Genomic DNA, 61,961 nt, shown 5'->3' on the forward strand with positions numbered 1-61,961 from the left:
GCGACAAGAATATGTGCCAAAAAACAAAATAATGACTTATTTAGTGATGGCCGATTTCAAAACACTGCTTCAGGAAGCACTAATGAATCAGTGTGTCGGATCATGATTTGGATCGCGTGTCAAACCACCAAACAACTGAAATCACGTGACTCCGAACAGCTGATTCGACACACTGATTCATAATGCTCCGATGCTTCCTGAAGCAGTGTTTTGAAATCAGCCATCACTATATAAGTCATTATTTTGTTTTTTTTTTTGGCGCACCAAAAATATTCTCGTCACTTTATAATATTAATATTGAACCACTGTACTCACATGAACTGATTTAAATATGTTTTTATTACCTTTATGGATCTTGAGAGAGGAATTGTCATTGCTCCCTATGCAGGCCTCACTGAGCCATCGGATTTCAACAAAAATATCTTAATTTGTGTTCCGAAGATTAACGAAGGTCTTACGGGTGTGAAACGGCATGAGGGTAAGTAATAAATGACAGAATTTTCATTTTTGGGTGAACTAACCATTTAAACGTTTTGCGTTCCCCTGATAAACTTTCCGTTCACTTGCAAAATGTTTGTGTTCTTTGCTGGCGAACGCAATTTATCTTGGGGGAAATGCAAAAAAGTGGCAAAAACATTCACATTATTTTTCTTCACTTCATATTATTTTCATCACCATTTACTTTTAGGCTCTCCGTATCATATACCTAAATCCCACAGTATCACTCAGACCATTGGTTATAATCCTTTTCATCCTACTGTCTCCTTAGTGCTGGTTTAACAATGGGGTTGATAGGAAATGGACGGCCCTTATCCAATCTGTTAGAAATATGAGAAAAAAGGTGTTAAGTACAAGTTCAGTGTCATTGTTTTACAGATCCCACAGTGTCTTATATTTTCTCCAGGTTGAAGTTCCCATCTGATCTAGAGGAGTTGAGGGAACTAGCCGAACTGCTGAAGTTCTATAAGACAGAACACACTGGCTATGTGTTCATTCTCTTCTGCAGTGCCTACCTCTACAAGCAGTCCTTTGCCATTCCAGGATCGTCCTTTTTGGTTGGTAACAGAGGTCTACTTTGTGACACTATTAGTAGACCTGAACTAAAAAATTTATTATCAGTTATCTAAATCACTTGGATGTAATGCTAACAGTATGCTAAATTTCAGTACAGTTAAGTGCAGTATACTGTAAAGAAACAACTTCTTTTTTTTATTACTGTCAATCTTTCTTGTCATGTCTAGAACATGCTGTCGGGAGCATTGTTCGGGCCATGGCATGGACTCCTCATTGCCTGCACTTTGACTACTGTGGGTTCCACCAACTGTTACCTGCTGTCCCGTACATTTGGCAAACGACACATCATCAGGATCTTCCCAGAGAAGGTGGCAATGCTGCAGAGAATGGTGGGTCACCTCTGGCTGTTTAGCACACGATAGAGGGATTTTCCATTAATTAATGTTCTAAAAATAGTCATCGAGTGTATGTATGACTTTGCATTTTGTTTGTTTATACTTGCATGTACTATGGCTCAAATGGTAGCAAACAGTGCTAGCAAATATCAATGCCAAAGTTATGGGTTTGATTCCAACTTCCCAGTGAATGCATGAGCTGAAAATGTTTGCTGTTTGAGCATACTTTCAGTGTACTTTTTATGTACTTGTCAGAGGTATACTTAACAATATTATACTTACGTAAGCTTGGCTTATACTGATAAGTATACATAAAGTCTAAGCATATTTGACCTAAACTTGTTCTTAATCTTTTTATCGAAATATATTCAAGAAAAGTTCAATTTACCGTTCTAAGTATGGTGTAGTTTTTACTTGTTTGCTCATTTTGACTGATTTGACTGATTTTATTGATGTTATATGATGTTAGGTTCACTCAAAAACTTTCAAGTATACTTGCAGTATAAAAAACTATTAATCTAGTGAGTGAGTATACTTTAAAGTATACTTTTATAAACTACAGTACAAACTGGGCAATAAGTATATAACTAGTAAACTAACAGCATCATAGTGAAGTATAGTTAACAGTATAGTTAGAATACAAAAGAAAACTTATAAACTAGGTGTACTTCTGTTTAAAGTACTTTTAAAAATATACTTTTACAAATTAAAAATGGCCAATTTACTTCTCAAAAAGTATTGAAATAGTACACTTGCAAGTATACTACTATACATTGCTATACTATACATACTATGCAAGTATACTACTAGTACATTGATTTTATTATACTCGGTATTGAGCTACTTGGAAAATATACTTGAACTTATGTTTACTTAATAAAAGGAGCGTGAAGTATACCTTTTTTGTAAAGTATATAATATATGTCGCTCTGGATAAAAATATCTGTCATAAATACAGTGTACTTGTTTAAGAAGTTGGTCACACTATAGTTTAGGGTCCATTTCTCACTAATAACTAACTATTAACTATGACTTTTGCCTCAATAAACTCCTAATTACTGTTTATTAATAGTTAGTAGGGTAGTTGTTAAGTTTAGGTATTGGGTAGGATTAAGGGATGTAGAATAAGGCATTAATATCTACTTTATACTTATAAATATTAGTATTATAAAATATTAGTACTTACTAATAAAAAGCCAATATCCTAGTAATATGTTATAATAACTAGTTAATTGGGAGGATTGAACCTAAACTAAAGTGTTACCAAGAAGTTTTATATGGATTATGGATTGGTTGGCAATGAAGTTTTTTTTTTTTTTTGTATCTTTCCTACTAGACGATCATAGTCATGTCTTCATCAGCTCTCTATAGAACTTTATAGTTGAAACATAATACATGAGCACATGATGAATCTCTATTTCTCTCTATTAGGTGGAAGAGAACAAGAGTAGTTTGTTCTTCTTCTTGCTCTTTCTGCGATTCTTTCCCATGACACCTAACTGGTTCTTGAATATCACCTCTCCAATCCTCAACATCCCCATCCCCATATTCTTCTTCTCCATCCTCATTGGTGAGCTTACATTGTTATAATTTCATGTATAATTAACTAACAAATGTATAACAGACTCTGATTATGATCTTATGATCTTAAAATACTTAATTTCTTCCCAGGTCTAATCCCTTATAACTTCATCTGTGTCCATACGGGAGCCATCTTGTCTGAGATCCACTCTTTGGATGATATCTTTTCGTGGGGCACCTTGCTGCAGCTCCTGCTGATCGCATGTGTGGCTCTACTTCCTGGAGCTCTCATCCGCCGCTACAGTCAGGCCCATCTCAAACTTGATGGCCTGGAACCCAACGGACACCAAAAGGTCCTGAATGATCGCAAGACTAGATGATCCAAAGACAGACACAATAGGAGACTGCGGTCTTATGGGACGGATCATCGGTCTGGAGTCACAGTTGTCCCAATGGAAAGTGGAACTGAAATACTAAATATTAGTTATCAGATGTTTAACAAAGAGAAGAGACTATTAATGTCTTAAAAGAGTACACACTCAGATTGCTGACTTGTTACATACAGACCACTGGACATTGCCTCATTTTATAGGAATTTTACAGCTTTAAGTTTTTTATTGAAGCAAAAGATTTAGTTACATTGTCGGGTGTTGTTTAGTGTTTGTGTGTGACTTAATTTATTTCTGGAGATCTGTACGTTTCATGTGTTTCATAAGTTTGTTTACACATTTAACAAAAGAAAACTAAAGACTAGTTACTCCCCCCCTAAATTTATTTATATGTGAATTTTATGTTTAACTTTTGCACACACCAAAAAAATAATATCTAATTTCTTAAGTATTAGACATAAAAGTAATGTTCCAGTTTTATTTATACTGTATATAACTAGAGTCCTTTATAGTCTTTTAAGGCTAAGTGTCTTTTAAGGCTTTTAAAAAGCTTTTTTTTTATTTATTATTAGTATTATTTTACAATCTTTACCATACATTAACCTCAAGCATCCTATAAGCACCTAACTGGTTCTTGAATGTCACCTCTCCAATCCTCGACATCCCCATATTCTCCTTCTCCATCCTCATTCTTTTATTCGCAACTTACTGTCATGCCTTAACAAATATAGCCTTATGCACTGATTATTTACATGATGAGCTAAATCTTTTGCTGTTGCACAGTACATTCAGGGATTGTACACACCGCTGACTTTTTTATTAACTGACATCTATTTGTGTATGCATCTATCTCATCTTATCTATCTCTGTATGCATCTCTAGCTACAAAAACGCACACTAATAATGGCCTGTTTTGGACAGTGTTAGTATTAATGCCATGTATTTGAATTTACAGTGTAAACACATCTCATGCATTCAACTCCAGGTACAGTTTAAAATGTACACATTTGTATGGATCATTAAGTTTAATAGCAGACAATGGGCCTCATTTATAAAGCGTGCATATGCACAGATTTGATCTTAGAGTGTGTACGCTTAAATCCACGGCAACGCTCATATTTATAAAAACGGTCTTTGACATGGAAAGATTACTACAGGTTTTTGGAAATCTAAGCTATTCTTGCTGCTCGCTAAGGATTTGAACGATGAGTGGTGATCTTTTATATGTAAATGACATTAATTAGGTGTTGTTTCCAACGCAGAGAATGGAAACCATTCAGCTGTGCGCAAGTTCAAGATCATTTGCGATTTATTTCACATCTGAAAGAGCAGTGTTGGGCACGTTACTTTAAAAAAGTAATTAGTTATAGTTACTAGTTACTTCTCACAATAGTAACTTAACTGAGTTACAACATTATAAAAGTAACTAATTACCAATTGCCAGGATTTAATAAATAAGAAGCAAATATAGCAGACAATATAATCACGACATGGAGGTGCCGGCGCGATCACTTGCACGTGAACTGGAGCGCGTCTTATAGGCTAAATTAACCGAAACTCAGCGGCTGCTTGCCTCACAGACATGAGAAATATATCTATAGAAAGCTTAAAATATCTACTTTTTAAACGAAATAATTCAAAACGAAAAGAAATAGGCAAGCCTAGGCCTACTCTGATTATGTAATCCGATTGAAATGTGCATTCTCTCTCTCTAGGCACGTCATGCAGAGTTGATGAGAGTCAGCAATATCAACTTCATCTTTGCGCACCGACACTGATTCAGAAAACTTTACTTATTAATAAAAAATTAAAATGTCTCCTTGCTGTTTTTGTCACATTCATAATCATTAGGCTACTTTTGCAGGTTCTTTACGGCAAGCTACGCTTGAGTGCTATATAGCCTATAACGCTCATTATTTTGGTTTATTCTCTCCAGTGCTTAAGAAATTAAATTAATATAAATGTGATTAGTCAACTAATGGCTTGAATGAACAACTACTAGTCGACTAAAAAAAAATGCTCATGCTCTGACACAGACACACAGAGCATCGTACATTATTAGGCTATAAGTTTAAAATTATATTTGTGTATGACTAACCTGTATACTATTTCTTTACAACAAAACGCTTTTTAGGTCTATCATCTCTAGTCACACACCAATCATCATCAATTAGCATGTGTCCCGCCCCAACACACACACCAGAGAAAAACTTTGCAGGTCCTATAGCTGAGAAAGAGCCTCAAAACCGCTTCAGTGAGCTCAATTATAGTAAAGCGACATTTTTTTTTGTCAGTAACGGTAAGGGCGTTGTAACAGGGGAAAAAGTCATTCGTTTTGATTACTCGTTACTGAAATGATCATAAGATCAAATTTAGGACGGTTTCTGCGCAACATTTTATAAATGAGGCCCCAGGTCAGTAATGTATTAATTATCAGCACATCACAGAACCTTTACATTCGGTTGTTTCTATGTAGGATAATATATATATTCTTTGAAAAAAAAAAAAAAAGTTTCCATTGCAATATGCAATTTCACAAATTGCATCTACAGGTGCTAGTTGTTTAATCACTGCATTACAGAATCTTTTGCAGTGCTCCGTCCTGTTTTGAGTCAACTTTAGCTGGAAAAATAAATCAATGTCTTAATGTGTACTACTACTGAAGTTGTGAAGTTTTTATTTTTTCAATAAAAGCTGTTGCTAGCTTGAAAGGTATAACTTCTGTTACAACTAAGTATTGCTGTTTTCACAACTATTAAGTTCAAATTCAATAAAAGTCATTCATATGAAACAACTTAATATTTTATTGTAACCTTTTTAACAGACTTTTTAAATTTTCTAAATATTTCTACAGAATTCTACACATGCATATTCCATGTGGGCCTATAAAAAACAACAAAAACATGCTTGTTAGCATACTTGTTAGTAACTGATATAACTGCAGGACAAGAATACTGTGATATTCTATAATATTGTGTAGTCATATATTCCAACAGACATCTGTGTTTTGCTTTAACATTTTTTGAGCTATCAATGTCACAAATAATCTTGATATACAGATGAAGAAAAGCATTGTTTTAAAGACTCTTTATTGCTTAAATCCATGAGGAGGGTGGTGAGACCCTTCCGGGAAACATAAAAGTGTATTCATGAGTGTTCGCTCATAGTCTTATTGTCCCCAACTCACCCAAGCTTGGCTAGAGCCCAGAGTATACCAATGGAATATGCCCCCCTTTTGCTCAGATCCGAAATTAGTTTCTTTATTATTTACATCATCTACATTACATGATGTCATTATAAGAGTTGATCTCAGATCAGCATTAAAGGGATAGCCTTATCCAACACCCAAAAGTATTTACGGTACAAGTGGTCTATAAAGACATTTTGAACATGAAAAGAAAGACAGCTGCAGAAGTAATACGGCAAAGATTATGTTTCATGTCTTTGTAAATGACATGAGAAGAGATGGTCTTGAGACAGCTGGACATCCCTCCGGTTTGACACAGCAAAATTTTACAACAGAAACCCAAATTGAGGGGATCAAATTCAATCGTGTCTAATATCATTACACTAACATTCAGCAGTAAACTGTAGATTATCCCTATACTAAACCTCACACAAATATGGTGTTAGAATAAAATTCAAAACCGACGTGTTAGATATGACATCCGTTGTCCAAAAAACACAGATAATAAAAATCACAGAGCCATTTGTAACAGAAGTAACATCATGTCTTCCTTCTAAAAGTGCCTATACAGGATGAAGAACACTACGTATGGTTGGATTAAGCTGTATTCTTAGACATCATATACGTGTATCTGTCAAGACGATTATTTCATTACAAACATAAACTGCAAGAAACAAAGTACTGTCAACACAAATGTTGCCCAAGAGTTGTATTAACCTCAAGAGTTCAAACGGTCCATAAAGCAACGATCAGTTTCTGATGCAGGGGTCTGAAACCTCTTTCGCCAGAACAAGCAGGTAATGTTGGTGCCTTGCGCTAATTCTTTTTTTCTTCTTGTTCTTTTATTTAGAAAAATAAAAAAATGCTCCAAGTTGGAGAGCTTTATAAGGTATACAAAATATGCAAAAGGGAGAAAAGGTCAGACTGAGGTACCCTGTTCTTGAGGTAGAACGTTATATTGTAATGGTTCACACAAAGCTGTGTGGACTTTCAATATACCATTTTTATGTCTCAATCATGGTTGTATCAGTTGCTTAATATCAACGTTACGGTCTATGATTGTGTTTAGACAGTACAGTACTGAAACGCTGGCTGTTTGCATTTGATCAATCAAGAAATGCCAAAACAAATACTTTTGAACTGTACTTTGTGCATGTCACCTATATACATAGTTTATTCCATTAGCCTTTCCAATGTGCAACATTAAAAGACTGAATGATGTCATTTATATCCTTTACCAGTCAAATCACCTTTATATATTACAAAAAAAAATGGGGAAATGTCTTTACAAATAATAAAAAAACAACACATCGCTTTTGCCTTGGCTTTGTGCGCGTCTTTTGTCAAACACACACATTTACTGACTTATATATTTTTGTCTTCTCTGTCTGTGCACACACTCCCTAATGCAAACACGCACTTGCAGAAGATACTGTGCACTCATCTCAGCACATGAAATCAGAGGAGGAATAGAGAATCACGTCTGCTACACAGAAAGTACATGTTTCCAAAAGGAATTCGCATCATATACATTCATGAGTGTTAGGAAGACCCACGGGCTCCTGTTACAGGAAATGAAATTCTGCTTTTGTGTTCAAGAATTTGGAGTCGGTAAGGTTTTTTAATGTTTTTGAAAGAAGTCGCTTATGCTCAATAAGGCTGCATTTATTTGATCAAAAATACAGCAAAAACAGTAAAATTATGAAATACTGTTACAATTTTTTTTTATATTTAATATTTGATTCTATTTTAATTTACATTTAAAAATAATTAATTCCTGTGAGGGCAAAGCTGAACTTTCAGCTGCCTTTACTCCAGTCTTCAGTGTCACATGATCCTTCATTCTGCCAATTAGGTGCTTCAACATTATCAATGTTGAAAACAGTTTTACTACTTATTTTTGTGGAAACTGTGATTTTTTAGGTTTCCACAAAAATGCATCCTTGCTGAAAAAAAGTGTTAATTTCCTTTTTTAAAAAATAAAGAAATCTAACTGACCCCAAACTTATGAATGCTACCATATGTTAAAGGATTAGTTCACTTTCAAAAGAAAATTAGCCCAAGCTTTACTCACCCTCAAGCCATCCTAGGTGTATATGACTTTCTGATGAACACAATCGCAGAAATATTAATAAACATCCTGATGCATCTGAGCTTTATAATGTCAGTGGTAAGGATTAATGAGTATGAGCTGAAGAAAGTGCTTCCATCCACATCCATCCATCATAAATATGTGCTCCACACAGCTCCGGGGGGTTAATAAAGGCCTTCTGAAGCGAAGCAATGCGTTTGTGGAAAAAATATCCATATTTAAACAAGTTATGAAGTAAAATATGCAGCTTCCGCCAGACCGCCTTCCGTATTGAAGTTACGAAGAAAGTGTAAACTGGCGTTACACTTTTTCCGTAAGTTGAATAGGGAAGGCGTAGGACGTAGCGTAAGCTTTGTGAACTGCAAGAGTTTTACACTTTCTGCGTACGCTGAATACGGAAGGCGGCTCGTGCGGAAGCGAGATATTTTACTTCATAACTTGTTAAATATGGATATTTTTTTTACACAAACACATCGCTTCGCTTCAGAAGGCCTTTATTAACCCCCCGGAGCCACGTGGAGTACACATTTATGATGGATGGATGTGGATGGAAGCACTTTCTTCAGCTCTTACTCATTGATCCCTATCACTGCCATTATAAAGCTCGGATGCGTCAGGATATTTATTAATATTTCTGCGATTATGTTCATCAGAGAGAAGAAAGTCATATACACCTAGGATGGCTTGAGTGTGAGTAAAGCTTGGGCTAATTTTCATTTCTAATAGTAAGGGTATGTGTAATATCTTAAGTGGGGAGAACAGGATGTCAACATTAGATTCCCAAAGTAAGATAATCTAGATTTTCTTCTATTTTCGGACTGTACGGTTATTTTTTAAATTTTTTTTTAGGTTTTATGCACAGTTGGCACACAGACAGCTCTCATTTTGTGTGAGGAATAAGATGGGAAAAGGGAAGCATTTAAGAAAAAGAAATATAGGTATAAAAAAAAAGGAAAAGAGAACAGGGCAGCAAGCAGAGGAGAATGCTCAGACTCAGCAGTAGAAAAAAGAGGAACTGGAAGTGAAATGCTGGCGCACATGTTAGCTCTCTACTTACATCATGTACGTTACTTTATAACATCACTTAATCCTTTTAGTTATGGTGCTTAACTAATTAGTTACTAGAAAAAGTCGACAAACAAATCTGATTACTCTCATTAAATAGTCTGAAATTCTGTAGAATAAACCTATAGAATTTTTTTAGAATCGTATTAACATATTGCTACGCAATTTTCTTATATCTTTTAATAAATTAGTAGACCTAATGAACAACTAAACCTGCAAGTCTCTAAGAAATCTACCTGCAGTGTGCCTTCACTCATCCAGTACTCTCCATCACAGTGCACAAATCCACTATATAGTCTCACATCAGCTTAATCAGTAATAAAAAGAGCACAATGAAATATCAGGTCCATCTCATAAAAAGATCTCTCTGACCTGACAACACTCTCGATCATCTTTCAGGTTCATTCATATCTGCACGGCCAAATGTTTTTGTGCTTTAAGTTCTTTGGTTGTTTTTAACTGCTGGTACTCTTCATCAACTTTTGTCTCTCTCTGTTTCCCGCTCTGTCTCGCTCCCTTTGTCTATCTCGTTAATTCGCTCTTTCTTTCTTTCGTTGATTTCGATTTGTCCTCGCATGAGCTACATTCATTAGCTGCTGCTTGCTGACATCTGCTGATCATTTTGATGGTTGTGAGGATGTTGGCACCATTTGCTGGTGTTTCCGCTCTTGCTGTCTGACCTGTTGTACGATCTCTCTGATCTTGCGCTGCGCCGTCTGCAAACAAACACACCGTAGCCAGAGGTGACTGGAGTGCACATGCAAATACATCATTTACATCAGCTAATATTTTAAGAACCTGAATGAAAAAGACACAAATTATATATATATATATATATATATATATAGCAACCATGTCTCTACCTAGCAACCTATAAAATCAATTGTCTAAAAGAGGAAAGTCAAAAGTACCAAGTACCAGTACTTTGGTAACAATGAATTTATGAATCTTACTTTATTGCATATCTCAAGAATAATAATTATGTCATGCTGACGATGCTTTGCAATTATCTAGAACCAGCCAATAGTTGTTCTCCGGTGCTAGATGAAGCTCTACAACCAACATTTGTTGTAAAGAAAGTTAATTTCCACCACACTTTATAGACTTAATCTTACATTGATCATTGCACATACATAAAGCACATAAAATATGTGACCCTGGAACCCCAAAACCAGTCATAAGGGTCTTTTTTTTTTTTTTTTAATTGAGATTTATACATCATCTGAAAGCTTAAATAAGCTTTTCATTGATGTATGGGTTGTTAGGATAGGACAATATTTGGCTGAGATACAACTATTTGAAAATCTGGAATCTGGGGGTGCAAAAACATCAAAATATTGAGAAAATCGTCTTTAAAGTTGTCCAAATGAAGTCCTTAGAAATGCATATCTACTCACAAAAATACATTTTTGACGTATTTACGAGAGGAAATTAACAATATATCTTCATGGAACATGATCTTTACTTAATATCCCAATTATTTTTGACATAAAAGAAAAATCAATCATTTTTGACCTATACAATGTGTTGTTGGCTATTGCTACAAATATACCCGTGCGACTTATGACTGGTTTTGTGGTCCAGGGTCACATATGGTAAAATGAAGCTCAACTGTGTTTGCTTGATGCAGAAGATCAAACCATATTGGTTTTCGCGCATCAAGCAATCATTTTTGAACTTCTGTGTATACCATATTTGATGTGCTCTATGTATGTGCGTTGATCAATGTTTATACGTGAATAAGAGCAAAAATGTCTCTTTTAGAAGACTTGTATTAAACAGCTTGATTCGTATAAATTACTTGTGATGTCTGTGAACTTTTTGAAGCTTAAAATCTGGGCTGTGTGGTCATTTATGGATGTAAAAAATTATGAAATATGAAAGATATATGAAAATTTGTCACATTTTCAGTTTGTTTATTGCTTGTGTTTAATCAGCTCCTGTGTTCCTTTGTTCAATTTCCCACCACTCCTTTGTTTCTATAGTCAAGGTCATTTTGAGTTTGTTTGTTTCAGCTGTGTTTGATTAATTAGCTCATTTCAGTGTATTATTCAGGCTGCGCCCTTGCCTGCACTCTTCGTCACTGTTGTGTTAGATGTGTTTGCAACTATCTCTCTGCCTGTCTTTTTGAGTTATAATTAAACTTTTGAGATTTTGGAGCCTGATTCATCTGTCTTTATCGGTCTGCCTGTATACACCATATGAGGTAAAACTTTAGTTTAGGGTCCAATTGTCACTATTAACTAGTTGTTTATTAGCTTGCATATTACTAGGATTTTTGGCTGTTTATTAGTAATATTACACATATTAATGCCTTATTCTGCATTACCATATTCTACATCCCTTAATCCTACCCAATACCTAAACTTAACCATACCTTACTAAATATTAATAAGCAGTAATTAGGAGTTTATTGAGGCAAAAGTCATAGTTAATAGTTAGTTAATTGTGAGAATTGGACCCTAAACTATAGTGTGACCAAATAAGCATATAAAAGTCAAATGGGTTTGGAACGACATGAGGGTGAGTAAACAATGACATATTTTTCACTTTTGGGCCTGGAGTAATCTCAAAAACATACCTGACTGGCAAAGAAATGTCCAATTATCTTAACAAACACTTCGTCATTCTCATCTGGTGTCTGGTCCCGTGGTACAATGACCTCAGCACTGGTGAGATTCTGTAGCTCATTGACCTGTGGGTGGTAAGAGGTCAGAGGTTAGACACATAGACCCCATTTAGACCTGATATTAACACTGAAATCACAAATGAACAGTGCTAAATATTTACTAGGTTTAAATAAAGATGGGCAATGATGTTATCCAACAACCAATTACTGAGGTTTACTAATTACTTAAAGGATTAGTTCACTTTCAAATGAAAATTAGCCAAAGCTTTACTCACACTCAAGCCATCCTAGGTGTATATGACTTTCTTCTTTCTGATGAACATAATCAGAGATATATTAAAGGTCCTGTTTTTCGTGGTTTTTTGAAGCTTTGATTGTGTTTATAGTGTGCAATATAACATGTGTTCATGTTTCGTGTGTAAAAAACCACAGTATTTTTCACATAATTTACTTATCTGTATACCGCTGTTTCCACTGTCATAAAAACGGGCTGATGACTTCCTTGTTCTATGAAGTCCCTCCTTCAGAAATACGTAACGAGTTCTGATTGTGCCAGCGGTTCCTGTGTTGTGATTCGACAGCAGTTTAGTGCATCTTGCCCGGAAAGGTCACGCCTCTTACCATAACGTGGAGATGCACGCGCTCAGTGTTATTGTAAACATGTCTTTAATTTTACCCTATCAATTTGAGCCGGAATCAGACCCGGTGATTGGACTGCGGGATGAAAATAACAGCGTTTCGACGACATGGCGACAAACACACTCTACAAACGCAACTCTTGTGTATTCCTGTGGGCGGAGGTTAGTCAAAAAACTGTTTTAGTGACGTCATTAAAGAAGGAAGTAGAGGGATGTAGTCCAAACTGGCCGTTCGATGTAGGCGACTTCTGTTAAATAAGATATCTCGCTTGGCATTGAACTTTGAGCTTTAAAATTTTACAGATTTTATTTATACTCTAACAACAACATTACACACTAACTAAAGTTTGAAACATGGGATCACGAAGAACGGGACCTTTAATAAATATCCTGACGCATCCGAGCTTTATAATGGCAGTAAGTGATACCAACGAGTATGAAGCTGAAGAAAGTGCTTCTATCCACATCCATCCATCATAAACATACTCCACATGGCTACCAACGAACTGTTACTTGCTTGAAAAAACTCTACTTGAATGCCGGAAACGAGGACGTTTTGTGTCTAGATTCTATTCTGAGTTACAGACGATAACGGTAGACAAACTGAAACATTTACGAACAACTTGGAATATGCTGCTTAAAATGTCAATTGACTCTGAGTCGTGGGAGGAAATAGTAAGACTACCTTCTAGAATATCAATCTGTAATAGATACAAAGAAATGCAGTTCAATATTCTACATAATGTTTATATATCACCTTATATATATAGTAAGTATACCCCAGGTGTTTCTCCGAATTGTCCTAAATGTAATTTAGCTAAGGGCACCAGATTTCACTGTCTTTGGGAGTGCAAGAACATTGAGGTATTCTGGCAGGCAGTATGCAGTGAAGTCAGTTTGGTGATAGGACAGACAGCTCCACTCAGCCCGCTCATGTGCCTACTGGGGCTTATACCTGACCCTTTGAGAGCTCACAAAGAGACTGTTCAGTTTCTCCTAATGTTTGCTCGAAAGGCTATAATGGTCAAATGGGTTGGTAGTGATGCCCCCTCTACTCAGATGTGGAAATCTATGATATCTGAAGTTGTAACTCTAGAAAGATTGAGGTATTGTCTCAATGGTAAAGCACACCTGTTCAAAAAATGGGAGAATATTTTAAAGTGTCTAAAGATTAAACGGTCATAAACAAAACTGGATAAAATTTAGATACAATCATATGATGAAATGCTGTATGTAAATTGTCCACATGTTCATAGATATGTTAATTATTTCCTGTGCTGTGTTTTTGTTTTAATATGTTTTTGTTTGTAATAATTGAAATGTTTAATAAAAAGAATAATAATAAAAAAAACATACTCCACATGGCTCCAGGGGGTTAATAAAAGCCTTCTGAATTGAAGCGATGCATTTGTGTAAAGAAAAAAAATATTTAACAAGTCATAAAGTATAAGTATAAAGTATCAAGCTTCCGCCAGACTGCCTTCCGTATTCAACTTAGGAAGAAAGCACAACGACTCACAGTTCCCAGTTCAAAAAGCTTACACTACGTCCTATGCCTTCCCTATTCAACTTACAGATAAAGCTTAACTGACGTGACACCAGTTCGGTTTTTTTCTTAACTTGCATACGGAAGGCGATCTGGCTGAAGCGAGATATTTTACTTCATAACTTGTTAAATATGGATTTTTTTTTTTTTTTTTACACAAAAGCATCGTTTCGCTTCAGAAGGCCTTTATTAAACCCCCAGAGCCGTGTGGAGTACACATTTATGATGGATGGATGTGGATGATTGCAGTTTCTTCAGCTTCATACTCATTGGTATCGCTCACTGCCATTATAAAGCTCTGATACGTCAAGATATTTATTAATATATCTCCGACTGTGTTCATCAGAAAGAAGAAAGTCATATACACCTAGGATGGCTTGAGGGTGAGTAAAACTTGGGCTAATTTTCATTTGAAACTAATCCTTTAAGGAAAGAACCGGACTAAAATGACAATGAGCATACGTGACATTTTTTTATCCGTTTGTGGCAAGATTAAAATTTGGAAATACATTTGAAAGCAAGGTGTGCTGTTTATTTTTACTTTTATCAACAAGAAGTAACATATTCAGTGATGTATGTAGTCCCTCGAAATCTGAACACAAGTGGTGACAGATGTGTTACTACCAGGTGTAAACAGCAATCTGTCTCACTTGACTTGTGATTGTATCACCCAAGACAGATGTTGAAAGCATGCATAAACACAAACAAAGCACACATACCGTTTTTCCACCTTTCCCAATGACTCGTCCGGCAGCGGTTGAAGGTACTTTTATATGTGCCTCCAACTTCACCTCTTCCTTAGCTGTGAAAAAATTCTCCTCTTTCAATTTCCCATATATCCTCCCCTGTGCCTACAGTCACACACACACATACACAGATGAGTAAAGGAGAAATGAGGGATGAATAAAGAGATTGATGTAAAACACCCTGAGCTGGGTCCTGCCTAATGGAACCTGTATCCTGAAGAACAGGAGCATAAATGACTGAATTATGGCTTTTACCTTGAACTGAGCCTCTGGTGGTCCAGTGATGATGACCATCCGCTCAGGCTCATCAGGACTGTCTGGTGCAGCAATCTGCAGTGACACAAAACAGCACTTTCTTTTCCCAAGCTGTCTTGATTTAGGTATTTGAGTATAAAGGACAACTTAAACGGCTACAAATGTCAGTGCTACCTTGATAAAAATACAAAGAAATAACTTTAACTGTTTAAGAGTTTGTAAGGTGATTATCAGAAGCCCATTAAGACAACATATATAGCTAGTCTTTGAAGCAATGTAGATTCAGCCATTAAAGAATGTGTTGAATAATTGCTTTGCGTTCTTGTTTTTCAAATCTGGTGACAATTTACCTGTGTCCTCTCTGTATGATAAATATTAATTATTTTCCTGTCATTTTTCATTATTCTTTTTCTATTCCTATTTGGTAGCCCTGTTCCAGTAGCTGAATTAGCACCAAATACTTGACAGATAAATTTAACCTTGATTTCAAAGCAAAGATTATGGTCTAAAGCAGTTCTCAAATTTTTCAGTCCAAGTACTTAGTTGCCACCAATATTCCCTAATTTTTTTTTTTTTTTTTTTTTTATCAACACTGAGCATGCCCATTTTTCTTAAGCTTACGGACTGAGAAAAGATTTAGTTTTAATCCAATTTAAACACACTAAATATCATTTGGATTTTGGACCAATTTTGAATGTTTTCTTAGACCTGAATAACAAGTCTTTCAACACAATCTGCTCCACTCCATTCTTTCATTCAAGTCTTATGCAAAGCTGGTTAATGTTCACAATGAGAGAGAGAGAGTGAACTGTAGTGGGATCAGTATGTGGCTCAAAGTGTCTTACTTTTATTGAGGCTCCAGCGAAGTGTGCCAGCTCTTTAATGTGCTGCCCTTTCTTTCCAATGAGAGCTCCTACTGCTGGAGTGGGGATGAAGAGATAGACCACTTCCTGTTCAGCAGTCTGAAACACACACACAGCCAGCCTTTACGCCTAGTAGTCAAGTCAAGTTTATTTATATAGCAATTTTTACAATACAAATTGCTTCAAAGCAGTTTCACAGTAGTAAACAGCATTGGCATCACAAAATTGTTAAAACAGGATACAATAATTTCAGTTAAACAACTTCTATTTTAACCAAAAACAGATCTACACAGGATGATGTTCTAGTAATAGCATTGTTCAGGTCAATTCAGTTCCATTATAAATTCCCAATTGCTGTTGTGCTGAGATTGTGGACAATATCATAGCATCTCTGAGCAAAGAAAAAGTATAACTAAAGGATAACTAAATAATAGAATTATTTAGGTGGATAAACAATAATAGAACAACGTCCCACAAACCCTAAGAACCGGTGGCTGGGTCTAAGACATTAGATCTTTTTTAAAATGCATTATAATAAATACATAAAAATTCAAAAAAAAAATATTAATTACATGTCTTTCAAAAATCAGATTTTAGTGAAGGATTACATTTCATCAGTCTAAAAAGTGGGAAATAATCTTTGCATAATTTTCAGTTGTATTTAACAAAGTTATTTAAAAACTGCCTCCCTTTAAAGAGTTTGAATTAAAATTGAATGAAGGAAGAGGAATTCACTGAATAGCAGTTCAAAGAAATTCAGCATTCACAAAGAGTTTCATTAAATCAGCTCAACAAAAAAATAGACAAGAACATATTTTTTTGTTGGAGTTGCCTTTATCAGAAAGTATTTATGAAAGTGGACAAAAAGCAGTGTTTTTTGTCCTAATGCTTTAACCGTAACCAAATTTAACCTTACTGTAAAGTGTTAATAATGAAAGTTAATTTTTAATTACAAACTTTTTCACTTTAAAGGTAATTACTTATCTATAAATTCAAGTGGCATTTCAAACTTTGATTATTAATATCATCGAATGTTTTTGGAAATAAGCCCTACTTTAACATGTTTATGCATAATTCATGCAGAAAAATAAAAAATGTTTTAAAAATTACACTTTTACACAATAATTATAAGAATGTATTTCCATTTCATCATTATGGTTCTGCATCAATTTGTTACTTCAAAGTCAAATTTAGGAACTTAAACGGAATTTAAAAGACATTCTGACACAATGACACAAAACTTTGTCAAAAAATAGTAATCTAGTAATAAAAAGAGTAATAGAAAAAAAGATATACATATAATAACAAGTACTCACTGCTTGCTGAAGAGACAATGCTCCAGAGGAGGGAACCCCATACAGACCCCCCATTACTGAAGAGGGTCCCTGTGGTGGCAAACATACACACAGAATGTGGTCAGATGAATGTAACCCAAAATTTCAAAGCTATTTAAGAGAGAATACACACTTAGATGAAAGACAATTCACCCTTTACACATCACACACTCTTTTATCAAGTTATTCACAGTCAAGTGTCCTGATATAGCACATCCTGATACTCACCAGCAGGGGGCTGTAGTTGGCTGGGGTGGACAGAGATCCACGCAGACCAGAGGTTGGGGGGAGAACAGACAAGCCAGAGGAGAAGATCCCCAGCGCACTCATGTTTAGACCTGACATCATGTTAGTCTGCTGCTGAAACCAATATGGAGAGAGTTGTGAATCTTAAGAGAATAGGTGAGTCTTTATGTAGCGAGTGATATTAATCAATCTTACTCAATTTCAAAGGTTTATGTGATGCATGCAGTTACTGATCAGCAAATTAAAGGAGTTAATGTCTATCCACACTCTGCCTGATAATCACAAAACAAGTTCTGCTTTACTAAGATTAAAGAAAAAGGATTAAAGCCTGACTCCGGCACTGCTAAACCCAAACACTGTGTAAGAACAATTAAGATATGCTTGGTGTTTATCAGTTCATTTAAATCAAGAAAACATATATCAGAAAAAGACACTCAAACACACACACACACAAAAAAAACTAAAACAGGAAAGAATAACACATCGTACCTAAATATGTTAGCTAACTAGTCCATATGAAATAGGAGATTCAAATTCGCAGAGCAATATATTTACTATTATTGTAAAAAATGTTGAGTCAGTCAAGATGAGTCAACTCTACAAGAGACAATCAATCATTCAATTATTAATAATGATTATTAATAATTTAACACAAATCAATATTTCATGTCCATAAATTAATGTATTTGGTAAGTAAAAGCCCTGTAACCTGTAACTCTTGTTGCTCGAGTTTTGAGTGTTACTTGTAAAATTTGAATTAATAGAATTCTCCAAAATCATACGTCACATTCTATTTGTGCATGTCGGTACATCTGTGTCACTAAAACGAAATCCTGTTTCATGTTATTTTAACCTTTTTAAGAATATTTGAACTCTTTGGGAAGTTGTTTGACTACATTCATTCCCAGGGCAAGATGGAAATAAAAGGTAGTTTTTTATAATTACACATTTTTAAATGAAATACAGTACATGGGTTTTTACATTTGACAGCGACTCAACAGACTTTAATAGAGCACAAACTTGCACATAACTGCACAGCTGTCAGTTCAGGTCAGATCAGATTAGAATTAATCAAAATATGCTAAGTAGCAAACTGTACAGTTTGGAGCACATGTTAATTCACATGCATAATTCTTTATATTTGAATAGGGTTGTCAATAGATTAAATTAATTAATGATGATGCAAATGTTGACTAAATATATTGAGAAAAAAAAAAAAAAAACTTAAACTGTGGCTGCTGATGAAAAATCTTCCTGGCCTAAATAAGTGATATTTCAGACATGAGCTTTAATAATAATAATAATAATTAAATTCTTGTTAAAAGTCCCATCTGGATTTGATGTACAGTAGGTAAATATCTTTTTCCATGATTTACTGATAAACAAGTATCTGTTTACAGGATTAGTGTGTTTAGGAAAAGATAACAAAATGAGATAGCAGTAATAACAAACTAGATATAAAACTATATTTTTAAAGTATCAAGTCATTAAATCATTATATAAAACTTTTCACAATCCATGTTGTTTCAAAGCAACTTCATATCTCTAAAAAACAGATACACATACCCAACACATCCACCAACCAATAAACTTTAACCTCTAAAGTTATGATTTACTCACATTAAGTGAAGCCACATCATTGTCATGGGCTTCTCTAAGTTTCTTCATGATCTCCACTTCTGCATTACAGCACTCCTCCACCCCTCCCCTCACCGTGATGGTACGTTCCTGGTTATATATAGTCAGGTCTTGTAATCTGCAGAGAATGAAGGAAATAAGCACTGTCACTTGAAACGAACATTCAATACATATATAATTAAACCTCAATCTCTTAGGTTGAGCTCACTAGGCTACTATGAGACTAGGGGTGTAAATCTTTGGGTAGACAGCAAATCGATTTGATTCTAGATTTATACGTTTTGTAACCGAATCAAGAATTTTTGCTAATTCAGAACAATTCAATTCAATTCACAATGAGATTCGATTTAGATTATTGATTCAATGTATTATTTGTAATTCTAAGTGCATTCAGATAATTATTTAAATGATTACCCTAATGAGTAACTAATGTTTAACTTTATTTTAATAATAAAATAAATTGGTATTTATAGAAATTTATATAAGGCACAATTTAAAAATGCTTTAAAAGTAATGTACAGGCTATGCAACCTTAATATTCCAGATAAATTAAATCAGTGGCTCTCAAAGTGTGTGTGTGTGTGTGTGTGTTGGGTGTGTGTTGTTGGAGGGGGGGGGCTTGGACTATGGCATTGAAGTGCAAAATAGCAGTTTGCTCTCTGCTTTTATAAAGTGGCACCGAATGGCAATTACATTGAATCTTCCTTCTTTAGACCATTGACTTTGCACTGTCTGAACAAGCCCGAAACAGAAGTTCCTTGCCATAAAAAGCACCTCTTCAGCGGACCTCTTCAAGCTGCTATTGTGAATGAGCCACTCCGCTGCCGTGATACAGTGAGAAGATGTACAAGAAGCGGGAATTTTGGGGAAAATGTTAATACAATTACACATGAAAGTGCCATAATACTAACTTTGACAATGTGGTGGTTTAAAATGTTTTTTTTTTCCTGAATTGTAGCGTACTAGCGGTTCTACGGTTTAAATACATTTGTTTAGCTGACCATCGATAGGTTGCAGACGATCGCTACAAAAAAGCTGAGCGTGCTCGTCACTCTTTAGCTTTGCCCACGGCACGCCTCCGGGAGCTCAGCTGTTTTCAGAAAGACTCGGTACAGCTTATCTGTCTTTTATAAATCTGATAAAACTAAAGACTATTCAGATATATGAAGGATGCAATACTACTCTATAGGGACCCAAGATTAACATGAGATTGGCAGAAACTGTGAGTGTTATGTACCCATTAAACTGGTTCAGAGCCTTATATATAATAAAGATTTTATTTATTTCCATGACTTTTCTTTGTCTGAAAATAATACTTTTAAAATTCCCTAGTATTTCCAGGTTTTCCATGACAGTGGGAACCCTGAGATTGTAAACTAATTCAAATAATATTATCTGATACATGCAGTTTCCCTAAGGTCTTATATGCAAATAAAGAAGAGACAAAAAAAAAAAAAATCAGCTATATTCTAAGAGCAGTTTTGGATGAGCAGTTTGACTCAAGACTATTGCACTATTGTAAGAGAGAGCTCCAATAATCTGCACATGTAACTAATTTAATGTATACATATTGAAGCGCTATTTAATCTAATTCTTTCATTTTAGAATTTTAAATCAGTTACTGAATAAAAACAAATGAATTAAGATTCAAAAATCCATGATTCAAGATCAATGCATATGTGTTTGGCAGGATCTGTAATTGATGCATGGAGAAAATGAGTGAATCATCACACCCCAATAAAAGACGTTGTTAGCCGTTTTAATTGATGTACAGCACACTTACGCAGAGATGGTGATCTTGGTCCCTGTATCTTGCTCTATCTTCTTCAGGTTCCTGCCCTCCTTTCCTATGAGTCTCCCAACAAGGCTATTGTGGGCCAAGATCTTCAGAGGAACCTCCTCAACACTGACACAGAGAGAAAGTACACAATATTGTTTTATTTATTTATATTTTGAACTGGTGCAGTTTTTGTACTTAAATTTAAAGGGTTAGTTCACCCAAAAATGAAAACAATGTCATTTATTACTCACCCTCATGTCGTTCTATACCTGTAAGGCCTTCATTCATCTTCAGAACACAAATTAAGATATTTTTGATTAAATCTGATGGCTCAGTGAGGCCTCTATAGACAGCAATGCCATTGAACTTCTCAAGATCCAGAAAGGTAGTTTTCTTGTCGCTTTATAATTTTAAGATTGAACCACTGAACTCACATGAACTGTTTTAAATATGTTTTTAGTACCTTTCTGGATCTTGAGAAGTTCGGTGGCATTGCTGTCTATAGAGGCCTCACTGAGCCATCGGATTTGAGGGTAAGTAATAAATGACATTATTTTCATCTTTGGGTGAACTAACCCTTTAAAACAACATGAGGACATTTTGCTCACATTTAAATATAAACATGGTTTTAAATTATTTGTCTTAAACGAAACAATCCCAAAGTGAATGAAGCATATAAAACTTAAATATGCCCTACAGTCAGATGAAATACTGACATCTTGGTGTCATTAGCCTCTTTCTCCATGAGCTCCAGGATCATCCTGCAGGCTTGTGAACAGCCCTCTTTAGATGAGTGGATAGTGATGGCCTTCTCAGTCGCCCCAGCATTCTCTTTACGATGGATATCTACCCTGAAACAGAAAACAAAGGATGAGCTTTATCACTTTTGAACTACATTGTCACATGCTAATGAAGATGGTTTGAGCAAAATGGATAAAGAGAACAGTTTATAATCTCAGAATGACGGTGCACTATTCATGATTAGAGATGCGCAGCATATGGAAAGCCAATGTATTATTTGCCAATTACTAGAGAAATTAACTTATTTCTAAAGGGGCTATATGTAAGTATAGTTCATTTATTAATCACTTTTCTATTGCCAATGTATGAACAGCTTGTAATGAAACTTTAAAAAACAAGACCTTCCCTGACTAGACTGATTTTTATGCGAATGACTCAGGACGTTTTTGTCGGGAAAAATCAAAAGGATGTGACAGTTAAAGGGTTAGTTCACCCAAAAATGAAAATTATGTCATTAATGACTCACCCTCATGTCGTTCCAAACCCGTAAGACCTCCGTTCATCTTCGGAACACAGTTTAAGATATTTTAGATTTAGTCCGAGAGCTTTCAGTCCCTCCATTGAAAATGTATGTACGGTATAATGTCCAGAAAGGTAATAAAAACATCATCAAAGTAGTCCATGTGACATCAGTGGGTTAGTTAGAAGTTTTTGAAGCATCTAAAATACATTTTGGTCCAAAAATAACAAAAACTATGACTTTATTCAGCATTCAGTCTTCTCTTCTGGGTCTGTTGTATATCCGCTTTCACTCCACAGTGACGCTGCTTCTTCTTCTTCTTCTTTCCTATTTTACGGCGGTTGGCATCCAGCTTATTATCCAGCTTCGTTTACAGCTTGCGTCTCCCTCAGATTGTAAACGAAGCTCGGGCTACAGATAGATAACACGTCATCAGCATCACTGTCCGGAGTGAAAGCGGATATACAACAGACCCGGAAGAGAAGACAATGCTGAATAAAGTTGTAGTTTTTGTTATTTTTGGACCAAAATGTATTTTAGATGCTTCAAAAACAAAAGGGACAGAAAGCTCTCGGACTTAATCTAAAATATCTTAAACTGTGTTCCGAAGATGAACGGAGGTCTTACAGGTTTGGAACGACATGAGGGTGAGTCATTAATGACATAATTTTCTTTTTTGGGTGAACTAACCCTTTAACACAAGCTCCTGACAGACTCTCTTCAGTTCTGTGACACATTAAATTAATTTTTATGTTCAGGATAATGCCGAAAGAGTCAAATACGGCTGTACTTTATAATCAAACTATCATGTCAGTGTAATTTTAATTATCTCTAGGGGTATAAGAAAATATCGATACACATGAATATCGCAATATTATGTTTGCCGATACTGTATCGATTCTCAAAAACACTGTATCAACATTTATTTATTTATGTTAGGGCTGTCAATAGATTATTATTTTTTTTAATCACGATTAATCACGCACCCTTAATCGCTATTAATCACACACTTAGCGTGAAATTAAGCATACACATTTATCTTGTTTAACAAATCCATTTTGCCATCATTTCCTATATCCAGCAAAGTAAACCATCAGATTGAAGTGTGATTTTCACAAAACTGTATTTTTCAGCTTTTTTCAAGGTAAATTTAGATGTCTTTCCAAAAAAGGACACCAAATAACCAAATGATATGATTTTTATTCATACATTTATGTAGGCTACACTAAAGCACCCATAAAACAATCACAGCCAAAAAACGTTTCAGAATTCACAGTGTATAGTATGTGCAACAGCAAAGAGCCTGTTTTAGACAAGTCAAGTTTCGATACTGAAGAGGACCACATTGAGATGCCAAAAAACCTAAACCAACTGCCTTGACCTGCATATATACTAAAGTACACAGCCACATACACAGGACAATTCCAAACATTATCCTGAATGTGTGTGAAAACAACGTGAATGTACTGAAATGTGTCTGTGCATAAATACAATGTGCGATCAGTCACTTTACTATTTTCCCTTAAATTTCACCAAATAGTGATTAGTGATATAAATGCAAATGATACTGTATTGATTAAATAAAGTTATTTGTCAGGTTTTATGCATATGTGTTCTTTAAGACAGTTTTTAAAACAAAAACAAGAAATATCACAATATATCGCCTTTCTTACAGTATCGCAATATATCACAATATATTGTACCCTGTATCGTGATACATATCATATCGCCAGATTCTTGGCAATACACAGCCCTAATTACCTCGAGCACATTCTGTTTTTACAGACATTGCTGTAAAGTTTGTACTTCGGTTGGATATTTCAATAGCAAAGAAGGTAAAATGAGGCACATAATACTAATGTTAACTGATAGTAAAAATAGAGCGTGTGCACTTCTGTTGCATCCTCTTGATTGCTGATCGCTCACTCAGCACACATGCGTCATTTGGTTTAAAACTAAATTGTGTAAGTACGTAAAAACTTTTACGTGATTTATGTATAACAAGTGGTGTTCCCTACATTATTACAAGACGTTTACGGGACCAGGAGTTTACTGTGCGCAAACATCAGAAGTGCGCACCCACAGAACTGACAAATTCACACAAAATTATGTAAAAGTGCTCATCTTTGCGAGAAGTTATGGTGTGATGGTAACACTTTAATAAGGTTCATTAGTTAACATTAGTTAACGACATTAGTTAACATGAACTAATAATGAACTGCACTTAAACAGCATTTATTAATCTTTGTTAATATTAATTTCAACATTTACTAATACATTATTAAAATCTTGTTAACATTAGATAATGCACTGTGAACTAACATGAACAAACAATGAACAAATATATTTTCATTAACTAACGTTAACGAAGATCAGCAAATACAGTAACAAATGTATTGCTCATGGTTAGTTCATGTTTATGGAGGACGAAACCTGCAAAAACAATAAATAAATAAATACGTAAATAAATAAATAAATAAATAAATAAATATATAAATCCACATTTCTTGTCTTAGGACATCAATGTGTCGTCACGAGCTGCAGGGTTTAATTTGGATGTCTATGGAAGTGTTTTCGACTCTTTTTGTTTGTGTTCCCATTCACACGCATTATTTGACTGACAGACGGCAACGGTTGCAGTTAAAATTCATCATTTGTGTTCTACTGAAGAAACAAAGTCACCTTCATCTTGGATGCCCTGGGGGTAAGCAGATAAACATCAAATTTTCATTTTTGGGTGAACTATCCCTTTACAGTTTTTGCCCGTTGCTTGAACTCATTTTGCAAAACTTCGCTCATTGTGCCAAAACTTTACACACAAGTAAACATGACACAACACTGGGAAATATACCATTCACATCTGTGTCAAATTGAAACTCTACTATCAAAACCTAAACTCTGCTATCAAAACCTAACATTCCTTTGTCAAAATGTAACACTGATGACAAAATGACACACACTTGCATCATATGAATACACTTTCAGATCAGCAGCAACACACTAGTCTACTTTATATAAAACACTGCAGTCTTTAATTTTCACTGTTTTTATTCAGTTCATCAGTTAGCATTCTGTGAAGCTCAATGCAACACTTTTTTTCTTTTTTTTTCCCACAAAGGTTTTCACAACAACCAATAATGAAAGTACTGAAAGTTTACAAATGACATCAACTCAATACTGCACATCACAGTACTATACTTTACAGTACAGTAAATGCAGTAACGCAAAAATAATACAAAAATAAAACAAAATACACTACTGTAAAAACAGAAAAACAGGCCAATTGTGCATGGGTGGGATTATAGATCCTGCCGTCTGTTTGGGTCTGGCCACATGATCCACCACCGTTGCTCTAATATCATCTGAAATATTGTTCCGTGCATAGCCTCTTTGACCATGTCCTACTCCTCTCTCTTTGTCTTCCTCTTCCTTTTCCTCTGCCTCCACCTCTTGCTCTCCATGCTTGCAAAGTTCTCAAAATGGCTTAACTGAGGCCTTTTTGTAGCTGGCTGATTGGTGTTCAGTTTTGTAAGTAAATGTTTTGAGGTGTGTGTCAACGTCTTTTCAATTAAACAATGTGTGTTATATTTTGAATAGATGTGTTTTCCCAATGGTACCCTGAGATTTCATTTTTGAACAAAGTGTCTTATGTATGAAGTAGTGTGTAGTATGCAGGACCAAGTGTGTTGCATTAAGGAGTAAGTGTGTTGCAGAATTGCAACAAGAGTGCAAAGCTGCGCTTTTGTTTAAGGTATGGGTACAAAAGCTTCAAGTTGTGTTACTTTAGTCTAAGCATGGGTCTATAGTGTTCAAGCAATGGGAAAAACTGTAATACATTAACTAATGTTTAACTAAAGAGCCTTATTGTAAAGTGTTACCAATGTGATTTATATTCTTTAGGTTTCTCTACCTAATATATTTAAAAATTACAAATGCAGTGAAAATGCAGGTATCGATATCAGTATCGGTGAGTGTTAAAAATAAAAGTATCAGTATTGGCCTCGTTCTGGAAAAAGTGGTATCAGTGCATCCCTAGTGCCTTTATACAGAGTTATACAGTTTGCGCCGCGGCAAAAATGGCTTCCCAGTGATCCAGGTGTGTGTCCATGGTTTGCAGTGTGTGTGTGTGTGTGTGTGTGTGTGTGTGTGTGTGTGTGTGTTCACTACTCATTGCTCCTAATGTGTGTGCACTAACTTGGATAGGTTACATGCAGAGGACAAATTCCTAGTAAGGGTTACCATACTTGGCCTTCATGTCATGTCACTTAGAAGAGAAGTTGTGAGGTTTGTGGCATTCCTGTAAATGTTCTTTAGATATTTAAAGGCTTAGTCTAAATTAAGCACCTGCCTTTTAATTATTAAACAGAACTATCAAACAAAGATAGTCTTTAACCTTTGATAATTAAAAATGCCATATATCTGCCTTAATGATATATTGGCCAGCCACTATTACAATATCCAAATTCTAAGCTTTTAAATGTATAATGTGAGTGATTATTAATTACAGTTTTTCTCGATTGCTTAAACACTATAAAGCACACCCATTTCCCTAAACTATAAACACTATTCTCCTGTTTTGACACATGAATCAGATTTGTTGAACTGACACTGCAAAACTCTAGACACAAATCTCTTCATTTCTCATTGCCTACACCATGTTGTCATTTAGAAAGCACTAGCATTCAATATTGTTCACTCAAGTCAGCACAGCTTGAGCTCAATTAGCACACAGTTAACCACGTGGAAACACTAAGAGTCAAAATTTATCACACAACAATCAGAACCTTCAATAGAGAGATAAAAGAGCCTGAGTCAGTTCATTCAGTTTTGGAACAATGGATCCAGAGAGACCGAGTACACCAGAGAGGAGGATGAGGATGAGGATGAGGGGCAAGGAGACAAGGAGTCTCAGATGAAATCTGTGCCACTAGTTAATGTAGTTGATGTCCTTGTCCATGGTATGACTATGAGGGAGGCTGGGAAATGAGTTCAGCCAAACTTAAGTTTGGCTTCACCATCGCCTTGATCATAAGAACCTTCAGGGAGGAAAACAGTTTGGTGTACCTCAGTGTACTCTACTGTAACTTCTGAGTGCTGTACTCTGTTACAACACATGCATCAAATTGCCTTACATACAGATAGAGTTTCTGTCTGCTTCCATTTTGTATAAAGGATGTCACAGTTACAGTTATCACTACTTCTATTTTTGTAGGACACAGAGACGATGGAATGAAAGAAGCCTGACTAGACATTTCAGTTTATGCGTGTCAGGGGTGGATCAGGCATGCAAGAGGATTTTACCCCCAATGCCTGGATAGGACCAGTACAGCCTGTGATGTTGACGAGATTCTCTGGCCTGTCCCAGACCAAAGATGTGATGCTGGGGCAGAATATTTTTTTGTTGTTGTTGTTGTTTGATGTATTGTACTGTACATTACATTAAGGAATAAAAAATGTGCAAATGTATACACATGTGTTCATCGTGTGAAAAGTTCCTTGAGGGGGAGAACCACAAGTAACACAACTTATTACTGGTTTTTGGTTTTGGTTTTTGTAGTATTGTTTTGAATTTATCTCACCAGTGTGTAAGACTATGTTGTAGTGTGTGTGTTTTTGAGGGCTTGTGTGTGATGTCTGAGGGCAAAGTTTGGTTTTTCAGCAAGAGTGAATGGTTTTGAGAGTAGAGCTTCATTTTGACCTGAAAATAGGATGTTTGAGGAATTGGGTGAGATGTTATGGTTTTGTGTTAACTGTTTTGAGAATATGAGGCATAGTTTCAAGAAATGTGTTTAAGAGAAAAACTGTAACTAGCTGCAGTTACAGTTTTTTCCAACTGCTTACACACAAAATCTTTTCATGTCACACGATTTTTGAAACCTGACACACAAACAGCAGAACCACACACCAAATCTGCAAAACCACACACTAATTCTTGGCATTTGACTCATTTTTAAATTTCATAAAACACTTTTTGCAAAACACAACACACGATTCTCTATGTAACACACAAAAATCTAACAGGAAGTATCTTGATTTCCTTTTTTCAAACACAACCAATCAAAATGCTACACTAATTCATCAGTGCCTCACACTAACTCCTCACATGCACAAACACTTATTGCTTTACTTAACACCAACCAATCATAGCTTTAAAATAGGCCTATAAATAGGCCAAAGGTCAAGTTATAGGTTTTGAACAACTGTTGTCTACTTGCTTCCATATTCATAATTTCTAAACCCTATTGAGGATTTTTTTTTTTCTCCACATGGTGCTGAAAAATGCATGATCGTTGTCCCTATGTCAATGGAGGAGGCATGTGGAGACACTGACCCTGCTTCCATATGATTGGGTTTCCATGTTTTATGGGAACATTCCATTGGCATAATGGTTTTTATACTGTACAAACTGTATATTCTATCCCCCTACTAACCTTACCACTAGACCTACCCATGACAGAAAACATTCTGCTATTTTAGATATTCAGAAAACATAATTCTGTATGAATTATGTATAAGCTTGTTTCCTCATGGGGACTTTACAGTTTTTTACAGACGCTAGGACACATTTCTCAATACTTAGGTCACTTTTGCAAAACTCTTCACACAGTTCTCCTAACCAACTTTCAGCTTGGCAAAGCAGTTAATTTCACATTCAAAATGCACTACAACTACCAAAACACTTTATTCAGGTCTCAAATCAACTCATTCTTCCAGAACACTAGCAAAGTTTGACAGCCGACAAACACACTTTGTCACCCACAAAACAGTGACCTAAAAAACACTAACAACATGTAGCATTATACAATGTTTTGTGTAAAACAAGGACACATTTCTGTTTATAATTCACTGCAATATATGTTACTGGAATAAATCAGACATGATGCAGAATTCGTCGAGATTTTATGTCGTTTATTTATTTTTATTTTTTTGCACTGAGTAATTCCAAAATACAAGAATTTGTATACACACCATCCACTGATACAGATACAATTCAATTGTTTTTATAGCATTTAATTTTAAGATTTAAAATATATTTCATTAAAATATTACTGTAGGAATGTAGCAAATTACTGTCTTATTCAGTTTTGTATTATGTTATTGTTTTGAACATAAGTTTAACAGTTTTGAAAACAGTATGTAAGCATGTGCAAATTGGCCTGTACGTACAAAGAGTTTTGGCAGTTGTTGTGTCTGAGTGAGAAAAGAATTCATGAAATTTGAGAGATGTAGTCATTGAATGCATTTTGTACCAAAGCAATGATAATTGATCCTCAGTTTAGTCCACATAGACTTCTGTTGTGCTCACTGTGTGAAGAGTTTTGCAAAAGTGACCTAAGTATTGAGAAATGTGTCCTAGCGTCTGTAAAAAACTGTAAAAGTGTCCCCACAAAGTCAAAATGCATTGGTATTACTTTACCTGTGGACACACAGGTAAAGTAGGGACACACATACGCACACATACGCACCATTCCTTTGGAATATTCACCTTTTTCCAAATTATGCTAGTTTTTTTGGTTGCTAGTTTTTTTTTTTTTTTGGGTCCAGCTACACATGGTTGATGTATTTATTTTCTTTTGTACTGTGCAATACTGTATTCACAACAACAAATGCTTGCAGTAAAAAAAAAAAAGTTTCAATCTTGCTTTCATGCTTACCATGAATTTTTCAACATCTCTCTGCCAATTACTTTTAATCTTGTACAGAAATGTACATAGCAGCTTATGAAAGAAGAGCTTTAAGTTTTGAATAACTGTGTGTATATGATATATCCAAAAATAGAATATTATGGTAAATGTGTTTGCAAAGACAAATAAGACAAATGTTTGCTTTTGAGATGTGTTTGTGATATTTTGAATGCAGTGTTTCATTTTGCAAGAGATGTGAGGCATTTTGCATTTTGTGTGTGCAATTCTTGGATTTGTGTGTAAAGTTTTGAAAAAAAGAGACAAAGTTTTGAAAATGTGTGTAAGCAGTTAGAAAAAAACTGTAAAAGGATTAAAATGCAAAAAGTAAAACCAATTTTTTATTTCAGCCATAGCAAGGTGTTGATTATCGGCTCAGAAATGTCATAGCGGTGTATCCGTATTAGTTAAACTATCCGTATTAGTGAAACTATAATAGCTATTACATCTTTAAATTATAACATCAATTTAATTTAACAAATTACTAATTAGACAAGTACTGATTGAAAAAATATCAAGATTTCTTACTTGGATTGTGTCTGCTTTGTGATATTCTTTATGGTGAGTCCCTCTTTTCCAATGATGGCTCCCACAAACTGTGTGGGTACTAGGATTCTCAGAGGCAGTTCTTGTTGACGCTGCCTGGGCCCCTGGGGGCCTCCCATGGCCCCTGGCTGACCAAACTCCTGCTCCCGACTTCCTGTCCCCATTTTAGATGCCCCTCGCGGGACCTGGGGTCTTCCACCCCCGTCCCTTCCTGCCTCCTCGTCCAGTATGTACGACACACTGAAGGAGTGATTGTCAAAACAGTGGCCTGTCAACTTCTCAAGAGCCCTGCAGATAAATGGGAGAGCAAGAGAGAAAGAGAGATCAAATCACTAGAACATGACATACTTTACACAGACCCCAAACAACATAAATAATTAGTTACACTGGCTAGGGGTGTGCGATATCACGATTTTAGATTTCGATTGATCGAAATGTCTCCACAGTCTGCCTTTGAAGAAAGATTGTAGCATCGTTGCATGTAGCATTCTATCAGTTTCAGTTCTGGCGGCACCATCCCAACATACTGTACAACACGGCATACATTCACATCACGTTTAGTAATGCATTCCAGTTCACATGCATTTTAAAGCCTGGCCAGTTAAACGTTTATTCTCACACTGTTCTCACATGAGCTTTTCTGAGCACGTACACCCGAAGTGCGCACACACTAAAAGCCTGTCAACAAAGCTGGTATAACCAGCAATCTCCACCCCCACCCCACACACACACTCTTGTCCCAGCCATTTTTTTAAAAACAAAGTTATGCCACTGTCTATAAGTGTACTGAATGGATTAAGAGTATTCTAGTAAGGATGAATACCAAACTTTACCATCATTATTCTAAAAAAAAAAAAAAAAAAAAAAAAAAAAAAAACATAAATATGTAGCCTAGATTTCTCACATTTCGCATAACCTGTTGCTGTGATAGCCATCTCACTACTAGGGTTGGGCAAAATTCGGAATTTAAGAACTGACGTAAATTCATTGAATTGGCCACACCCTGCAGGCTGCCTTGGAATTTGCATTGAAACGACATCAACACAGCAGAAGAATGTCATTATCGCAACACAAGTTTTGCAACAAAATGTATAGTTGCATCAATAATTTTGACTAATTATGCTTACTTATTCCCTGATATGTAGAATACATTGCTTGATTAGACATTACTAATTAACATAGATAGAGCTCCATGTCCATCACATTGTTTTCACATAATATTTATAAAAACAAAAATTCTAGACACTATCCCAACTTACACAAATATCTCTGAATACCAGCCACTATCTCCCCTCCAGAGCAGGATTCAGTTTAGGAGAAAACACTGTTACATGCCTCAGATCCTGTCTGAGACCTGAAAAGGTAAACATGCTAGTGTTTCTTAGTAAGAACCTAGAGTAAATACTTGTGCACATAGAGTGACAGGACAAGATCACTGAGAGGAAGATCACATGCAACAGTGATCATGAATCAGATTCTATGGAAGCCCTAAACGGCCATGGATTATTATTTTTTTTCTATCTTGTTTTCTCGTGATCACAACTTATTTTTCTCGTGATCTCGAGATAACAAAAGTTGTTTTCTCATGATCACGACTTAATTTTCTCGTGATCTCGAGATAACAGAAGTTGTTTTTTCATAATCAAATTTTTAAATGATTATTTTTTTTTAAATAATTAAAAGTTCTTTTTGCAATGATTGATCCTGAAACACTGTACCCGGATTCTACTGTTGCTATAGTAACGAACACAACTTTGACACGCATCTGATCGATGGATAAAACATATATCTTGTTGATATTTCAGCTAAATGTTTACTTCACTTAATAATAAAGTTTACAATAAATAAATACATATAGGCTAATCAATCACTGTTCAATAAATGTACGCTTAACATATTGTTTGTGTAATTAACATAATATTCAACAGAGCATCTCAAGCGCAGGCAGAGTGCCTTCAGAAAGATGCCAGATTATTCTATAATTGTAAAACCTTTTAGATTAAACCAACTTTATTTTCCATACTCATTTATATATATATATATATATATATATATTATATATATATATATATATATATATATATATATATATATATATATATATATTACATAATGTGTTTGTTATTTTTATTCGTCATGTAAGATAGGCTGTGATATCATGTGCGTTAAACTGTCTTCCTCCTATCTTCCATTAAAAAGAGGTGCAATACTCCAGATTTCCAAAAAACAAAACAAAAAAAAACTTTAATTCAGTTGATATAGGCTAAAACAATCTTGCTGTTTGCTGTTTGAGAAGCATGTTTATGTGTATGTGTATGTGTATGTGTGTTGTTTCCTACAAAGAAATGTAGAAAATACAATAGGTCACTATCACTGAATTAAATGACATAGGCTATAAATCACATTTCTTATCAATATACATTAAGTGACATATTTAGGTAAACGAACACTGAAACTGCAATGATTAAAATAGCGTCTTAAAGATACACAATAAGGTTCAAAATGAATACTATACAGTGACATCAAAATTAGTTTTAATGAGCAATAAGTTTAGTATCACACCGAACTATTCCGGTCGTGAAACTGTGGTGAGTCATGCAACTAGTCAGAACGATAACAGATACACTTTTAAGCAAAATAATTATAATCAGTCATTTAACAGTTAAGTTAATCGTTTAAGGCACAAAATACTGCACAAAATAAAGCGATCACGAAAACTATCTTTGTCCGAAACTCGTACAATCTGAGCCAATATGAACTAATACAGTAAAGTGGATATTTACAGCGCATCACTAGTTATATTTGGTAATATACTGCCATCTGTTGGCACATTTGTGTAATTTAGAGAAGAGATTAAGTTGTGATCACGACAAAACAACTTTTGTTATCTCGTGATCACGAGAAAACAAGATAGAAAAAAATAATAATCCATGGCCGTTTAGGGCTTCCGTAAGATTCACATCTATAAAGCTACAATATTTAAAATTTTGTTCGCAAAAATGCAAGTTTTTTATTTTCTACTTTTTTAGGAAAATTGCTTTTTTACATTAAAACTGAAATGTGACTTTTTTTATAAGAGGTTTTCATTTCAATGTGTGCTTTGAATTCAATTGTTCGAAATATTTCATAAATAACCATATATAGTTTGTTTCCTTCAATTATTTTAAAATCACAAAGATAAGTAATGCACTCTTTCATTAAAAAAAAAAAATCTATCACACTTTTACATTTTTTAAAAACAGCTTTTGAAACTATGGCTCCATTTCTCAAAACTCTACACACAAAACCACAAAACACGCACACAACATGCAAAACGTCACACATATCTTTCAGAAGAAAACACTTCATTCAAAACTATTTTAACTATTCTAAAAATGACATTTTTGTGTAGTAAGTAACTCTACACACAAACATGAAATGATTAGTCACATACACGCCAAACACACAGATGTGAAAAAATGTAAAACACAACTATCTTGTGACTTTTGCTTGTTCAGAGTGCAGTGGAGTGTACAGGAGTTTGTCATAGCACTTACACATGTATATGCAAATACACTGTATATGAACTGCTGAATTTTACACAGGTATGAACTGAACTGAATCAATATTGAACTGACTTGAGCTGTATAATGATACTATTGGCTTGTTAGCACTGCTTTACAGCAGAATTACAGTTTTTTTTCAACTGCTTACACACATTTTTAAAACTTTGCCTCTTTTTTTTTTCAAAACTTTACACACAAATCTAAGAATTGCACACACAAAATGCAAAATGCCTCATATGTCTTGCAAAATGAAGCACTGCACTCAAAATATCACAAACACACCTCAAAAGCAAACATTTGCCTTACGCTGCAAACACCTTTGCCATGATATTCTAGTTTTGGATATCTCATATATACACACAGTTATTCAAAACCTAAAGCTCTTCTTTCATGAGCTCCTATGTACATTTCTGAACAAGACTGAAAGTAATTGGCAGAGAAATGTTGAAAAATTCAAGGTAAACACGGAAGCAAGATTGAAACTAAACTATTTATGTTTGTACTGTAAGCATTTGTGGTTGTGAATACAGTATTACACAGTGCGAGAGAAAATACATCAACCATGTGTAGTTGGACAGAAACAATGGTTGTGTTTGAAAAAGGAAATCAAGACACTTCCTGTTAGATTTTTGTGTGTTACATGACAATTGTGTGTTGTGTTTTGCAAAAAGTGTTTTATGAATTGAAAACTGAGTTGAAGGTCGAGAAATAGTCTATAGTTTTGCAGATTTGGTGTGTGGTTCTGGTGTTTGAGTGTCAGGTTTCAGAAATTGTGTGACAAGTAAGGATTTCGTGTGTAAGCAGTTGAAAAAAAAATGCAAATTTGTTACTATTATGAAGCTGCTGTGAAACAATCTATATTGTATAAAGCGCTTTAGAAACTTTTTGACCTGGCATGTATGCACAGTCTGTGTGTGTACATATATATATACACAGTACAGTCCAAAAGTTTGGAACCACTAAGATTTTTAATGTTTTTAAAAGAAGTTTCATCTGCTCACCAAGGCTACATTTATTTAATTAAAAATACAGTAAAAACAGTAATATTGTGAAATATTATTACAATTTAAAATAACTGTTTTCTATTTGAATATATTTCACAAAGTAATTTATTCCTGTGATGCAAAGCTGAATTTTCAGCATCATTACTCCAGTCTTCAGTGTCACATGATCCTTCAGAAATCATTCTTATATGCTGATCTGCTGCTCAAGAAACATTTAATGTGTACAAATGTACAAAATATTTGTGTACAATATTTTTTTTTCAGGAATATTTGATGAATAGAAAGTTCAAAAGAACAGTGTTTATCTGAAATCTAATCTTTTGTAACATTATAAATGTCTTTACTGCCACTTTTGATTGATTTAATACATCCTTGCTGAATAAAAGTATTAATTTCTTTAATTTCTTTTCAAAAAATAAAAAAATAAAAATTCTTACTGACCCCAAACTTTTGAACGCTAGTGTATAATGTTACAGAAGCTTTGTATTTCAGATAAATGCTGTTCTTTTGACCTTTCTATTCATCAAGGAATCCTGAAAAAAAAGTACACAACTGTTTTCAACATTGAAAATAATCATAAATGTTTATTGAGCAGCAAATCAGCGTATTAGAATGATTTCTGAAGGATCATGTCACACTGAAGACTGGAGTAACGATGCTGAAAATTCAGCTTTGCATCACAGGAATAAATTACTTTGTCAAATATATTTAAATAGTACACAGTTATTTTACATTTTAATAATATTTCACAATATTACTGTTTTTTACTGTATTTTTTATTAAATAAATGTAGCCTTGGTGAGCAGACGAAACTTCTTTTAAAAACATTAAAAATCTTAGTGGTTCCAAACTTTTGGACTGTACTGTATATATATATATATATATATATATATATATATAAAAAGTGAACAAATTATGTATAAGAATTTTTCACACATGATCACTTGGTGTAGGTATTTGGGAAATGATTGTGGCATTTAAATGGCAGTGTTTCCCAAATTAAACAAAAGAGCTGTTAGTATTTTTCAGGATTCTTTGATGAAAGTTTGCTCAATGAAAAAGAACAGCATTTATTTGAAATAGAAATCTTTTGTCATGTTATGAATGACTTTACTTTCACTTTTGATCAATTTAGTGCTTCCTTGCTGAATAAAAGTATTAATTTCTTTCAAAAAAAGACTTACTCCAAACTTATGTACTGTAAAGTATATATAAATTAAATGCGTTTCTTAGGTAGCATACTATAAGCTGTGTAATAACTTGTACATGTATAATTTATGCAGGGAAAAAAATGAAATTAGATACACACTCATTCCGTCATTCCCATTACGTCATTCCATTTAAATAGTATTTTCTCAAATTCAAATTACAATTCTACATCCTTTAAGCTACCTCAAAATAAATCCAAGAAATGAACTGGAATTGAATTAGCATAGCATCAAGTATGAATGGTGCACAACCCTGCTTACTACAAATGCTCGTACAATTATTGAGCGCCGGTTTGTCGCCCTATGACAGGAAATAGTAAATCAGACAACTCACAACACACACATACCCACCCGCTGGGGGCAGACCTCCCTAAAATCAAAGCTCCAAAATAAGGTCCCTGGAGACCAGAAATCATCCAAACCCCAAAACACTTCTTTCAGCACACACATGCATATTAAGATAGATAAAACAAGAGACGGCAGACCGTCAAAACCACCTTATGTGACTGACATCTAAACTCTGATGACTGTTTGATTGATCCATTGTGACTAGTACTGCCATTTAAATCCAAACAGATCCGTTAACCTATTATCTACATTATCCCAGAGGGATAAAATCCTCACGTTCACTGATGTGGAACAACTTTAGAAATCTAAATTAGCTAATGGGAACATTTGATGATACAGGACGGGAGATTTATGGCTTAAAGGGTTGTTTGAAAGTGTGTGTTAGCCATATGAGAGAAGTTGAAGATGGGGTTAAACACCAGCTGGCAAGACCTGGCGAATGGTCCAACACACACACATTCACTTTTATCAGCTGCTAGGAACACAGTTACTATTGTTTGAAGCCAAGTGTTCAGTCAGGCATAAGTCCCGGAGCAAACATTCTCAGCATCTCTCAGCTGATGTCCATTTATTCACAATCGTAATGCTACAAATGCAACATCAGCTATGTGAAAGTGTTGTCCACAATGCTGGATGGGGTGTGACCGCTTCTTCATGACTTCAGGACTTCATTTTTATCCACAAATGACGACTTCATATACAGAACATCACAACCAAGTCCACCAGCAGCCTGGCAAAAGATTAGCTTCACACACACACACACCAATTCACAATTCAAATAAGTTTTATTTTTCATGCTGCTAGCTCCAGACTGCAAAGTTTGCAATAGATCTGTTGTTCTTCATGCGTTTCTTTGTTCTTCAAAGTTGTTTGTTCAACTACAACTTTTTGTAAGAAGACTGCATTTCTGTGTAATTTTCATATATTTATGTTTCATATGTGTGTGTGTGTGTTTAAATGTTTAAATGTCTGTATATAAAATATACACAGGGGCGCTGCTAGCAATTTTGTGTATTACTGTACACAAGCGTTACTCTTCTCTTACGGCACAAACCACCATATATTCACACACACAAAATTAATATCTGGGAAAGATTGAATTATTTATTATCCCGGATGAGCCCCCATAAATGTTACGTCCTTTTAGATGTTTTATTTACTGTTTGTTTGACCAGGGGTAAGTTTAAGAAGTAACACTTTTGAAAGTTTGTGTGTGCGTGTACAAGAGTGTTAAGAAGGCAGAGAGACAAGGAAACTGTGTAAGGTGTATTTATTGTGCACAGTGCTCAAGTGAAACAGAGTGCAATATGCAATACACTGCAACAGTGTCTTTTAACAATCAATGAGACACAACAAAATTTAGAAAATGGTGTGTGGGGGGAGGGGGGGAGGGGGGGGGGGGGGGGGGGGTTAACCTGCCAGTGACTTAAATGCCAAATGGACCAAAATTACATTCTTTTCATTTTCAGTGGTGAAAAATGTAACCTATTGAATATTGAATTGACTATCAGGTAAGTGGTTGGCTATGCAACTAGTGCTAACATTACAGCAAAGGAGACTCCGCCAATACCTTTGTTTTCAAAGAACTGGGTGAGTAATTGTTGGCTCGTTTTCTCTCTCTGCCCTCTGTTTTCACTTACACCGTGTCTACACCTTACACGACCGTTCTCACGTCGCATTGTGCCGCATCCAGTGTAGACAATATCACTGATCATAATGGGCTCTATTGTCTTTTGACACGTCGCTCCAATTGCGTCTGGTGTAGACATGGTGTTCTTCGTCGAACTCAAAGACATCTCTAATATGACAGTTTACCATGTGATCTCACTCAGTGACGCTATGTAGGACGGGACAGAACCATGCAGTGATTATGGGGGGGGGGGATAATTTAGCCGGAAATGCAGAAATAAGCCATAATTTTGTTTTATTTGTAACTCTTTGGTAGATTATACATTTATAATTTCTATTACATTACTACTAGTACTGTTATTACTAATAAAACTGATCTCTGGGGGCCCCAAAAGTGCGTGGGCCTTTACATTACTACTAGTACTGTTACTACTAATAAAACCGATTTCTGGGGCCCCCTTAGCAGTGCCCCTGAATATACATTATGTATATTTAAATGTCTGAAACATAAAATAAACATTTCATGGTTGAAAACACTGAATAGTTGTGACTATGACATATGCATAGAGTCTCTCTTTCCCCACCCACGCGCGCAAGATAATATCGTGTATTGGCGATCTCACAGGCTGAAGAAAACGGAGATCGCCCAACACTAACACATGCGCAAAGTTTAGTGAGTCAATACCCAGGAGAATGGATGCTCAAAAACAAGGGACAACCAACAAAATATTAATAAATGTTGACATTGTAGGTAATGTATGCTTTATTTTCTGTGTGCTTTCTGTTTTTCTAAGCATTTTCTTTTGCATAATATTATAAAACCCATATTCCATGATAAGAAGCACAGAATGAGTAATTCAAGGTGACACAGGGTGCAACAGAGTGCAAGATGTGTTTTTAAAAGTTGGAGTACTTTTAATTTGACAAGCCATCTTAATGCTTGACGCAGTGCATTTACTACATTTCCAACAGATGGACACTCTAAAAAGACGCAAAGCCAACAACAAGCAACACGTGAGCAGGACTACAACCAGCTGCACTTCTGCAGTCTGAATTACCACTCCTAAAACAAGAACAATAACTGAAAGCTTTGTTAAAAGCCTGGACATTAAGTGAGATTCACTTTAATCAAAAGGGATGAGCCAAGTTAAACATTCACACGGACTTGTTCAAAGTAGGGGTGGGTGTGCCGATCAGTTGAAGCAGGGTCACAAGAATAAACAACAAGACTCACTATCAATCACCAGTGATTGCAACGGGGTGACATAACAGCACTTGCAGGCCAAATGACATCACCGGCTATAAGAAGATCACTAGGGCTACATCATCACCTCAACTAACAGTCAGATGAGTGTCAGTTACTATTCTGACATCACCTTCGACTCAACTTGTTTGGGTCACATCACACTTCATACTATAAAGGGTGGTCTATTTCTTCTATACTGTTCTTTTGAAATGTATATTCATCAAATAACTAATAAAAAAATATATATATCATGTTCACCAAAAATATGAAGGTGTTTTCAACATTGATAATAATACAACAAATCAGCATATTAGAGTGAATTCTAAAGTATCATGTGACACTGAAGACTGGAGTAATGACTGCTGAAAATTCAGCTTTGCTATCATAAGAATAAATGAGATTTTAAATTATTAAATTATATTAAAATAAACAGTTATTTTACACTATTTTTGGTCAAATTAATGAAGCTTTGGTGAACATCAGAAACTTTCTCAAAAATCTTACAGATCCAACACTTTGAATGGCACATTTTTTTAGGTTACTTGATGACATTTTTGTTTTAGGTTTAAATTTTTATGGTTCCTCCATTAAGCCATAATTCATCATTTTCAAAACATAACATACACAATACAAAACTGCATAGGACTGACACAAGCATGAATTTTTGACTACTAATGTAAGTGTGATGTGAATAATTGTGATCAATGACTTAACTGTTTGTTTTTGTCAGAATAAGTTATAGTAAGTCATTTACTGACACCGAATTTGCAATCATACAGTAAATCGTGTGATTTCTTTAAGGGTGTGTAAATATTGCACAGGGTTAGAATGACATGACTAATAATAATATTATAAAAAATTAACAAATGTTTAAAATCCACTTTCCATTCACAATGTTGTTGTCAATAATATTATAAAATATTTGTTGTAGTAGTTGTTGTAATTAATATTTTAAAATTAGTAATACATTTCTGTCCAAAATTGTTCCCTTCGCTGATCACTTACCTGACAAGGTTGACCATTTTCTTTGTTTATTAATATTCACTTGTAAACATTTAATTTAAGTTTGACTGTTAACTCTTTGAAATATTAAAATATGAAGTCATTTACCTTACTTTGTCCACACTTTTGCTGAGACGGATGCAAACATTAACTGTGTTAACTGAACATACAAGCGCTGCCAGAGATCACCTTAACACAAAACCCTGCTCTTCCAGTTCTGCAGACATGCTGAGACTCCTGTCCAATTCCACCATTTTAAATATGCACCAGCGACACACCTCTTTACAGCAAAAGTAAGAGGTGACACACTCAAAGAATGTAACAATGTAACTATCACCAATACACCAATGTGCCATGACAGTTGCTCCACCAGCCACGTTGTTTTGCTGTCACCGATCATCGTTTGTCATAATAGTGGTTTCATGACCAGACAGGTGCCAGAATGGCTCTCCACCCATGTGTTTGTGAGAAGCCAGGAAAACTTGATCTATTGTAACAAGTCACATGTAAACCTAACCAGTTGTACAACCATTGTCAAGGCACATCAGGGCCGTGATATTGTATTTAAAACTGTATTGAAACTTTTCTGGAACAGAACATGGAAAAGCTTGTACATGACACGTCACTTATGACGTGAGATCTTCAAGGCTAGCTAATCCAAAGGCAACAAGACAAAGGCTTCAGGAAACACACAGAGACAGTACATTTGAGCGCTTTAGTTTTAGTGATCTGGACCTCAGGCCCTAAATGATCAGGAGGTTGATGTTTTAACAGCCCTGAACTCTTGTATCTCAAAAAAAAAAAAAAAAAAAAAAAAAAACTAGAATAATTTTTTCAAAACAAGTAAAACAATAAGTCTAGAACCTGTTGAACTCCTGCAGGTAGATGTAGGATATGCTTGAGGCCCCGGGGACCCTGAAGCGGCAGTGGCTCCCACACGTTTAAAGACACTTCTAAGCTGAATTAACCCGATTTCCCACTTCGTCTCTTAATCACTTAAGCACATAAGCGTCCAGTGTGCAAAGAGTCAGAGCCAAGAAAGGGAACAAGTGCATGTTCCACTGGGACAAAAGATATGGAAACTATGGTATTATGAGCTCTAGCAAATTAATATTAGCTATTTGGAGAATGAATGAAATATATTTCTCAATATTGGACTACTACTGTATACCAAGTGAATTAAGCTTTTCTATTGAAAGGCCAAGCACTAGGCATAATCTCCTTTGTGCTTTGGTGCATTGAAAAAGAATTTCGCCTCCTCAGCAAATGATGCCTCACCTTAATCAGATCTACAATATCTAGCCATCTAGACTAGCAGAATTACATCTGAAGGTCTCGACTGGCTCACGATCGGCTCTAGCAAGTGTGGCACACACTGAAGTGGACAGGGTCAATTCTGTCCTATTGCCTATATCTCAGTCAGAGCTGTCCTATATCTCAGTTAAAGCTACTGCCATTGGGATAAAAGCTAATGCACTACTGACCCCTTAATACAATGAGTGATTCATGTGAACCTTCACCTTGGCTCATTAGATGTATCTATACTAGTCATGCCTGAACTTAAATGTCACTTTGAACTAACCACTGTCTTGGGAAGATTTGCTTTAGACAGCAGAAATATTGTGTTAGTCCTTCCAATGTTACATGATTAATACTGTACATATTCGGTTCTAAAAACCTACTGAGCAGCCTATAGAAACAACATTTTAAAGCTGACATGAAATGAAAATTAACCCTATCTATTTTCTAAAACCTGCCAAATGTGGGACAAAATCAACCAAGGCGGGTAACACATATCAACTCACTAGCCAAACTGGTGGGTTATGATTCATAAATTATATCCTCCGACATTAGTTAAACAAGTTGCACACTGGACGAGAAGTGTCATGTCTTTAAAGTTCGGATACATTATTCGAGAGAGTATAAGCACACTGACAGCTCTACTCTGCTTTCTGTTGGCAGCGCCCTCCTACAACTTCAGAGGCTGTTCAAAATCCTGCTGAGCCATTCACATAGTTTTCCATTAAGTTACATTACCAACAATTTGGGACAAACGTTGGAATGTACTGACTTCACCCAAAGCTATATTGTGCAGTTTTCAGTTTTGTGGCTGGAATGAAGTCAATGCTTCACATATAATATAAGAATATAGTTTTTTTTTTAGTGATTAGATTCACTGTTTTTGATCTCAGCCTTTAACTTGAGACTACAATAATTTACTCTCGTAAAACTGAAAACCATCCAATGACTGAATTTATTTTGATTTTGATATTCTGGTTTATTTCTGATTTTTTGTTTCTATTTTTATTTCTGAAGTTCTACATTAAAGGCACATTCAAATTTAGTATCCAAATTGGCTGGTTTATTTATTTATTTTTAACTTATTTAACTTATTTTTAAGCAATATATCATAACACCCACATCTCAAAATCCAATCAACAACCAACAGACAGAACCAAGTCCCATTTTCTTTTTCATTAATCTGTTATACTCGGGTGTCACGATACAGTAGAAGATCTGTCGCTACTTCAGTTTCATTGTGACTTTAAGGCAACATAGTCCCAACTCAAAGGGCGTTCCAAATGGTGGCCAACTGAATATCGCTGCCTCCAAAGATAACTTGTTTTTGCCCATTTTTAAGGCATCACTGCATGTATCCTTTGCAGAAAAGGAGATCCCAGGGCAGGGCTTAATGCTTACTTTTTTTCCCAAGGAGGTTGAAAAAAATTAAGGAGCGTATTAAAAACTTTAGGGGCACAATGCAAATTTTTCAAAAGTGTTTTAGCTTAATAAGGGGATATAAAGAGACATTATAAGGAGAATACAAAAAGTACACAAGGTTTTTAAATATTTTTGTTTCAAACTGTTATTAATAATTATGTAATTATTTATAGTCGTACTTTAAACTACATATATAGGCATGTGACGGTATCAAATTGTCATTTAACGATAATTGCTGAAGCTTTTTTCATGGTAGCCTATATGGTATCACATATTAAATTAGGTTAGAATAAAGAGTTGTCATCCAAACAGGTTTAATAACTTTTTTTCTTACAATAAAAAAAAATATTTTTTATTGAACATTTAAATATACAATAAAACAATGCACGAAAACTGTATAAAGCAAACAAATGCTTCAAACAGATTAAAGAGCAAAAGAACTATAAAGAACAACAGGTAAAACTTTACAATAAGGTCCCATTAGTTAATATTCTTTGTTAACATTAATAAGAATACAACTATCACCTTGGTTTTACTCAAAAGAATGGCAACTATTTGTTAGACTTCTATGTATTTTGAATCTAATTTGTGTTTGACCAAATACACTTTACCTGTCTTCAACATGCACCCTTAAAGGAACACTCCACTTTTTTGAAAATAGGCTCATTTTCCAACTTTTGGAGTTTTACCGTTTTCGAATCCATTCAGCCGATCTTCGGGTCTGGCGGTACCACTTTTAGCATAGCTTAGCATAGTTCATTGAATCTGATTAGACCAATAGCATCTCACTCAAAAATGAGTTTCAATATTTTTCCTATTTAAAACTTGACTCTTCTGTAGTTACATTGAGTACTAAGATTGACGGAAAATGAAAAGTTGCGATTTTCTTCTTTCGGCTGAATGGATTCGAAAACGGTACAACTCAACTGTTTAACTCTAGGGGAGTTGGAAAATGAGCCTATTTTCAAAAAAAAAGTGGAGTGTTCCTTTAAGTAATGCCAACTCAATTTTCCTTGTATAAACAATTCAAATACTTTGTGAAACAGAAACATAATTCAACTGAGTGTCAATACAATTAGACGTAAAAATAACAAGAGAATATACTTTGATTCGTTTAGCTCTGTTTCACCATTTACATTTCTGCTGTTCAATCAGCGCCATCTGCTGTCAGAGAGTGAATGTGCATTTTCAATCAGCGTGTCTCCTTCGCTTGTTTTATCATGCTCTCACTGTTTTTTGCATCACTGTTTTTCCATAACCAAATTGAAAACCTCTTAAAATGATAAGACGTCTGTTGTACCATTTAAGATATTTAAGTTTTATTCGCACTCATGCTCCTAAATACATTTTAAAGTTCGCACACATCTAGTGAAACGCTTGCGTTCTAACATCATGTCGAACCCTGTCTCAAAATGCACTGCACTGAGCTGGGTGAAAAAAGATATTCAACATTTCAAACAAAGCGAGAGAAATGTCTTTATTAAATAACCTTAGATTTCATTTTATACTGAAAAGTAGGGCTGGGACAATACATCGAAACTCGATTCTTGATACAAAGAATCTGGAGCGATTCTGATATTTTCCAGTGTATCGCGATTCTCTCTCGAATTGATTCTTAGTTTTTAAACAGCAAATGGCACTACTATACGTGCTTTAGAAACAAACGTACACTGCCTGCTTCCAGTTCCTTTACACACACAACCTAAAATAATCATTCATAAAGTTCAAAAAGGTTGAAACGAGGGTTGAAAAGGTTCGAAAAGGTTAAAGCTGAGCTGAGGTGCAAGTATATTTAACCACTTACATGACTCAGCCGAACGCACAAGCACTGTCCAGCAGTCTTCTTTGAGAGTGTGCAGTTAAAAACTAGCCTAGAGCGCCATCTGCTGTTAAAACTAAGCTCAGAATCGATTCGAGAGAGAAAACATCAGGGATTGATCCAGATTCATTGTATCAATCGAGAATCGATGCATCATCCCAGCCCTACTGAAAAGTCAGTGTAAAATATCTATTATTTGACCCAAAAGATGTGCGTGCTCTGTATTTTGATGCTAATTACAATGTAGCACCATTAGTTTAGCAACATGCTAACTTCAAATTTAATTCTAATGTTTGGGGCTTCTGCCTATGTAGAGAATTCCAGAAAACTCACTTATGAAGTTCCATGATGGTTAGGATGCTTTCCTAGAAGTCAGTAGGGAGAGATGCTGCTCACTAGGTTTTTCCAACAGAACTACAGTATTATGACTTAATTATGCCTGGATCCACTTAAGATTTCACCAGTGCCTGCATGTGTCAAGCAGATTGGTGTGTTGGCATTATTGCCTTTAAACCATCATTTACTGTCGACATGGTTTTAATTCTAAAACCCCTGGTGCTGTTTCTTTATTGAAACGAAAGAGCCAGAAATAGAACCACTGCCTCTCTTCACATTCCAGAGGTATACCTGAACATCGCTTGCCACATTAACATTCAACATGCGCTATTTTAACAGCAGCATCCCTCTGCCCCCAGTGGCTAATCCATTAGCATTCTGCATAGCTCAGTCAATTATTTATGAGTTGTGCTCTGTGTATTAGCATTCTGATGTCCTCTACAACAGAAATTAGTGTTTAAGAGTAAACAGCATTAATTAGCATTCTTGACAAAGTGAGTACCCGCAATGCATTAGCTATTTCACAGCGGGATTTCCGGCTAGCTGAGGCAGGTGTTACAAATAGCAGTTGTTGCAATTCATTTCTAGATAGAAATTCTTAGATTATATTATGCTGTAGAGCTTCACGATTTTTTTGGTTCAAATAGAGAACACAGTTCTCTCAAGATACTAAACAAAATAACATAACAGTAATTTACTAGAGGTTCTGACAAAATGTTAATTGCTGCAGTCGATTTAAAATGTTTAGTTAATTTGAATGAATTATTTTCAAAAATTAGTTTGAATAAATGATTCAATGATTCACTCATAAATACCTCACTTGTTTCATTGCTGGATAAATCAGCATTTCTGAACGAATCTCTTGAATGAATGATTCAACGACAAACACATTTTTTAACAGTCACTTGTGTAACTATGTAATCCATGCAATCGTTATTTGAAGCGGCAAGCTACTTTCAAAAGGTGATTTGCTCTATTTTGATCGTTTCTGTAGACATCAGTGTATAAACTTTGATTACAGTACTTCCGTTATAATTTTAATATTTGTAACACAGAAATATTGATACTGTGTGGTTGAAAAGACTGTTTGTGAAGCTGTTTTGATAGCCTAACTGCTTAAGTCAGCAGCAGTGCAAACGCAGATTGGAATGTTCCAGTGTGATTTTGTCAAAAGTTTAATAGACATGGCCAGTCATTTAGGAATTGAGATTGCATTCTATTTTTTAATGATTAATCATGCAGCTTTATTATATTGTAGACTAAACAATTTCTAAACTCTTACTTTCTTTCTTCTATGGAACATACAGTTTCCAAGAAAGTCATTCAGGTTTGAAACAATTGATGAATTGATTGTTCCAAATGAACTATTCTTTTTATCTAAAGCCTGGTTCACACTGTCCCAACAAACATCAACATTCTGAATGTTCTAAGGGATTAATGTTGGATTTACAATGTTGCGAAACACAACTTTATCATACTTCATTATCATACTTCCCAAACAAACACTAACATATATAGGTTTAACATATATAATCCAACAACTAAATATGATGTTTGTTACTTACAGTGTGTGAACCGTCCACAGGTATAGATATAGGGATAATGGGGACATGTCCCTATGAACTTTCAGAAAATCACCTTTAAGTGCTAGACTTTAAGTGCTTGAGGCTGCACGTTCAAACCAAACATTTTTTTTTTTTTTTTTTTTATACTCCGGGGCTGTTGAATGCTCAAATCTGATTGATGAACGTTCTAAGTAGAGATGCACCGATTGCAATTTTCTTGACCGATACCGATTTTTCCGTTAGTGTGATCTGCCAATACAGATTTTTGCCGATTCCGATTTTCTTTCTAAGAACTATAATTGACAGCATAAACAAAAATCTACTTTTCTTCAATGCAAGGTTTTATTTTCATAAAAAAAAAAAAAAAAAAAAAAAACACAAGTAAAATGTCAGTAATAAAATAAGAACAAATAAATTAATTTTAAACAACAGCACAAATAAATACAATAGAATAAAGAGAGCTATGAAACTTTTTCAGGTTAAGTAGGTTTTTATTCAGGTAAGAAATACTACACAAATTAAAGAAATCAAATGTAAAATAACACTGGATAGTCTTCATTGCAAAAATACAGATTAATGCTTACAATTAAAGTTATAAATCTTATTCAGTCAAGAGCAGAAAGGGATTTTCTTTGTCTTTTGTTCTTTGATTAACATGACACAGCAGCAGGAATATTAGACTGCTGTCACTTTAAGAGTTTATGCACGGACCCAATATACTGTTACACAACATTCGTTCTCTTTCTCAACTATTTAACGTTTCAAAACTGAATGTGTTTAACTGAATACTCACCAAGATGGGTATTTTGGCATAATTTTGTGTGTATTTGACCGTTTAAGTGCAGTAATCCACTCATTTTGGTACTTGTGACTCAGAAGCTGTTTGAGACTGAGAAGCGACTTGTGCGCTCCACCAATATAGATCAGTGGTGCGTGCACTTTTGGTATGAGCGCGAAACCTGCATGAATGAGTAAAATAATGCGCAATACAAGCACTATTTAACCGGAGTGAATGAGACAAGTGAGAGAAAGAAGGCAGAAGTGTGTCACATCGCCACTGGAGAGAAGAGCGCAAGAACATGCAGCTGACGTTATTGTCTGTGCCACTGCCCACTGGTAACAAAACGGATCGGCTCGGAATCGGAAAGACGTGAAAAAGACCGGCTGGTCGCTGATCCGGGCCAATCATACAGGAAATTGTCAGATTCCAATTCCTGGCCAGTCGATTGGTGCATATCTAGTTTTAAGGTGTGCAATTATTTTCAGGGAAACGCACAGCTAAAGAAGTTCCAGGCAGGTCTTGACCACATTACAGTTCCATATCACTTCGCCAAATGACTTCAGTTATTAGTGCTTAAAGCCTACAACAGCAAAAGAACGAAAACTCACAATGATACTAACCAAGCAAAAAAAATAGTAAACAACAGGATAAAAATGACAAATAATTTCCATGTTTTTGCCACAAAATTACATTTATTATGTACGGAAAGCACATACTCTCTTTCTCCTGCTCTCCCGCTCAAATGCATTGAGTACATTACACAGCCTACAGTACAAACACACTCACACAGAAATGTGTTGTCAGCACTGCTCTGACCATTTTACGAGTACATAGTTTAACAACTTAAAAGCTACATGACATTTCTCACAATTTTCTCACTATTGAGTTTCACTATTTTCTCACTATTGAGTTTCACTATTAGTAGAGGCGCTGTTGCCGAACACTGTCGAGAGACGCACAGACTCAAGTAGTTCACATACGCTTAATCTCTTTCTCTCTCTCTCTTTCGCTCTTTCTTTACTGCATTAATAACTGCATTATTCTGCTAACTGAAGCCTCTGTTACTAGCTCTAAAATGACGTTTTGGAATTAGCAACAGAGGCTTGGGATTAGATGCGTAGGAAATTAATCCGACACACAAGAGGATTTTAAGGACAAAAACCTGACAAATGTCTTGAAATACATAATCTGAACAATGTTTTGAGGTGTGGTAACAGTAGTATAAGCGTAATAATTGACTCTGGGCTGCTGAATTATTGAAAAATAATGCACATTTTATACCATTTTGCCAATATTAGCACACTTAATTCCAAGGAAATGCCATTTTCTTAACACCAACATTCTGAATATAATCAAGGTCTGGTGACTCACTGATTTAATCACTTGTTTCCTTTAAAACTTATAATCTATAAAAATTAGAATCTATAAAAGATTTTCTGAACAAACAATAGCACATAACAATGCAAAGTTCATTAGTTTGAATATACAGTTATGAACTGGATAAAATGTACACCTTGAATGCAGAAGTTGCTTTGGATAAAAGTATCTGCAAAGTGCATAAATGTAAATGTCTCCTTGGTGTGAATTAATCATATGCATTTCTGTGTAGCTGTATATGGGTAGTGGATATAAAAGTCTGTATAGATTCACAGTCTTAACTTGTGTAAACAATGTTAATAATGCATGAAGGGTTCTGCAGTTTTTAGGAGAAATTTGACAGATATCAATAAGACCAGGTAACAGAGAGGAAAACTAAAACATCAATGCATCAACAAATCCTGTGAGACCTGCACAGAGATACACAGAAAACAAAAGTGAAGGAAGGAGTAATAGCGGAGGCTCTAATCACTGCCCGCTACCTCCTGCATGCCAGAAAAAAAAAAAAAAAAGATTTTTAAATCAGTACTCTGCCAATAAAAATGTCAGGACTAACAGGTATATAATTCTGCAGATAAAGACAAAATCAAAGATAACAAATCCTTCTACATCATTTTTGTAGCAGGCTACTGGGCAGAGACCCACTTTGTGGGCACTAGAATTTCAGCTACAACTTTTAATGTCATATGCCTCTTCTCCTAAGGATGCACTGCCAATTATATCCCACTTGGAACACACTCAAGATGTATGCGATGCAAATGAGGTTTGAGAACTCACGTCCATATTTCAACATGTGAGAGGCATACTTTCTGCATAAATATATGCAACATGCCTGATTTGCATATGTATGAGTCTCCTGTCCTGCATCCTCTCATTAAAAACAAGACAGTGAAGACAGAAACTCTAAAACACACTAGACTCAGTGTGAAAAAAGAGAACAACTATTGTCACTCTTACCGGTCAAAAGTTTGGAATCATTAGAATTTTTTTATGTTTTCCAAAAGAAGTCTCTTAAGCTCTGCAAATATTTGATCAAAATACAGTAACACTGTGTGGAATATTATTACATTTTTTTTACAAAGAACTGTTTTCTGTTTTAATATTTTTTAAAAAAGAAAAAAGTAATTTATATCTGTGATGGCAAAGCTGAATTTTCAGTCTTCAGTGTCACATGATCCTTCAAAAATTCAAAAATTCTTATTTGGTGCTCAAGGAATATTTTGGTCACACTTTAGTTTAGGGTCCAGTTCTCACTAATAACAAACTATTAACTACGGATTTTGCCTTAATAAACTTCTAATTACTGCTTATTAATAGTTATTAAGGTAGAGGTTAAATTTAGGTATTGGGTAGGATTAAGGGATGTACAATATGGTCATACAGAATAAGGCATTAATATGTGCTTAATAAACAGCCAATATCCTAGTACTAATAAATATACATGCTAACAAGCAACTAGTTTATAGTGAGAATTGGAACTTATTCAGGATTCTATGATGAATAAAAATCCTTGTTGAATAAATTTTAAACCTTACTTACCCCCTAAATTTCATGGTTTTCACAAAAATATTAAGCAGAAAAACTCTTTTCAACATTGATAATAATAAGAAATGTTTCTTGAGCACCAAATCAGCATATGAGAAGGATTTCTGAACAATCATGTGACATTTAAAAATATATTAGAATACAAAACACAAACAGTTATTTTAATATATATCAAGTACAGTATATCAAAAACTGCTGCCTTTATGAGCAAAAAAGACGTTTTAATGATTGCAAACTTTGACTAGTAGTATACATAATACCTTTATCCAATTTGGCGCTGATGGTCCAGTGATCATGAAGACTGACAGGACGAAAACGTTTTAGAAAATGTTGTCATATGAGAGAAGTGTGTACCCAACAACTCTCATTGTCTTTTGTAAGTCAGTTAGCACTGCCTCTGAACCACAGAAGAGGCGGCACTGAGTTCTAGATCTTCATCACTACAGGAATCACAGATTCAGTCCAGAGCAGCCACTCATTCATTGCTACCGAACCAGACACCAAGATTCCTCCTTGAATGTGAAAAAAGCAAGAGTTCCACAATTTGTGATGTCAACGCTCTGTGTTCCAAACTCTTGCTTTGTCAATCCAAACAAACTCAAGCAATTCATGCATGGTGGAATCCCTCAGCAGGACACAACGTGGCCAGAGTCTGAGCCATGTAGCGCTCTACCAGACACGTCATCCTTTAATCTGAGCCACTGGGATTATTAGACAAAGACGAGGCCTCTATTAAGTGTGGTTACACCACCACCCCCAATCATATGCACAATACCTATACTCAGCTCACTTCAATCCTCCTGAAGGGGTTAAAAGAGGCAATCCAGCACATACACCATCCGTACACTGTCAAATGCACACACACATTATATGTGTTTTATGCAGACAAAATCTGTGATGATTTACCTAATTGTGTGTCAGTATGCACAATGGATGCAATTAGAGACTAATTAACAGTCCACTCATGTGTTTTAATAATATCAGTATCGAATATAGATCTAACCTGGCCATCAGATCACTGACTATCACGTGATTCACAAGAGGCTGAAGAAGCATTATCTCCATCACAACCTGATCCTCATCCTCTGATCAAATGTGTGTGTGTGTGTGTGTGTGTGTGAATCCATATCCTGTAGCTCAGCATCTAAAGAGCTGACCTAGTGTGTGTGTGTATGTATGTGTGTGTGTGTGTGTGTGTGTGTGTGTGTGTGTAATCATATTATTTTGATAATATATTTTAATGTTTGACATTTCTGATTTATTATTTAGTGTTTTAATGTCATAAGAACAGCAAATGGAAGTGGAAATGGAAGTTTTGTGAAGCTTAAAGGGTTAGTTCACCCAAAAATGAAAATTCTGTCATTAATTACTCACCCTCATGTCGTTCCACATCTGTAAGACCTTCGTTCATCTTCTTTAGTTATTTCTTTAGAATACTTTAGTTTTATACATTCCTTTTGTTTATCATCGTTTCTGATAATGCATTTGTATTAAATCAAATACAATTAAATCAATTCAATCATTAAAACAGAATGCAGAAAAAAGACAACAGAATTTCTGAAAAAATAAAACATCTCACTATTTTTGTTAAAATATTAATAAGTTATTACATTTTTAATGTTTTTTCACTGCTTCATGAAGCTTCAAAGCTTTATCATCCTTTCTGGATCTTGAGAAGTTCGGTGGCATTGCTGTCTATAGAGGCCTCACTGAGCCATTGTATTTCATCAAAAATATCTTAATTTGTGTTCTGAAGATGAACGAAGGTCTTATGGGTGTGGAACGACAGTCTTATGGGTGTGGAACGTGAGTAATTAATGACAGAATTTTCATTTTTGGGTGAACTAACCCTTTAAATCCATAAGAAGATTTTATATTAAAGTATAAAATAAATTAACAAGTTCTTAATAAATGTTTATATATATATATATATATATATATATATATATATATATAATATAATGTTTATATATATGTGATGCAATCTGGGAAAACCCGGATGTCGCGATGGAACGTTTTCAGTAAAGTAAAAAATAGGTCAAATGTCTTTTTTTTTTTGTCAAATTTGGGTTTTCATTAAATTGTTATTCTATAACATCTTGTCTATCATCTCTGAAAATATCTTGGCAAAATTCGCCTGTTAAGTACAGAAAAATAGCGATTTATAGTGGCAGGCTGAAAAGACTGTCTTTCTCTAACGTTACTGTTTAAGAACACACCCGGTGGAGGTGCATAAAATTGCCCCGGGCTTTACCTCACTTAAAGGGATAGTTCACCCAAAACTGAAAATTTGATGTTTATCTGCTTACCCCCAGGGCGTCCAAGATGTAGGTGACTTTGTTTCTTCAGCAGAACACAAATGATGATTTTTAACTGCAACCGCTGCCGTCTGTCAGTCAAATAATGGGAGTGAATGGGAACTCGATCAATAAGAGTTGAAAAAACTTGCATAGACAAATCCAAATTAAACCCTGTGGCTCGTGGCGACACATTGATGTCCTAAGACACGAAACAATCGGTTTGTGCAAGAAACCGAACAGTATTTATATCATTTTTTACCTCTAAAACACCACAATGTCCAACTGCGTTAAGCACTTGGTTAGTAAGGTCTGATCGCGCTCTGACAACGGCAGTGATGCCTCGCGCTTATACTTCAATGAGTGCTAGACATCACTGCCGATGTCAGAGCGCGATCAGACCTCACTAACCGAGTGCTGAATATAGTTGGAGATTGTGGTGTTTTAGAGTTAAAAAATGATATAAATACTGTTTGTTTTTTCTTGCACAAACTGATCGTTTCATGTCTTAGGACATCAATGTGTCGTCACGAGCGTCATCATTTCCCGCGAGCCTTTTAAAGAAACTCCTTTGGCCATGAATTAATTAATTAATTCAAATAAATACTTTAAAATAATTTGAGCTTCAGCCTGGTTTAATAGCATTTATATATATATATATATATATATATATATATATATACAGGGAGTGCAGAATTATTAGGCAAGTTGATTTTCTGATCATATTTTTTTTTCCAAGCACATTTTACCAATTCCAATCCACATCAATCTTAATAACTACTATTAATATTGTTTTTAATCATTTATAAGTGATATATAATTGTTCATGAAGGCTGGAAATGAAAAATGCCTTATATTCAGGTGTGCAGAATTATTAGGCAAGTTTTCTTTTACAGGCAAAATGAGCCAAAAAAGAGATTTAACTCAGACTGAAAAGTCAAAAATTATTAAATACTCATGAGAAGGACGCAATACTAATGCAATACTAGAAATTGCAAAGTTAAAGCATGACCAAGGGACAGCAAAATGCTCATTGGGTCAGCGGGGTCAGACAAAAACAGGTGGAAAAGAAAAGACACATGTTAACTGCAAAATAATTAAGAATTATGTGTGAAACCATCAGGAACCCTTTAGTCTCCAGCGCCACCATTTTCCAGAGCTGCAACCTACCTGGAGTCTCCAGAAGTGCAAGGTCTCAGGATCTCAGAGACTTAGGTTAGCTAAAGAATCCTAAAAAATGACCCGCACTTGATAAGAATCACAAGCTGAAGTGTTATAAAATACATGAAGACTGGGTTTTTATAGGCCTTATAAACAGACAGCTTGAGAGTGACTCCTGAAGGACCAGCACCACATCCTCTTGTACCACTGTTTGAAGAATTTATCTTCCAGAATCTGGCAGTAAGTTTTGGAAGATCATTTTTAGTCCATCTCTGCAAGACAGACATTTCAGGATAAGAGATGGACTAAAAGTGAACTCAAACACCTTACTGCCAGATTCTGGATAAATTCTTCAAACAGTGGTACAAGAGGATGTGGTGCTGGTCCTTCAGGAGTCATTCTCAAGCTGTCTGTTTATAAGGCCTATAAAAACCCAGTCTTCATGTATTTTATAACACTTCAGCTTGTGATTCTTATCAAGTGCGGGTCATTTTTTAGGATTCTTTAGCTAACCTAAGTCTCTGAGATCCTGAGACCTTGCACTTCTGGAGACTCCAGGTAGGTTGCAGCTCTGGAAAATGGTGGCGCTGGAGACTAAAGGGTTCCTGATGGTTTCACACATAATTCTTAATTATTTTGCAGTTAACATGTGTCTTTTCTTTTCCACCTGTTTTTGTCTGACCCCGCTGACCCAATGAGCATTTTGCTGTCCCTTGGTCATGCTTTAACTTTGCAATTTCTAGTATTGCATTAGTATTGCGTCCTTCTCATGAGTATTTAATAATTTTTGACTTTTCAGTCTGAGTTAAATCTCTTTTTTGGCTCATTTTGCCTGTAAAAGAAAACTTGCCTAATAATTCTGCACACCTGAATATAAGGCATTTTTCATTTCCAGCCTTCATGAACAATTATATATCACTTATAAATGATTAAAAACAATATTAATAGTAGTTATTAAGATTGATGTGGATTGGAATTGGTAAAATGTGCTTTGGAAAAAAATATGATCAGAAAATCAACTTGCCTAATAATTCTGCACTCCCTGTATATATATATGTCTTTGGTCAAATTAAGCTGTAAAATAAATAGTTTATCCCTTTAAATGCAATGGATTTTGAAAGATATCAACAAAAAAACAGGCAAAAAACTTTAAAAGCGATTTTCTCAAGTTTTCAATTGGAAAAAGACCATAATTCAAATGGGTATATCTTTAAAACCATTCAAGGTATGACTTTGACTAGGATATCATTTTAAAGCTTATTGTGTCATCTTTCCATTGATACTCAATTTTGAAATTTGGGTCACTGTGACTCATTTTGCTGGATCAGGTTATTTCTTTTGTATAAAGCTTATTAATCAACTCTTCTATGTGTGCTTTAAACATGCTACCTAACCTGTTGATCAGCCGACACCCATAAGCAAACAGGGAGTGTTCCTCTCTTCACTTTCATAGCACGTCTTTATTTCTGCTTCCCAACCTTTCTCACAGTACTTATAGATCACAATTTTCCCAGTAAATTCCCTCTCCTGTGAGCTGGTCTCAGTGGGCTATTGTGTTGCTCTAGACTCCACTCACACACTCCATCCATAACAAAAGCCCAACCGATCTGCCTATACCTCCACACTCTCCAGCTATGGGGTTACCATAGCAACTCCTGCACCATCCCGCAAGTCATCAGCACTGCCTCAGCCTAGGTATGGGGCAAAGGCATTGAATGAGATCAAGTCAATGTATGCGAGTATGCGAGTGTGTGTGCGTGTTTAAAGCAAAAGAGACATGGATACAGAAACAGAGACTGTGAACACCTGATGGACTATCAACACCATGCAGAATGTCTAAAAACAGTCACATGTGCCGTTAATGGATGCGTGCAATGGAAATAAGAGACAGTGAAAGGATGAATGGAGATGGGTTATTCATGTAATCTCTGAATCTCTAAATACCTCCCTCTACTGGTGTAACAAAGCTCAGATACTGTCCTCCGAGTCCAGGTATATCACAAATACTGGCAATACAAGAACAACAATCGCGTTCAACTGCCATTTAACTTTCACGTTATGGCAAATTTTCAAATTAAACAGGATATTCAACAAGAAAAACTTAACCCTAACAACACTTTGCTGAAAAACCTGTTGTGCACAATCTATTACATGCATTTCTAACATCTTATAGTAAGTGAAAGGTCTTTTAGTATAATTATAAAAGCATCCCCCCCTTTATAATGTGTTTAATTTTGGTTTCGTTTTCACTGTGTTCTGTTCCTGTTTGCCTGTGTTCCCTTTGCTAGTTTGTCTCCATGGTTTTTGACTGAGTTATGCACATGTTTCTGGTTAAGTTAATTATCTAATAATCTCAGTGTTTTTAAACACTCTGTTCATTCAGTTTCTTTGTTTGGTATCGTCAATGTTAATGTGGTTGTGTTAAGTTATTCTCCCGTGATCTTCTGAGTTTTCTGTTTTGGATTTATTAAAGACAGTTTTTGTTTCTCCACTCCTTCTTCACATCTCCCTTTGCTACTGACTTTTATAAAGTAAACGTAAGAATACATTTTACATCGTTAGTAATATTTCAAGATGAACACTTACTGGAATGAAGCAACTTCGGTTTACCTGATTATCCATATATAATGTTTTAGAAAAAATGCTAAAATGTAAGTATCAAATATGATAGAGCTCAAGGAAAGAGCTCAACAGAAAAAACTCAAAAAACGAAAGTGCTTTGATGTTGAAACTAAGGATTTAAATATCATTATACCAAGCCATTTTATTGGGAGAATGACAACTGATATTTATATGCATTTTATGTAAGCAGTCTGCTTCTCTGTTATAAAGATCTAGCAGAATTTCATCTTAATTTTTGGCCAAATAAATAATGTTAAATAATGTTTAACATTATTTAACATTGCTCTGTATTCATATTCTTATATGAGCCAAAAATCAAATGATACTCAAAAATAAACTTTCTTTAGTTTGACTAAAGGTTCAATAAACCTAAAATAGATTTTTATGATTGTTATTTCATATGTCAGGCATTACAGGGTTAAGACAGAATATCTGGAATTGAAAGAATCGTGAAAACTGGGCATAACATACCAGAACGAGCCAGACTGAATGTGAGTTTGCTACAACAGTGCCTAAACTGCTATTAGTTGACATTATCCAATACAGGGGCGCCTGCAGGATTTTATCTCAGAGTACGCACAGAACTAGAATCCCCCCGCCCCCTTTTTCCCCCCCCGCTGTCCGCAAAAAGCAATTAAATCAGTTATTGAGTTGATACCATACTTGTTGCGTTCTATTGTCTTTGTGGGAACCTGATTATCTAATACTGTACTGTTCTAATACTGTACAAAGCGACTATCTCTTTCCTGTATACACACTTAAAAAGTCTGATGCCAGTAACTGAGCACTCTGATGTGTTTGTGTAGATAGATGCTTCGTGACTTATTTTGTTTTGTTTTGTTTTTTTAGCGGCTTTGTCCCAAAATGTGCGTATTGTTTTCAGAGAAACATGATTAAAAAAAAACGAAGCCTCACTTTCCTTCCAGTCACGTGAATGCCTCACTGTTTTCGACAACTTTGAAACTTTTCCTGAATCATTTAGAGAAAAGCTTCAAAGATTTAAGATTTAATTTCTCCAGCCCTACTCAATAGTTTTAGACCTTTTTGCAAATGTTTCAATCGAATTTAGCTGTTTTTAAGAGCGTTTACTCAGAGCCTGTTTTTAAACATCAACTATCTGTAATGTCATTTTTATGTGTGGAAAAAGCGCCAATTAAATGAAACTAAAATAGCCAGTCAGATTTCTTTTCACCCATATTCCCCACCCATGCACGCATATACACACATTTGACTTTACAACACACTAATTTATTCTCATTCTCTCTTGCTTTCTTAATATGTCATGATTGTACGCAGATAGATTAATAAGCAATTTAAATAATATGTAAAAAAAATAAAAGCGGCATTAATTAGCGCCCTCTCATGGTACACAAACTGAAAAGGCTCTATTGGATCAGTGCCATACGTCTACTGTATGGCACTGATCCAATAGAGCCTTTTCACTTTTCCGGGTTTCTCAGAAACGGAAGTCAAAGTCATAGTCATAGTTGGGTTAGCTTTTATAGCAGTGAATGAGAGACTCCACAATAGTGTTTTCAAGACTTTTAAAAAGAGGAACAAAATTGAGCAATTGATAACAGCAGTCAGAAGAGAGAAAAATGTCATTTTTACCGTCACTCCCATAGCCGCTGTAATAGAAACACCCTTACAGCAGTGTTAACTAGTTTTTTGTAATTTGATTCAAAGGTAATATAATACAAGGAAGTGTTATAAATGTAGATACATTTTTTTTAAAAAATGAAAATATAAAAAATGTTGCAGGATTTACGATAATGATGATCGTTAAAATGCGTCATCACAGTCTGTGAAAAGGGTCGATAGCCCACGCAGCCCAAGTGAAATCAGCAGCAGGGCGCTGTATCAATACAGATTTTTAGATTTGATTCAGATTTATATGTCAGTTATACCGTACATTTTGCTTTTACATATGCAACAAATGCCCTCTCTGCTAATGCTGTAAATTATCCAGGGCAGTGTTTCAGACTGATATGAACTGGTAAATCATTTCAAGGGTCTTTCATCAGGCTTTACTGGTTGTGCTGTATGTTTCTGATTCACAAAAAGAGAAAATTCTAGATTTGTCAGCAATGGAGTGCCGCTGCATAAAAGCAGTGTGGGAAACACAGGAAATCTTCTAAATTTGTACATTACAAAAAATATTCATTTAAAAATTTACCAAAAGGGTCCAAATTATGCAGTTGAGTGAGTCGGTTCAGCAGAACACACGTAGATGGGAAGCGCTGCACGAATACGTTTCCCACACAGCCACTCAAAGCAGTCAGAGTAAAAGATCGATCTAGGGATTTTAAGAATCAATATCAGGACTGAGTGTTCAAATGAATATCACAATTACTCTGAAAATTGAGTTGTAGCAGAGGAAGAACAAGAAAAGTTATTACATGTTATTAACAAGATTAGCAAGAAAACGATTAGAAAGAAAGAAAGAAAGAACTACACTATTTTAAGTGTCCTTCTGTAATTATACTTTTAAGTACTGAGTAATATTAACAAACTTGTACTTACTATAGGATTAGGTTTAGGAGTAGTGTTTGATTTAGGATTAGTTGCATGTAAATAATTATACATGATTTACTTTTATTACTACAGTTAGTACATGAAACACGTGTAACCGAAACCTTGAATCGGTCACAATAAGACAAGGAACATGAATTAAGAAAATAGAAAGGATCATTTTTGATTTCATGTTGACTTTAAAACCACAATTAAATCGACATACCGCATACAAGCATAAGTGACAAAAATGTGTAACTTAAAAAAATAAATTAAATAAACTGTTGCCATGACCATAATACAAAAACTCAAACAATTTACTGGCCATCCCACATATTTTAACAGTTATTTGATGTTACCAATATAAAATAACATTTTCTTGCTCAGTACGGTTCTTACACACTCATCTGCTGTTCTAATCATGATACCTACATTCAACATGTGTTCTGTGACAGGATTCCTGCATCAGATGACACAGGGTGACAGAACCGAAGTCCTGTTCACAGTGTGGCATCTGATCTGCTTGGCTCTAGTTACACACACACACACACAAGTCGGGTGGCTTGGCCCACTTCCACTGACTGTAGTAGCGCTGTCTCTCTACCGTATCTCTCTGTGCAGTTTCAATGAAGAAAAGTAATGCCGAAAATGCACTTGAGCACAAACACATGCCGAAAAATCCCCCTCTACTCAGAAACACTTAATTCAAACAAAGCAAGGGCTTTAATTCTTCTAGAAATAATTCTTCAAAAAGTATAGAAAGAGTTTGTAGTTTTTTCAACTCGGTCCAAATTACAAACAAAATTATTCAAAATTTCAATTTAATATTGAAAAATAATGACAATTTGATGTACACATAAACACATCTTTTGAATTAGATTATTTAAAGAACCTGGAAATTTTGAGATCTATAATAATTTTTTTTTTCATGACAATCGTAAACAGCTTCACAACAATACAAAGACTACCCTATACATATTTCTTTATTATCAACCTGTAATAATCATTGTACTTTATATGGAATTTAAATTCTAATCTACAACTGCACATTTTAATGTTCTGTTCCCTTAATTTTTGTTTTATTTATCAAATAGTTTTATTTATTAAATTCAATTAAACATTTACTGATTCTGCCTAATGTTGCTGACACTGACTCTGAAAGCTGTTGTTAAAATGTTTTATCATGGGTTTACTATTTCTAAACATATGATAAATCTACAAATCAGTCTTGAGTCATTTTGAATCTAGTTTGTTTTAAGACACCACAATTAAACACACAAACACCCTTTAGTGCAGCAATTGCCACCTTTTCAAATGTATTTGTGCTGCATTTGAACATTCAGATGAATAACACCAAATTGTTTCATTTGGTAACTTCAGTTAACATGAACTAACGATAAACAATATTAAGCTTAGATAATTTTAATTTCTACATTTCTACAACATGAACGAAGGTTATTAGATACTGTAAAAATATATTGCTCATGGTTAGTTCATGTTAACTAAAGCATTAACTAATTTTAACAAGTGAGTCCTTATTGTAAAGTGTTACCAACAATTTAAACAACAAAATATAAACTTATAAATCAACATTTGATAGAACCTAAAACACAAGTACTGGTTTTGTAATGCTGAGTTCAGGTTGTATAAATGACAAAGATTTATTATATGAAATTTACAGTGGACAAGCATGATAATACTGATCATGTTTGCTATCTGAAACCTGATGTGTTTTCCTTTTAGCTCAGTTTAGAATATCTAAATCATTATTTTAGATCAGTTATTTTCTTCATGAACTTACATTGTAAAAATATTAATTTGAACATTTGAGAAACTGAAAATTTAAAACAGAATATTGATGGAGTTTATTTTATTTATGTATGTTTTGTAATGGAAGAATTATCATAATAAAATAATAATCATTTAAATATTATCACTAGAAAAATTGAGTGGCCCCTCAGTAATTAAACGAATATTGACAAATATAAATGTTTTTTGAGTTTTGATTCATACGATGTTTAAGATTTTATTCTCAAAAGATTGAGTTACATACAATTTTTGGAAAAATCACAGTCCCTTGCCACACACCACAATGAAAGATGCCAATATGTATTCTGTGTATATTAAAAGGTAAAATAATAAGTTTCTATAATGTGTACAATATATAGCGACAGTAACAAACAAATTTAAAATTTATTTAAAATCAGCCACATCACTGCAACTACAAGGGGGCCACACCATGTACAACAATGCAACCTATACAAATTGCTCAACAAGGTATAAGTGTACAGTATGTGCTTTGCTACCATTACAGTGGACTCTATTTATGTTATTTTTCCCATATCCCACCTCAGAGGGTGGTTTTCTCTCTTTGTGTAAAGATAACAGGGAATTTCTATTAATACAATCTAATACTT

The 61,961-nt window shown here is 34.9% G+C and overlaps 2 protein-coding genes across 2 annotated transcripts in view; one reads left to right on the forward strand and one right to left on the reverse strand.

Moving 5' to 3' along the window:
- tmem41ab (transmembrane protein 41ab) overlaps positions 1-3,695 on the forward strand; it is a 10,025-nt gene extending 6,330 nt beyond the window's left edge. Inside the window, exons 2-5 of the mRNA XM_048197110.1 lie at positions 905-1,055; positions 1,242-1,403; positions 2,841-2,979; positions 3,081-3,695. Of these exons, the coding sequence (XP_048053067.1) occupies positions 905-1,055; positions 1,242-1,403; positions 2,841-2,979; positions 3,081-3,310 (682 nt within the window). The 3' untranslated portion in view covers positions 3,311-3,695. The remainder of the gene's footprint in view (positions 1-904; positions 1,056-1,241; positions 1,404-2,840; positions 2,980-3,080) is intronic.
- Positions 3,696-9,434: 5,739 nt separating this feature from the next.
- Positions 9,435-53,317, reverse strand: igf2bp2b (insulin-like growth factor 2 mRNA binding protein 2b). The gene is given in 13 exon segments (XM_048197111.1): positions 9,435-10,313; positions 10,316-10,379; positions 12,245-12,358; positions 15,196-15,327; positions 15,478-15,552; positions 16,323-16,439; positions 17,657-17,725; positions 17,903-18,034; positions 19,541-19,676; positions 21,342-21,464; positions 22,055-22,189; positions 30,810-31,115; positions 53,263-53,317. Coding segments are annotated over 12 exon segments (1,407 nt in total). The 5' UTR covers positions 30,992-31,115; positions 53,263-53,317; the 3' UTR covers positions 9,435-10,185.
- Positions 53,318-61,961: the final 8,644 nt, after the last annotated feature.

The sequence above is a fragment of the Megalobrama amblycephala genome, linkage group LG7 (assembly GCF_018812025.1).
Source record: "Megalobrama amblycephala isolate DHTTF-2021 linkage group LG7, ASM1881202v1, whole genome shotgun sequence".
Lineage (NCBI taxonomy): Eukaryota > Metazoa > Chordata > Actinopteri > Cypriniformes > Xenocyprididae > Megalobrama > Megalobrama amblycephala.